Consider the following 72,089-nt stretch of genomic DNA (forward strand, 5'->3'; position numbering starts at 1 on the left):
CACGAAGACGGTCTTACGGCTTGCAGATCGATCTATCAAGCATTCTCGTGGGATCATTGAAGATGTCATCATTAAGGTGGACAAGTTCTACTTTCCAGTAGATTTCATAGTTCTTGATACCAAACCTGTCCCCAATTCCCATAAGCTCATTCCTATGATCCTCAAACACCCTTTTTTAGCTACGGCTAATGCATGCATAAATTGTAGAACCGGGGTGATGACCATATCTTTTGGGAACTTAAAGGCCAAATTGAACATCTTCAATGCCGCGCATCACTGCCGAATGAGAAGGAATGTTTCCTCCTAGACAACATTGACGACCTTGTAGAAGACCCACCTCCCATCCCCCTACCTAATGAGAGTTTTGAGGACCCCCTTAAAGGAGAGGAGTTGATCACTGACCCCTTTTGGGAGAGACACATAGAGAATCCTCATAGGGAACCCAAAAATCTGTAAGTGGAGAGAAGAAGTTTGGGGGTGATTAGTGGAGTCCTATTTCTTGAGAAGTGCCTTGTTGTGCTAAAGAGGAAGGGTTGGAAAGGACTAACTAGATTTCTGAAGGATCGAGGAAAGATCCTTCGGGATGCATATTTGGATTGATTAGGTCTATAGGATCGAGCGCAGGCCCTGTGCGCACGAGTCCTCCATCAGGCCAAGGTACATGATCTTCCTCGAGGTTTTATCTTCTCCATTGTTGTTCCATTTTTGTAGTTTGATTATATTTTGACAACAATGTGTGCATTTGACTGTTTTCTTGGTTGGAGTATTAGTTTCTTTTTCAGACGTGTTTTTTACAATCAAGTTTGGGGGTATGATATGCCCCACATTTTCTCATTCAGGTATTCCTATCCTCTTACTCTTATTTTTCAGTTTTATACACACATTGGGGACAATGTGTGATTCAAGTTTGGGGTTATGGAAGAACAAAACACTGTCTAATATCTTTGCATTGTTATTCTTAAGAATGTGGTTATTTAATTTTTATTCGAATTTCATTGGTGGGCTTAAAGTTATGAACACATAATCATTTGACTAGGAAATTCGAGTCTTGTTACTTTTGGCAACGTGGGATGCTTCTTGTTTCAATTTGATTTACCATTAGCACATTGGCACATGTTTGTGGGGCATGAAATTTGATACAAATCATGTTAGTTTTCAATATCTTGAATACAGTTGGGTGACTTATTGGATGAATAACTTTGGCACACACACACACACATATATATAAATTGATCAAGTTTGAGTTTTTCACTAAGTAACCGGACATCTTGCCTCATTAAGCAGTGAGTATTTGCACCAAAAAGTGAGAAGTTTGGTTTGATTGAAAACATGGCTAGCTAAGCTTTTGACTCCAATTAGTAAGTCCTTAGGGGTGTCTTTACACCTAATGCCCTATGTTAAGTGCTAAAATATTCATATTTTTAGCCCTTAACTTACATGTTTTAATCCTTTAGTTTGGTTAATTTATGCCATTTTACTTCATTTTTGTATTTTCTTTGTTTTATAGGTTTTTGGAAAAAAAGAAAGCGTTTCCGGAAAAGTTCCAAACTTAAAGGGAAAATTGGGAAGACCTAGAAGATATGGTTAAGCTTAGCCAATCATGGTTAAGTTTAATCAGATAAAGGAAATGAGTAAATTGGATTTTCTCAAATAATAATCAAAATCGGATTGGATTCAAAATTGGATTCTGCACATGTCTCAGTATTTTGACCATACCTTTCAGCTCAAATATTAGATTGAGGTGATTCAAGCAGAATTGGAAAGCTAAATCAAAATTATACAAATCATTATGAAATAGTATTTTCCTAATTCGGAGCGCCGCAATGCCAAAATCGCCCCGTAAGATGGGACCGCAATTTTGGGCGAATCCTATTCCGATTTGGACTTAGGTTTTTTTTATCCTAATTGGACTTGGACTTAAATCTCCAAAATTCCTAGGATTACTAGGGCTTCTAGGAATCTCCTAAGCCCTATAAATAGACTTTTAAGCCTCATAATTCAAAGGACAATTGGAAGGAGACAACTTTGGGAAGAGGAATTGGAGGCTACTTCTAGGAGCGGTTTTTAGTTCTTTCTTTCCCTTTTCTTTTTAGTTTTATTTTAATTATGTGTAACTAACTCTTAAGGAGGGTTAGATTGAAGCCCCAATTATGTTTATTTAATATTTCAATATTGGCGCCTTTGTGATAATCATATTGTGTTGCTTAACTTGATTAATTCCTGTTTTCTTGAATTCCTCATATGTATGTGACTGTCCCTTATATCCATGTGGTATGTATTAGTTAATTAAATCAATTTGGATGACTGAGTCCTGGGTTTAATAAGAGTAACAAAAGATATCCACACCGGATTCTTGGGTTAATCAACATGGGGAACCGGGAGTAGACACGCATGCCCTAGGCCTCATGTGTTTATCGATTTCCACAGATTTATGCTTTCTTAAAGAATAACTTAGTAGACACCCATGCTAAATCCTTTAAGAAAGAAAAGAATTAGAGTAGACACCAATGCCTAATTCGTTGCTTAGTGAAATCAATAGCTTAAGGAGTAGACACCCATGCCCTTAGGTTGACAAACATTAAGTATTCATAATATGATTGGATCATTGGCATATTGTTATATTATCTAAGTATGATTAGTTGTGGATATCAAAGCCCTACCTTTAGCTTTTCATTTATCTTTATTATCTTTTTATTTCTTTTTCACAATATCAATTCAGTGACAAGTTGATATTTTTAATTAATTCTAAACAAAATCACAATCTTCGTGGGTTCGACCTCGTAGTTGCCGCACTATACTATTGTTTGATCTCGTGCACTTGCGAGTTAAAATGTACTAAATATTATCTATTAATTTAGGTAGTATTTGGCACAACACCCTAAAACCATTTGGTTTGAGAGTCATTGGCTTAATACTCGATACATTGGTCAATTAGAAAGCTTAAGGAACCTAAGCATTGCACAGCCTGCAAAAAAAAAAAAAAATGTATGCCTTGGTTGTTTCATCTAATAGGAACTCCAATAATTTCTGATATGCTGATTCATTTATTGGAATTATTTTGAAACCTCATGATTATGTGTTATTTACTTTGCACTAGTTGGAACTTATTGTATTTCAAAATGCCGTTTGTAAGTAACTTGACTTGTGATTTTTTGAAATTTTGAGGATGGAGTTTATTTTTTTAAGCTTGCTAATGAATGAGAACCATTATTTTGTGATACTTCATTCTTGTGGATAACATAATGATGACAATGTTTGTGAGTATCATTCCTGTTAAACCCTTACGAACCTTCACTCGTCCTCTAGGGATGCCTACGGGTTTAAAAGACTTGTTGCATACGCTAAATGCAATCGTACATCTCACAAATGAAGGGGTTATCTTGTTGTTTTCCAGTTTATTTTATATTTTGTATTGCTAAGCGACTAGCAATATATAAGTTTGGGGGTGTGATAAGCGCCGAATGTTGCACATTCAAGCCCCTTAACTCACATATGTTAATTCCTTAGCATTGTTATCTGTATGATTTTGTGTTATTTTTATGTTTTCAGATGTTTAATAAAGATACAACAAATATCATTGATTTTGGGCTTAAAGCACACTTTGAGAAGATCTAGCACACGTCTCAATATTTTGACCATAACTTTCTACTTGACTATTGGATTGAGGTGAAACTAGTGGTAATCGAAAGCTAACTCAAAATAATACAATTTACTATGAAATACAAATTTCTTAATTCGGAAGTTTGTTATGCCAAAATTGTCCCGCAAGATAATAGCGCAAATTAGCTCACATGAGTAGTTGCGCTCGAGCGCACCACAAATGGGATTGAGCGCACCTCAACCCACGTGCATAGGTGGGCTTGAGTGCAGCATAAGGGGGCTTGAGCACATTGTTATTCACAATTATTTGCCTAAATTAATAGGCAAATAACTGGATGTTTTACCCGCAAGTGCCCGAGGTCAACATAGAAGTATAGTGTGCAAATACAGGGTCATTCTCACGAGGATTGCTAAATCTTGTCTAAAATCAATTCCCAAAGTAAAATAAAACAAGAGATTGGATTTAAATTGATAATGATAAAAAGGTAAGGCTTTGACATCCACCACTAATTATATTTAGCTAATATATCAGTATGCCAATGTTTTGATTATGTTATGAGTATCTAATGTTTGTCAACGTAAGGGCATTGGTGTCTACTCCTTAAGCTATTGATTTTCCTAAGCAACGAATTAGGCATGGGTGTCTGTTGTGCAAAAATCTACCTAAATTAATAGGTAAATAAATGTACGGTTTACCTGCAAGTGCACAAGGTCAACATGGTAGTATAGGGTGCAAGTACAGGATCATTCCCACGAGGATTGCTGAATTTATGTTTAAAAATAAATTCCTTAAGCAAAAGCAAAATAAAGATTGATTATTGATGTGATGATAACAAAGGGTAGGGCTTTGATATCCACCACTAATTATATTAAACTAGTATTTCAATATGCCAATGCTTTGATCAAGTTATGAATATTTAATGTTTGCCAACCTAAGGGTTAAACTCTAATTCCTTAAGCTATTGATTTCCCTAAGCAACGAGTTAGGCATGTGTACATACTCTAACTCTTTTCTTTCCTAAAGGATTTAGCATGGTATATACTAAGTTGTTCTTTAGAGAAGCATATGTTCTATGGAAATCGACAAACACACAAGGCCTAGGGCATGGGTGTATACTCCTAGTTTCCTATGTTGATTAACCCAAGAATCGCGGTGTGGATTCTTTTGTTACTTAAGTTAAACCTAGGACTCGGCCATCCAAATTGATCTAACTAACAAGTCCATACCACATGCACATGTTGATCAGGCATACACATATGAGGAATTCATGCAAGCAGGTATTAATCAAGTTAAATAGCACAACATGATCATCACAAGGCGCCAATATTGAAATATTAATTTAACATAACTAGGGCTTCAATCTAGCCCTACTAAGTAAATTAGCTACACATAGAGTTGATGTTAAACATCTTCATAAAATAAAATAAAATAAAAGAAAGAATAAACCCGAGACTTGAACTTGAGAGCTCCTATTCTTCTCCCTCTCCCAGCCTCCTCATTCTAAAGGCTTATGAGTCTATTTATAAGCTTTAGTAGTCCTTGGGATCCTTGGGAAAGTAGTAAACCCTAGGGTTTACTACTTTCCCAAGGACTACTAAAGCCTAGGGTTTTCGTAGGGTTTCAGTCCTATTACAATTTGGAGTTTGAAAAACCCTAATATGGAAATAGGGACATTATAGCCGCCACTTGGAATGCCTCCTGCGCACGGGTGCTCTCGATCGCAGCCCGTGTGCGCTCGATCGTAGGTCTGCGATCGATCCTTCCTTTGCCTACGCTCGATCGCTCCTGGCCTGACTCGTGCAGCATCTTCTCTGGTATTGTGCTTGATCACAGGTACCCTGCGATTGATCGCAGTACCAGGGAGCTCCAATTTTCCCATATTCTCTTTTTGAGCCTAAATCACCCAGTTTTACTTCACTTTCTTCCAAAAGCCTGTAAAAACATCAAAAACACAAAAAGGAATTAAAATGGTCTAATTAACTACAACCAAAGGATTAAAATATGTAAGATAAGGGCTGAAAATATGAATATTTTAGTGCTTATCAGTGTCTACTCTAATTCTTTTCTTTATTAAAGGATTTATCATGGGTGTCTACTAAGTTGTTCTTTAAGAAAGCATAAAACTGTGGAAATCGACAAACAAATGAGGCCTAGGGCATGGGTGTCTACTCCCAGTTCCCCATGTTGATTAACCCAAGAACCCAGTGTGGATTTCTTTTGTTACTAATGTTAAACCTAGGACTCGGTCATCCAAATTAATTTAACTAACTAATCCATACCACATGCACATGTTGATCAGGCATATGAGGAATTCATGAAACTAGGTATTAATCAAGTTAAACATCAAAACAAGATCATCACAAAGGCGGCAATATTGAATATTAACAAAACATAACTAGGGCTTTAATATAGCCCTACTAATTAAATTAGTTACACATAAATTTGATGTTAAACAATTTCATAAAATAAAAGAAAAGAAAGGAAAAGAATAAACCCGAAACTTGAACTTGAAGAGCTCCAATTCTTCTTCTTACAAAGCATACCTATTCTAGAGGCTTAAAGGTCTATTTATAGGCTTTAGAAGTCCTTGACAAACTAGTAAACCTTGGAATTTCGTAGGGTTTCAAAACCTATTACAATTGGGAGTTGGAAAACCCTAATATGGAAATATTAGCATTCTGGCCGCCACTTGATATGTCCTTTGCGCACGGGTGCGATCGATCGCAACCCGTGTGCGCTCGATCGCACATGGCTGCTTCACACTTTGTCTTCTCTAGTACTGCGCTCAATCGTAGGGGACCTGCGATCGATCGCAGTGTCAGGGGCTCCAACTTTTCCCATTTTCTCTCTTTGAGCCCAAATCTTCCAGTTTTACTTCAATTTCTTTCAAAAGCCTACAAAAGTATAGAAAACACAGAAATGAATTAAAATGGCCTAATTAAATAAAACCAAAGGATTAAATCATGTAAGCTAAGGGCTGAAAATATGAATATTTTAGTATTTAACACACACCCCCAAACTTACATATTGCTAGTTCCTTAGGAATAGACAACTAAAAACCAAAATTGAAAAACATAAAAGAGAATGATAAATCCATCTTTTGTGGGATGTACGATTGCATTTAGCATATGCAACGAGCTTTTTAAACCTCTAGGAATTCCCTAGAGGACGAGTGAAGTCTCGTGAGGGTTTTCCAGAAATGTTACCCACAAACATCATGCATAGTTCATGTTATCCTAAAAATTAAGTATCACTTCTAGATCATGATTATCATTCATTAGCAAGCTTAAAAAGATGAACTCCATCTTCACAATGAATTGGAATCTCAAAGTGAAATTACTTACAAAGGACATGCTAAAACATCACAAGTTTGAAAACAATGTAAAGTGAACTAGCACCAAATTATGAGGCTTCCAAATCTTTCCACTACGTAATGTCTCCATCTCTCAAAATTCATTCAAATTTTATTAGAATGAACAACCATGGCATATTTCTTTTTCCTTTTTTTTTTGGTCAGGTTGTGCAATGTTTGGTTCCCTTAAGCTTTCTAATTGACCCTTGTAGCGAGTGTGAAGTCAATGACTCCCAAACCAGATGATTTTAGGGCATTAGGTGTAGAAACACCCCTAACTAACTCGAGTCAAAAAGGCTACAAAATCAAACTAACCATGACATTAATCAAATAAAAAATTTTCACATTTTGACGTGAATACTCAATGCTTTGAAGCAGGAGGTCCAGTTGCTCAGTGAAAAGCCTATCAATAATCATTTATTTAATTAATTAATTTATTTATTTTTAACAATATATATGCCACAGTGTCATCTAATAAGTCATCCAATTTCATCCAAGATGCAGAAACACACATATCAGACCTCATGTCATACCTCATAGATTATGTGCTAATGTGCTTGTGTGACCAGATCAAACATGTAATTTTTCAACTGTCCTCAACGAGTAACCAAACTAATAGATTCACTCATTAGATCATGTGTTCAAAATTTTTAAGCTCACTGATGAATTCAGCCACAATTCTTTTAGATTAACTTAAAATTTTTCGGGTAAACATGAACATGCATAATTTTTTTTTTTTTTTTTTTTTCCAACTAAACAAACAAACACACAAACAAATAACTTGAAATTGGGACAAAGTGTTGTGCCCATACCCCCAAACTTAAATGACACATTGCCCCCAATATGTCTAAATAAAGGAAAGAGTGTACCCGGGAGATGGTCGACATCATCTTGGAAAGCATGGCTCATAGCACACCCCCAAACTTGAAGTGAAGCACACTTGTCCCTGCAAAATAAGAAAACATACAAACAAGTAAAAAGGAACAAAACTAAAGATAAATAAAAAGACTAACTTAAAACACACTTAAACAAACAAAATAAAAGGATAAACTATGGGGTGCCTCCCATGAGCGTTAAGTTTTACATCCTCAGCCAGACAGTGGTCCCATCTCAGTGCTGTCCAGAAGTAGATGCTCCAGATGGTGGTGGTAAACGGCTAAGCATGGACCTTGTCAAGTGCTAAAATATTCACATTTTCAACCCTTAACTTGCATGCTTTAATCCTTTGGTTTTAGTTAATTAGGTCATTTTAATTCCTTTTTGTGTTTTCCATACTTTTGAAGGCTTTTGGAAGAAAGAGAAGTAAATCTAGAAGATTTGGGCTCAAAGAGAGAAAATGGGAAAAATGGGAGCCCCTGACACTGCGATCGATCATAGGTTCCTTGCAATAGAGCGCAGTACCAGAAGACAAAGCATGAAGCAGGCCACAAGCGCTCGAGCGCACAATAGAAGATGCTCGATCGATCGCACCCTTGCATAGGAGACACATCAAAGCTGCATCCAAATTGTCATTCTTTCCATAATAGGGTTTTCCAACTCCCAATTGTAATAGGTTTTGAAACCCTACGAAATTCCTAGGTTTACTAGTTTGTCAAGGACTTCTAAAGCTTATAAATAGACCCTTAATTCTCTAGAGTAGGAGACTTTTAGAAGGAGAAGAATTGGAGCTCTTTTAGTTCAAGTTTTGGGTTTATTCTTTTCCTTTTTTTTTTTTTATTTGATGAAGATGTTTAACATCAACTTTATGTGTAGCTAATTTATTTAGTAGGGCTAGATTGAAGCCCTAGTTATGTTTAGTTAATATTTCAATATTGGTGTCTTTGTAATGATCTCGTTGTGCTATTTAACTTGATTAATACCTGCTTGCATGAATTCCTCATATGTGTGTGCCTGATCAACATATGCATGTGGTATGGACTAGTCAGTTAAATCAATTTGGATGGCCAAGTCCTGGGTTTAATAAAAGTAACTAAAGAATCCACACTGCGGTTCTTGGGTTAATCAACATGGGAAACCGGGAGTATACGCCCATGCCCTAGGCCTCATGTGTTTGTCGATTTCCATAGAGTATTATTTTTGGCACCGTTGCGGGGGATTGCAGCGAATTTTGTTCAGAATTATTTTCCTTTAGTTGTGTTATTTTAATTTAGTTATTTTCTGTTTTTCTTGTGGTGACTGTTCTGCCTCTAGAGGTGTGATCGATCACCCAACCATGGCGATCGAGCACACCAGTACGATCGAGCGCACCTCACAATGCGATCGATCGCACATCCAGAGAGAAGCACAGTTACTGCACTAATTATAGATCTAATTTTTTTTTTTTTTTGTGTGTTTCATGCAGGGTCATTCAAGTCTGCAAATTAGTAAGTTTTTATTTTTAATTCTGTTTTTATTTCCCTTTTAATTTTAACCCTTTTTGTTATTTTTGCTTTCACACATGTGGGGTGGCACTCCGACACCCCGTAGACCATGTTCATGTTGCCACGACCCTTATCACAGTGTTAGAGAATATCCTACATTGAGGCAAATTTCTAACCAATACATGAACGCAACATTCTCTAGACTGGGGAACAGCCGCTATTTTGATTCCTGTAACCCAACATGGAGCCAACAGTCCAATCTTTCATGGCAAGCTAAAGCTCCTAGAAATCATTCATATTCCTCTCAAGCGGATCCACCACTACAAGATCAGCTGGTTGCCATGCAAAAGACATTAAATATACTTGTAAAATCCATGGCTAGTCGAAACATCTCTCCTATTCAGCCAGAAAACACGGAAAGCGACCAAGAACGGCGCCCCCGGCACGTCTTCGTCTGATCCCCTCAATTGTGAGGCTTAGAGGTCTATTTATAGGGCTTAGGAGAGTCCTAGAAGCCCTAGTAATCCTAGGAATTTCGGAGATTTAAGTCTAAGCCCAATTAGGTTAAAGAAAACCTAAGCCCAAATCGGAATAGGATTCGCCCAGAATTGCGGTCCTATCTTGCGGCGTAATTTTGGCCTTGCGGCGCTCCGAATTGGGAAAGTTCTATTTCACAATGAATTGTATAAGTTTGAGTTATCTTTCCAATGCCACTTGAATCACCTCAATCGGATATCTGAACTAAAAGTTATGGCCAAAATACTGAGACGTATTCAGAATCCAATTTTGCATCCAATCCGATTTGACTTCCAATTGAGAAATTCCGAATTAATCCTTTCCTTTATTTGATTAAACTTTAACCATGATTGGTTAAGCTTAACCATATCTTCTAGATCTTCCCAATTTGCCCTTTAAGCTTGGAATTTTTCCAGAAACGCTTTATTTTCTTCCAAAAGCCTATAAAACAAAGAAAATACAAAAAGGAAGTAAAATGGCCTAATTAACCAAAACTAAAGGATTAAAACATGTAAGTTAAGGGCTGAAAATATGAATATTCTAGCACTTATCACTGCCCATCCCTGTGACTGCGATCGAGCGCAGATCATGTGCGATCGAGCGCAAGTACACACTCTAGCATGAATTCAGCAAGTTGCGCTCGAGCCCTCCACTCCTGCGCTTACACCCATCCGCGGCAGTATGCTCAAGTGCACTCTGCAGTGCAATTGAGCGCACCAGCAGCACTCTGCATCCAAACTCCAGCGCATATAGGGGTCATTTGTGAGCTTTAATTTTTTTTTGTCTTAGTTTGTCTTTATTTTTTTTTATTTTGTTTCTGTTTTTTTTTTTTTTTTTTTTTAGTTTATGTTAGGTCGCCGTTCTTTGTCTTTGCCATTAATTACTTGCGACCTCAACATTGAACACACTCTTAGACAACTTAGAGCTGAAAGGAATTCTAAATTGCTAAGAGCACACACCACTGAGACCATGGGTGACCATGTGGCTTTGAGAGATCACTATCTCCCTACCACTTACACTACCCCCACATGTCTCGGACTGCTGGAGATTACGGCAGTCCACTAGGAGATTAATCCTGGCACTATACAGAGTTTACCTTCTTTCCTAGGACTTAGCACTAAAAACCCTTATGACTTCCTCAGTGATTTCGAAGCAATCTATTCTACTATTAAAATGACAGTATTCACTGAGGACGCCCTAAGGATGCATCTTTTCCCTTTCTCCGTCAAGGAAAAAGCCAAACATTGGTTCTAGTCCTTAACACCTAACTCTATCACTTCTTGGGCTCAATTGCAACAAGAATTTCCTAAGAAGTATTTTTCCATAGGAATGACCAATGACACTCGGAGAGCTATCACTAGCTTCTCCCAATATGAAGGAGAACATTTCCATGAGACCTGGGACAGGCTGAAGGACTTGCTTAGATCATGCCTGCACCACACTGTCCCAAAATGGCAGCTAGTGCAAAGTTTCTATGATGGTTTGACCGAGTCTAGTAGAAATATGGTAGATGCATCTTGTGGGGGAACATTCATGTTGAAAAGTGAAGATGAAGCATGGTCTATGTTTGAAAATTTGAGTAATAATTCTCTTCAGTTTCCACCAGACGGAGGGCACTAGCATCTAAAGCACCAAAGACCGAGAGTCTTTTTGGAGCAGAACATTCCTCAAACATGGCCACCCAAGTAGTTGAGGCTATCACCAAGAAGCTAGATCAATGGATGACTGTTGGTTTTGCTCCTCATACTGCTCACATGCACACACTACCTAAACCATGCTCATTCTGTTCTAGTCCTATACATCAGGTAAATGACTGCTTTATTGCTGAAAATTATACTGATGTTTCTAATGAGTAGGTTAATGCAGCTTTCTCAAGACCGGGTAATGATCCGTATTCCAATACTTACAACCCGGGGTGGAGAAATCATCCCAACTTCTCATGGAAGACTCCAGCTTCGGGCAACTCAGCCCCAGGACTGCACAATCAAGCTCAATCCAATAGGCAGTCCTACCAACCTCCTTCCACATACCGGCCTCCACAGCAGCAATACCAGGCCGCACCATCTCCTCGATCGGATTCCAACTTCCAAGATCAAATGTTGAAAAGTCAAGATCACCTGTTGAAAAGTCATGATCATATGTTGAAAATTGTGAGTGAGATAAGTCAGACTGTGAAATCTCAACAGGAGACAGTGAACTCACACTCCTAATCCATTGCCAAGCTAGAAGCTCAAGTAGAACAATTTGCCAATGCCCTCAACAGAAGGGATGAAGGAAAGCTTCCAAGTCAGCCAGTGACCAACCCTAAGGGACTATACATGGTAGAAGGAAGCACGTCTCATCTGGAGCAAGTGCAAGCCGTCACCACATTGCGAAGCGGAAGATTGGTTGACAATCATGTGGAAGAAAAGAAGGATGAGCAAATTGAGGCCCCACAGAATCTGCATCAGGACAAGGGTAAACAAGTAAACAAGTAAACATCAAGGCATCTTCATCATCTGCCCCCACTCCTGAGGTACCATATGAGCCTAAGGTCCCATTCCTAGAGCGGCTTAAGGCACCCTCCCACTTCGAGAAACAAGGAGAGAAGATACAAGATATGATGGACACCTTCAAGCAGGTTCAAATCACCATCCCACTCCTTGATGCCATCCAGCAAATTCCAGCCTATGCAAAATTTCTCAAGGACTTGTGCACTCAAAAGAGGAAGAATCAGAAGCACATTCCCAAGAAGGTCATTCTCACCGAGCAAGTAGGCTCTCTGATTCAGAATAACACTCCTCCAAAGTTCAAAGACCCTGGAGCGCCTACAATTTCGTACGTCATCGGAAACACTAAGATTGAGAGAGCTCTCCTCGACTTAAGAACTGGTGTTAATTTGCTTCCATACTCAGTATATCAGAAACTGGGCTTAGGGGAATTGTATTGTCTTGCAATTGGCTGACCGCTCGATCAAGAAACCCCGTGGGATTGTGGAAGATGTCATTATCAAGGTAGACAAGTTCTACTATCCAGTTGACTTTATAGTTCTGGACACAAAATCGGTCTTAAATCCAGAGAAGTAGATTCCTATCATCCTTGGGCGTCCTTTCCTCGCAACAGCCATTGCATGCATCAATTGCTGGACCAGAGTAATGAAGATCTCTTTTGGGAATATGAAGATCAGATTGAACATCTTCAATGCCTTCCAGAATGCGCCTGATCAGAATGCATGTTTCTTCTTGGATGACATTGGAGAAACTATTGAAGACCCACCTCCTGATCCTCTATCTGAAGCCCCATCATGGGGTAACTCACCGGAGCCTATGCCTCTCACTTCAAGTACTCCACCACCTGATGACAACCCCATAGGGGGCATATTTCATTCAGAGGTTGCTAAAGTAGATTTCATTGGGGTGAAATTTTTTTTGGCAAATTCCCTAGCTACACCAGTTTTTGAGAACTCTTATAGAGACAAGAGGTTGATCATGAAACCAGTTCGGGACAAACACCCTGAACATCGTCATGGGGAGCATCAAGACCAATTAGCTAGGAGAAGCAGTTTCGGGATGTTAAGAGGAATCCTCTTCCTTGTGGAGTGCTACATGATCATAAAGAAGAAAGGATGGAAAAGCTTGCTTGGACTTCTGAAGGATCGAGGTAAGATCCTTCAGAACTTGTACTTCAATTGAGAAATACCTCATAGGATCAAGTGCAAGCCCTGTGCACTCGACTCTTCACTTCACCAAGGTACATGATCTCCATCCAGGTTTATTTTATCTATTGTTGCTTCATTATTTGATTATATTTTTACAACAATGTATGCACTTGATTGTATTTGGTTGGAGTTTCACATTTATTTTTAGGACATATGTTTTTGCATTCAAGTTTGGGGGTATGATATGCCCACATCTGCTCATTCAGGTATTCCTATACTCTTGATCTTATTCTTTAGTTCTATACATACATTGGGGACAATGTATGATTCAAGTTTGGGGGTATGGAAAAACAAAACACAGTCCATTTTTGTTGTTATGTCATTCTTAAGCATATGGTTGCGCTTTGATTTTCGTTTAAATTTCATTGATAGGCTTAAAGTTATGAACACATGATCATATGACTTAGGAATTTTGAGTCTTGTTACTTACTTTTGGCAATATGAGATGCTTTTTGTTTCAATTTAAATCTATCTTGAGCACACTAGCACATGTCTGGGAGGTATGAATTTTGAGACCAATTATGTTTGTTTTCAATGTCTTAAATTCTGTTGGGTGATATATTGGATGAATAAATTTGGCATGCTATATATGTATAAAAAATAAATAAATAAATAAAATAAAATAAAGTTTGAATTTTTTGCTGAGTAACCGGACTTCTTGCCTGATTAAGCAGTGAGTGTTCGCATCAAAAAGTAAAATTTTTGGGTTGATTAATAAAATGGGTAGCTTAGCTTCGTAGCCTTTTGACTCGAGTTAGTAACCTAATGCCCTAAAGCCGTTTGGTTTGGGATTCATTGGCCTAACACTCGATACATGGGTCAACTAAAAAGCTTAAGGAAGCTAAGCATTGCAAGGCCTACAAATTTTTTTTTTTTAAAAAAAAAAAAAAAAAAAAAAAGTGAAAAAAAATGTATGCCTTGGTTGTTTCATTTGATATGAAGTCCAATGAATTCTGAGATGTTGATTCATTCATATTGGAATTATTTTGAAGCCTCATGATTATGTGTTAGTTCACTTTGCACTAATTGAAATTTGTATATCTCAGTCTACCATTTGTAAGTGATTTGACCTGTAAATTCCTTGGAACTTTGAAGATTTGAAGTTTATAATTTTAAGCTTGCTAATGAATGAGAACTATTATTTTTGTGATACTTTATCCTTTTGAATGGCATAATAATGACAATGTTTATGGGTATCATTTATGAAAAACCCTCACGAGACTTCACTTGTTCTCTAGGGAATGCCTATGGGTTTAAAAGGCTTGTTGCATACGCTAAATGCAATCGTACATCCCACGAAAGATGGACTTATCTTTTTGTTTTTCAGTTTATTTTATGTTTTGTATTGCTAAGGGACTAGCAATATGTAAGTTTGGGGGTGTGATAAGTGCCGAATGTTGCACATTCAAACCCCTTAATTTGTATATGATAATTCATTAGTGTTGTTATTTGTTTGATTTTGTTTTGTTTTTGTGTTTTAAGGTGTTTAATAAAGATACAAGAAAATCGTTGATTTTGGGCTCAAAATGCATTTCAAGTACTCTAGCAAAAATACTGTAGCAAAGTTATTGTATCGGGTTACTGTAGCATGTTACTGTAGCTACAACGCTCGAGCGCACATGGGCGGTAGAGACAAAAAGGAGTTTGAAATTGATAAAGAAAGTTTTTCTAGGTTTCCCAATCCGACTGGGAGATTGAATTACGATTTTTCTAGGATTTTTAGAGCTTCTAGGGTTCTCATAATCCCTATAAATAGGCCTCTAAGCATTGAGAAAAATGACACACCGCTTCCTAGAGCTAAAAATCAGAAAATTGTCTTGGAAATTTAGAAGATCATGAGCGGCTAAACCCTTTCGTGGAGTGTTGATGTAACCCTATCCAAGCATGATGGTTTGATTGTGTTTAATTTCTAGATTTTCAATTTATGCATGTTGATTGTATAACTATGAGAATTGCTACATTTTGATTCTGTTCTTAATTGTTAAATGTAATTGTTCTTAAATTCCAAAATCAATATTTGTGAAATTCTTCTCTTGTCTTAGAAAGTATTTTACTTTTGTTGATCTCAAATCATTTTTGTTTTATGTGATTATGAGGATGATGGTTATACAATGGGTTTAATTGACATATGATCAATAGGATTTGATAGGCCATGCTTAAGGAAGACGGATTGTACTACACCCTAATTTAGTGTAATTTAGGTAGACAGTCCATGCCAACCGAATGTGGGTTACATTTATTCATTGATTATATGTATCCTGTTAAAAAATTTAATAATTTATACCTAGGGAAGATGGGTCGTACCGCATCTTAGTGGTTCGGTGGACGATTCATGCCAACCGAAGATAGATTATACTTATTATTTAATAAGGTAGTTTCTTATTTATTTATAACGTGCATAGAATGAATTTATGGGATTAATTATGATTAGCCATTATTGTGCGGATAGAGGTGAAGTCAATACCCTACACTCTCTTTCTTATTTTAAACCTATTTTATTTTCATACACTTTAGTTTTAAAGAAAATCAAATCAATTTTCTTTTTAATTAAGTTGATTTTGATATTTCGAATTTGATAACGAAACCCCTGCAGTCCTTGAGGTTCGACACCCTCTCTATAGCCGTATCCTACAAAGATTTGTCCTATTGTGAGTAGTTATTTTTATAATTGATATTTTTGGTCACAAAAGTCCCCTTCCCAACATTCGATGTACTATTACCCAACGATTCTAGGGTTACAAAGCGAACGTTTAGTGGTCCTCCCTGCAAACATTTGGTTAGAACTAGAAAGTCCAAAAATCTTAATTCTAATGAACCAAACTGAACCCTTAAACTAAGCTAAACACAGTCTAGTAATTATTCGGGGCACTACATGCTGAGATTAAGGACTGACTTATCAACCTATGTAATTGTGGATTCAATTGGAATAATCCACTATTAATTAGATTTTGGAGGAGAGGAGATAGATGCCGATGCATATGCTCGCCTAAGCATCTTCCGATGAGGCAATTTGGGATCTTTAAAATGAGGATATTTATATGAAAAATAATAGGTTTATAAACAAATTTTACAAAAAAAATTTTATAACATGATGTGGCACAATATAATTGAATTCGTAAAAAGTTGAATTTATCTTGAACCCAATCATGTTGTAAAAGCTTTTTTGTAAATTCTATTTATAATCTTAGCATTCCTTTATTTATATATGTCGCATGTGGCATATTGTTGTAACTTTGTTTAAGTTAGCAGGTTTAGAGTTTTGTATCGACTTTATTATTTGAGATAAAAGCTCTAGTATGTTTTATTAATGAAATATTGAAGTTTTTTAGAAGCAAAAATTTATTTAAGCTTTCCACTGCCTTGATTAAGGTATAATAATAGTAATGTCACATAGTAAATCGAAATATTTTCATTTACACTCTTATTATAAAGAGGAATTGTAAAAAAAATATGTAAAGGAGGCTTCCTGCCCTGAGCAAGGGGCCGTTCTGTCGCATGCTCCCTGCCCTGAGAAGAGAAAAGAGTCTAATTACTGGAAGTGATTTTCAACTACCAAAACAATTACAAATTTTGAGGCACTTCGGTAGGTGTCCTTTGTTTTTTTCTAGGCGGTAATTTGTGTTTTTTGTTTTTTTTTTTTTGTGTTGAAAAGTTAAAAAAAAAAAAAAAAATGGTCATGGAAGGGTAGGCGAGTAAAAGCCAGCAGAGTCCAAAGTCTGAACACTTGTGCTGCGGCTTCCGTCGGTCTGATAACGCTGGGAGACACCCGCAAAGGTCAAAGGCTGTTTGGTCATGTTGTGTTGTGTTATTGTGAACACTCGAGAAATATAAAATTGGGTATGGAATATAGAGCAGCACCGAAACAGAAATAAAATAAAACTCACGTAAAAAGAAACCCAAAAAACACAAATATTATATTGGTACTAGTAGCGCTTTATCTATGGTTCCTGAACTAAATTTAATGTGGCCTTGGAGTCCGGATGAGAGAGAGAGAGAGAGAGACAGACACAGAGACCGAAAACAGGTCTACTCTTAAGAAAAGGAGAGTTGGTGTTTACATTTATGACCTGACAATATTTTCTTCTTCTTGTGTTCTGATTGATCCCCTGCTATAAAATCAGAGAAGAAAAAGTTTTCTGTGATTTTGTTTCACATTTTTTTTTTTTCTTTTGGTGTCTTTGTGGAGATGCTTATGCTTTGAGTTTGAGGTACAGATCTCTGCCATTTCTGGCTCATCCACTTTCAAATCTTGACTGCTGTTTTACTTTCAAATCTTTCACTGCGTTTTCTCAAGAAAATGGCACAAAAAATCTTGGGTCTAGAGAAAAATTCTGGGTTTTTTTTTTTTTTTTTGGTTTTTTGTCTTTCTCTTTTATTTAAAATGTTGTTGTGCCTTGCAGATCTTTGGTGGCTTGTGATTGCTCTGGAGCTCTGCCTCGATCGGTCTTAGGATTCTGGTTGTCTATGATTCTTTGACTGGTTAGTTTTCTGAGTCTTCCTTTTTTTTTTTTTTTTTTTTCTTTTTTTTTTGGGATATGTAGATGCATAAGGCAAGTTTTTACTTGTAGGATTTACTGAAGTGAGCTTGTCGTACCTATTCTTGCCTTTTTGAATGGAATTTGTAACTTTATGTCCATAGTGCCTCAGGCTGTGTTAAATTAGGAAAAAAAATTGAAAAATTGTGCGGAGAAATAATTTAGGATAGATTTATACTATGATCAGCGGGTCTATATTTTGATTTTTGTTATATTGATCAACATGTTGTTATCTGTGGTTTTTCTTTCTGGGTGTGAGCTTGTGACATAATTAATTTAACAAAGTACAAGAAATATTTTTTGTTTCTTTTTCTAGATTTTGGTTTCTCGTGTTCTTATGGTGTCCAGTGAACGAGAGGGCTAGCTTTCTGCTTTGATTTCTTTTGCTTGAAAAGGATTCTACATATTTTTACAGAGTTTGTTTCACTGTAAATGGTACCCATTATCTTCAGAAAGCAAGTTTAGAGTTTGTGATGAGCTCTTAAGATAGGTGGTTATTTGGTTTAGTGAAGCTGAGTTAACTTCTTGATGAAGTTGAAGAACCTCAAAAGGTTTTTACCAAGTAAAGATTGGCAATTCGAAGACTTTTTAGTCCATGTGAAGCTGCGTTTTGCTGCTTTCCACTTTTCTTTTTCTTTTTTCTATTCTCTTTTGTTGTCTTTTCTATTTTCTTGCTATCTTTTTCTTTGTTGATAAGAATTGTGGCGGGAACTGACACACCTCCTGTTTAGGGCAGCTGTATGGACGTGATAAGAAGAATGTAATTTGTCAGAGAGTTTGATGAAAGATATTTGATTGTACTGGTAGTTTGATCCACCTGTAGAATGTCATTCCGTAGCATAGTTCGGGATGTGAGGGATGGTTTTGGGAGCTTATCTAGACGGGGTTTTGAAGTCAGGCTAACCGGACATAATAGAGGCAAATCTCATGGTTCATTACATGATTTGCATGACCAACCTATCGTAATTCAGAACAGTCGTTGGGCTAGTCTACCGCCAGAGCTACTATATGATGTGATTAGAAGGTTGGAAGAGAGTGAGAATACGTGGCCTGCTCGTAAGCATGTGGTTGCATGTGCTGCAGTTTGCCGTTCTTGGAGGACTATGTGCAAAGAAATTGTTAAGAGTCCTGAGTTGTGTGGGAAGCTTACCTTTCCTGTGTCCCTGAAGCAGGTTGGTTCTTTGTGTTATTAATTATTTTTCACACTATGACTTAATATAAAATGGTTTTCTTTTTTAACTCAAGTTTGTAATGGAATAATAGAGGTTGTGTAGATTTTAAGGTCTGCTGCATTTATGTGGGAAATGCGTATTTATTAAAGCAATTGGGACTGACTGATGCTTCCTTGTTTAACTTTTTAGCCGGGGCCGCGTGATGGAACTATTCAATGCTTCATAAAAAGAGATAAATCAAATTTAACATACCACCTTTATATGTGTCTTAGCCCTGGTAAGCATCCTTTCTAATTGTTAAGTTGCCTTCAATTTCACGTAGACTTTATTTGTTTGTAGATCTGTTTGATTCACTGATGACAAGTTGGATTAGGCATCTATCTAGCAAAAGAATGAATGTGTTTTAATGTCTTCCAATTAAAATTAATTGACATGGTAGCGTATTTCATGTTGAAATGCTTACTCATGAATCTAAATGGATTTATGCGAACTTGTTGCTTCCAAGAGTTGTAATTATTATTTTATTACAGAAGGAAAATTACAAATATGTTTTGTCAAGGGCCTGTCAGTGAGGATGAAGTAAATCAGTTAATCGATAAGAATAATTCTAAATACGCTAACTCTTGAGTGAGCTAATTAAGTGGCTTCTAACACTTAATAGTGGTGTTGTGGCCAGCAACGTTCACACACCATTCGTGAGAAGATTGAGATGGACTTTAAATTTTAAACTTCTATCCTGTTTCTTCTGTTGATCCATGGAACTAATGTCAAGATTTATTAGGTGTTTCATTAAAATTTTGTTCTATAGAATTTATGAAATCTATTTCATTTTGTTTATCTATTTATTTACTTGGTCCGATGAATTATTTTGCTTAAATGGATTGAACCAGCATCTATGTATTTTTCCTTGAATAAACTGGTACATTTATTTGTCACTCTGCTCTTGCAGCATTGCTGGTTGAAAATGGAAAGTTCCTGCTTTCAGCAAAGAGGACTCGAAGAACCACATGCACAGAATATGTTATCTCTATGGATGCTGATAACATTTCAAGATCAAGTAGCACATATATTGGCAAACTGAGGTAAGAGAAGATTCAAGACTCATATTTCTCTCTTCATAAAACCTACTCAAACGCACCTAAGGAAGAATAGACACAGTGAGATGTGCTAATAAGTAGAACTATTTTACCCTTTTTTTTTTTTTTTAAAAAAAAAAAAAAAAACTTATAATTATTAAATTAAATGCTACTGAGTAGTGTAACTCTTTATTAATGCTGCATGGCTCAGTAAATTTTAATTTGATTAGTATTTTGATAATGTCACCATTAGATTATGTGTTCTCTTCATGCTTAGCCTGCACGACAAATTCATGTCAATCGAATCCCATTTACTATCCAATCCATATGCTTATGACTTTTATATGTTTTTTTTTTTTTAAAAAAATATAAAATAAATTTAAAGTTGAATATTTTATAAATGAGATAGCTCTTCATTTTTATCAGTTTAATATTTTGTTAGTATGGAGGATGTGGGGAGACAATGGAATACAACAGTGGTGGGTTTGTCAATATATTCATTAAGTTGAAAGGTATTAAGAGGTGTAATGTTCACAAGAGTTGCACCAAGTGTAAACCTAACTCTTTTACAAGTTATTTTATTTAAAAAAAAAAAGAACAAATTGTGAAATATTGATATGTTGATGTTTCAATCATGCAAGTGTCTGTAATCTATACTTGGGTTAACCATGCATTAAATTCCTTTTTTCCTCATGTTTTCAATTACAATTCTATTCCTATTTTATACTTGAAAAGGGTTGTATCCTAAGCGGCTTTAATTCTTATTAAATGTTTCATAATCTAAGTTTTTGTTTCCATCATATTCTATATGGACACAGCTCCCTTCTAGAAGGGTCTGTGCTGGCTACATAACATATATGTTGCATGGTCACAAATGTCATTTTTTTCCCCATTAAGATGATCTTCCTTCTAGTGTAAACCTTCTTTTAATATGTCTGTTAAAGTGTTGATTAAATGATTAAATTTACCTCTTCCTATCAGCTTAAGTTTTTGGGATAACTGGTAATTTAACATTGGTATCAAAGCCAAAGGTTCTGTGATCAAAGCTCGACTCCGTCAATTCACTCCCATTTAAAATTAAATATTTCACATGTTGAGCCTCATTTATTAAAAGGGAGTGTGAGCCTTTATGTTATGAGGGGGCGTGTTAAATTGTTCATTAAATGGTTAAATTTTCCTTTTCGTATCAGCTTAAATTTTTTGGAATAATTGATAATTTAACAATGTCAAAAAGATTTTTTACTATGTTTGGAAGCATTTGATGTTCTTCCATTTAGAGAAATATTTTGATGTTCTTCCATTTAGAGAAATATTTTTGGCAAGTCATTAGTAAAATGCTAAATGCTTTTGGTAGGAAAAAAAAAAAGAAAAAAAAAGGCATCCAAATTGAAGCATAATCCAGCCTGTTTGGAGAAATGACTAATGTGTCATGCTTAAAGAGGCATCCAAATTGAACGTCTGTTATTCACTTTTCACAAATTGAAACATGGTTTACTCTAAAGAGCACTATGGAGTGGGTTTTATGTAGCTTGCTGGACATAGATCAGTTGAGCTTACAACCTCCATAAGTTTTGGCAATAAGCACATGGGATTAAAAACCGTACTTTAGGAATCCTCTTCATGTCTGTGGGGGATCCTTGGGTTATATCATCACACTGGTTCCCATTTTCTTTGTTATTATTCAATCTAGGAAAACAGGTTCTTTGCTTCCTGATGCACGTTTTTTCCCTTGTAAATTTTCTAGAGGCTTTGATTGGTTCTCCAGTTTTTCCTTTTTCTTTTCAATTATATATATGATACAAATTTAGAGTATTCAAATTTTCTTCTTGTTGCAGATCAAATTTTCTTGGCACAAAATTCATAATATATGATACACAGCCTCCATGTACTTCAACCCACATTCCCCCTCCAGGGCGAACAAGCCGAAGATTTTATTCCAAAAAAGTGTCTCCAAAGGTTCCAACAGGAAGCTACAACATAGCCCAGTTAGCTTACGAACTAAATGTGTTAGGCACGCGAGGGCCACGAAGGATGCATTGCGTAATGCATTCAATCCCGGCGTCAGCACTTGATGCAGGTGGCACTGTCCCTGGCCAACCAGAGCTTCTTCCCCGCTCTCTGGAGGACTCATTCCGGAGCATCTCCTTCTCAAAGTCTCTTGATCACTCTGTTGATTTCAGCAGTGCACGATTTTCTGAAATTGGTGGGCCCCAAGATGATGATGAGGATCGCAAACTAAGACCCTTGATTCTGAAAAACAAGCCCCCTAGATGGCATGAACAGTTACAGTGCTGGTGCTTGAACTTTCGTGGGCGGGTAACTGTTGCATCTGTTAAGAACTTTCAGTTGATTGCTGCTACACAGCCTGCTGCTGGTGCACCAACACCATCTCAGCCAGCCCCACCAGAGCATGATAAGATAATTCTGCAGTTTGGTAAAGTTGGTAAAGATATGTTCACCATGGATTATCGTTATCCTCTATCAGCATTTCAGGCTTTTGCAATTTGCTTGAGCAGCTTTGACACCAAATTGGCTTGTGAATAGAAAAAGCATAAAATGAAGGGTGGTAAAAAAAAGCAGGACAGTGTAATGACAATCTTTTTCTCTTTTGCATTTTCTTGCCTTCTTCTCTTGTTCTTTTATCTTTTCCTTTTGGTGTCATTAGGATAGGAAATTGTTGTTAATGTTATTCTGTTGTAAAACTCATTTGTAATTGTGGTGCTGTCCTGATAACTGGGCTTACAGCATTGTGAACAAAACATGTCAGTACCTTCCTTTTTCATCTTACAGTCAAAAGCATGAATATCAACAGCCATTTATGTTGGTAATTCATCTGAATACTTTTGGTGCATGCTTCTCAAGGAATGATAGGACAGTACTAGTATCTAGGTGTCTACCTAGTACTATTAATGGAACTACCTAATTGTTAAGAGCATTCACAGCAGCTTCCTTGTCATTTTTTCTAAGTTTAGAGAACTAAATTACTTTTGGCCTCTCTATTCAAATACACTATATAATAGCTTTTTTTTATAATTTCCTATAACATTAAAATATTATTTGTTTTACTTTTGTTTTGTTTTTATATTTATTTATTTTGCATAGAAAGTGAGAGGAAAGAGAATGTTATTTTATGATTATAATAATTTATATGGATTGCTACAGTTGAATCCAATAAAGCTACCATAAAGCTGCTTCCCTTCCTTATACATAGAGAAAATCTCAAAAAAATCACAAAATTTCACTTACAGCGGCCATTTTATATCTTCTCTATACATTAGGATTGCTACAGTTGAATTCAACATTGGGTTCAACTGTAGCAATCCTATACATTGGGTTTAACTGTAGTAATCCTAATGTATAGGGAAAAGATATAGGGAAGTATTAGGTTCAACTATAGCAATCCTAATGTATAGGGAAGATATAGGGAAGCCACTGTAGGTGATTTTTTGAGATTTTCCCTATGTATAGAGAAAAAAAGCAGCTTTAGAGTAGTTGCTAGGAATGCTCTTAGAGTCTTGCTATTTAGTATATTCTCGTACTTCCCTTGTGCTTTGTTTTTTTTTTTTTCAAAAAATAAAATAAAAATCAGTCATTGGATTTGTAAGATCTACATGGATGAAGGTGTAAACCCTACCGATCTAATGGCTGATTTTCAAAATAGGAGGATGGGAAAAAGACACAACACAAACTGGCATTTCTCTTATGTTCTGATGGTACATTAAAATTAGTTGTGGTTGATGATAGGACATACCTAGTTAGATTCGTGGACCATCTTCTACTGTATTGTGAAGTTGGTGTCTTATGAGATGTTTTTTTAGTCATTTTAGACATTTGGGTTAAGCTTAGACGAGTAATCGACTTATATATGTGTTGGTAGATTGCTAATGACGCTCAGACCGATGTTGTGTGGAAGATGGGGGCGTTCATACCTTTTGTGATACCTATTTAAGGGAAAGAATAAGTTTTGTGGATCGTGAGAGAACTTTGTAGGAAATTAAGTCTATTTTATTTTATTTTAATTTTATACTTTGCTTTGAACAATTGTTTCTGTGTTATCTTTTCGACGCAACAGATAATAATCATGAATAAATTTCTTTTATTTCTTTTGATACCACAAACTCATATCAAATTAAATTTACTAGGCCTAAATAAACCTAACATATTAATAATATCTACATTGTTTTATCTCTAAGAGATAGGTCAATCGGCTGGGACCACGTCTAATGAAGCAGATTCACTAGTTCGAATTCCTCTTCCCCCTCTTGTGTGGACAATTTCACTTTACCTCTCAAAGTTGGCATTTTTAATCTTTTTCAATTAAGTCATTCCATCGGTTAAAGCCGTTTTGATTGATAGAATAGCACGTGATCACTTAGAGCATTCCCAGCAGACTCCCTATAAGGGGGTCTGTTCCCTATGTTTAAGGAATATGTCCAAAAAATCACAAAAAACGTCCTACAGCAGATTCCCTATATGGTTCCTTAAACCATCAGCTGCTACAGTTGAACCCAATGTTTTGGGTTCAACTGTAGCAATCCATATGATTATTATATTGATAAAACTGATGCTCTCTCTCTCCTCTCTCCTCTTTTCGTCTTCCCCTTCTTTCCCCAGCATTTTCTTTTCTTCTTTTCCGTTCAAGCAAACGCAGAAGGTTCAAGCAAAACGCAGAAGGAGAAGAGAGGCCTTCCCTAACCCACTTTGCAAGCTTAATCTCAAAAGACCTCTGATTTTGTCAAATCATTTCCAATGGCCAGCAACAACATCAAAGAAGGTGGAGGATTTCTTGAGGTTTCAGAGGAGAAGAGAAGGAATGAACATGGTGAATCAGTGGAGAAATTGCAAATCGCAAATCAGAGACTGAAACCATCAAATTTTACTGCTTCAATTTCGGTCTGAGAGACGATCTGAACCCCATCCTTGTTCACGATAAGATTTCCATCCATAAACGTACCGCTCCGAGTCCTCAAACTTGATGCAAATCGGAGAAGAAATCGCAGATCGGAGAAGAATTCGGAGAAGAAATCGTAGACGCAAATCGAAGAAGAAATAGAAGCCACAACTTGAACCATTTGTGAAGAAAAGGGCAAAATCACAGAGAAGAAGAAATGGGTACTGTCGGAAGAAAGAAGAAGAAAATATGAGGGAGAGAGAGAAAGTATAAATTATAGGAATAAAATATAAAAAAAGTAAAATAAAAAAATAATATTTTAATGGTATAGGGAAGCATTTAAGGAAGCTATTGGGGTGTAAATTGACATAGGGAAGCAAAAAGTAGTTTGGATCCTTAAATTTAGGGAATATGACCGGGTAGCTGCTGGGAATGCTCTTATGCATTTTTCTTCTCCAAATTGCCCATAAAATTATCCCAACAAGAGATGACGCGTCACCTCCAATCCATCGACAAAGACCTTGGCTGAGGCGATGGTGTCGTTTCCGTTCTTGGACCTCTCGGAGGTGACGGTAATGCAACGGCTTGGGCTCAAGGTCTCGATCTTCGAGCCGAAAGGGAGTTTCCGGAGATAGTTGATGGTGAAAGCGCCGGAGATAGTTCTGGACCATCCGCCCTCACCCGTATGTCTCTCTCTCTCTCTCTGTGTAGCTCTCTCTCTCTCTGATTCTTTGTCTCTATCTTTGTCTAGCTTTGTATTTTGCTTTGATTTGAGCTGCTTCCGTAAAGCAGAAGAGTCAGAGGTGGTAATGGTTGCAAGGTTGGAGACGACAACGACAGCTTGTAACTAACAAACAAAGTAGAAGTCTCAAACACTCTCTTCTTATTTTCTGAACTTTGCTCAGTAGCGAGGCAGAGCATTTCTTGTGAAAAACAAATTGAAATCGGAGATGGTTTTTTTTTTTTTTGATTGATAATTGAGGATGGGTAGGTGTTTTTGTTGTTGTTGTGGTAAACCATTTAGGATGAAATTGAATTTGTTGAAGGCTTGAAGCTTTGCTCAAGTCCTTCAATGATGATCGCGCTGGAGAAGCAGGGTGATGCAAAGAACGAGAAATCAAAAACATTGAGAGATTTTAGGGGCATTTTGGGGAAGAAAGATTGAAACTTTGGGAGGGTAGATTACAAAAATTGAAACTTTGGATATCGAATTGAAAAACGCTACCAACTTTGGGGTCGGTAAAATCTAATTTTCCCATAAAAACAATCCGACAAAAGTGTCACACGTGACACACCAAAATATAATAAACTAATTAATATAAGTGAGCCTTCCAAAATATTGACGATTCAACTGAGTCTCAAGCACCAAACCCCAACATGCATATGGATCCACATCTTCATCTTCTCCGGCAAAATCTATAAAGTTACCATAATTTTATAATGGATGTGTGAGTTCACGGCTCAATTTAAGCATACTTACCATTTTATAATGTGAGCTCTCTTTTGAAAATACCCACATTTTAGTGTTTATAATTACATCTATTAATGCAAAGCTTTTAAAACAAAGTTTGCCACCAAATGTTATAGTTCTTAGAATAACCACTCACTCACATGAAAAAGTTTGTACATATTTATATAGTCTCATATTTTGAGTCTAAAATCAGTTTAAAGATGTATATATATGAATACATCATATTGATTGCATTAGTGTGAGAGAGATGTGTTAGAATATATTCAAAATATATTTTGAATATATTTTGATATTCACCATAATTGCTGATTTGATCTCTTTTTCCTGTATATATATATTGATATTATTCTGCAATATTGTACATTAATTCCGTGATTGTATTTCCTATTTTATCTAGCCTTATTCAACTATAAATAGGCCCCCTTTGTATACAGTTTAATACACACAGAAATATAGTATTCAGTTCATCCCTATATTCTCTAGCTAGTTATTTTAACATCTGAAAATATAGAAGAAAGGAATTTGTACAAAAAAAAAAAAAAAATTTATGTTGGGTGGTCTTGAGTCTCTCTCAACCTCCAAAGCTAACTCAAGAGGCAAGACTTTTCCTCACACTTATAAAAACTGACCACCAGCCCATTCCACAACCGATGTGGGATAACCCCAACAATCTCCCCCTCACACATCGGGCCAAGGTCAGAGCAGCAACAACTCGTTTCTCCGGTGGACTGTTGGGCCTAAACTTGTTGGTAAACCTGGGCTCTGATACCAGTGTTAGGTGGTCTTTGGGCCTTTCTCAACCCCAAATGATAGCTTAAAAGGTAAGGCTTTCCCTAACACTTATAAACTGACCACCAGCCCCTTTCACAACCGATGTGGGATAACCCCAACAATCTGAGTCGAGACTTGTTGGTAAACTTGGGCTTTGATACCATGTTTAAATAACTAGAGAATATAGGGATGACCTGAATACTATATTTCTGTGTGTATTAAACTGTATACAAAGGGAGCCTATTTATAGTTGAATAAGGCCAGATAAAATAGGAAATACAATCAAGGAATTAATATACAATATTGCAGAATAATATTAATATAGCCCCTATGACTCTGCTCTTTTTATCCGACGATCTGATGCTGGTCTCATTCTACTCTTACTATATGTTGATGATATGACCATTACTGGAGATGATACTGTCGGTATTTGTAACCTTCAACAGTTTTTGAGTCAACAATTTGAGATGAATGATTTGGGTTTTCTCAGCTACTTTCTTGGATTAGAAGTGTCTTTTGATCCAAATGGTTACTATCTCTCTCAAGCCAAATATGCTTCAGATCTCCTCTCGTGAGCTGGCCTTATCGATTGCAAAATTGTTGATAGCTCTCTAGAGACAAATGTCAAACTCCGTGCCACTGATGGTGAGTTACTTTATGATGCCACTCTCTATCAACAGTTAGTTGGAAGTCTCATCTATCTTACTGTGACACAACCGGATCTTGCCTATGCAGTTCATCTTGTTAGTCAGTTTATGACCGCACTACGTTCAGTTCATTATGCGGCTGTTCTTCGCATCCTTCGCTACGTGAAGGGCCCTTTGTTTTATGTTTGCATTTCTTTTCTCACTCATCATTAGACTTACATGTATATTCAGATGTTGATTAGGCAGGTGATCCCACTGATATTCGTTCCAACACGAGTTATTATTTCTTACTTGGTGATTCTCTCATCTCTTGGCATAGCAAGAAACAATCTGTTGTTGCCCGCTCTAGCATTGAAGCTTAGTATTGTGCTCTTGCTGACACTACCTCTGAGCTCCTTTAGCTCTGTTGGCTCCTACATGACATGATTGTTTCTTAGACCTCCAGTTCTCATATTTTTTGTGACAATCGAAGTGCGATTCAGATTGCGCATAATGATGTATTTCATGAGCGTACTAAACACATTGAGATCGACTGTCATTTTGTACGTCATCATCTTTTGCAGGGAACTCTCCGTCTCGGTCCTATTGCTTCTACTGATCAGTTGGCGATGTGTTTACCAAAGCACATCCACCTGGACGGTTTCGTGATCTTGTTTCCAAACTCAAGTTGGCATCTACATTACCACATTGAGTTTGAGGGTGATCCCACTGATCGTCGTTCCACCACGAGTTATTATTTCTCACTTGGTGATTCTCTCATCTCTTGGCGTAGCAAAAAACAATCTGTTGTTGCCCGCTCTAGCATTGAAGCTAAGTATTGTGCTCTTGTTGACACTACGTCTGAGCTCCTTTAGCTCCGTTGGCTCCTACATGACATGAGTGTTTCTTAGACCTCCAGTTCTCTTATTTTTTGTGACAATTGAAGTGCGATTCAGATTGCGGATAATGATATATTTCATGAGCGTACTAAACATATTGAGATCGACTGTCATTTTGTGCCACATCATCTTTTGCAGGAAACTCTTCGTCTCTGTCCTATTGCTTCTGCTGATCAGTTGGCGGATATGTTTACCGAAGCACATCCACCTGGACGGTTTTGTGATCTTGTTTCCAAACTCAAGTTGGCATCTACATTACCACCTTGAGTTTGAGGGGGGATGTTAGAATATATTCATAATATATTCTGAATATATTTTGATATTCACCATAATTGCTGATTTGATCTCTTTTCCCTATATATATATATAACCTGAGTTTGGAGTTGCTCAATAATATTGAACTCAGGTAGCCAATCTATTGCTATCATCTATCATACGGTAGATGATAGCAATAGATTGGCTACCTTCTTCCATATTATAACCTGATGTGAGTATATTCAGCGTTAGAGCCTTCAGAATATGAACATCAGTTAAAGAAAGAGACATATTTGGAAAAACATCAAAGTGGACAGGACCACCAAACAATGATGACTGAATCATGCCAATAATGCTGGTTTTAAAATCAAGAAAACGAGCATCACGCAAACAAAGCAAAACAGAAGCATTAATACCGAGTCGAGTCAATGGCTTGACTGCAACTTGGACAGAACCAATATGCAAAAATCTGTATTTTTTTGCAAGAGCATCATTAACAAATCTCTTGTTGAACAAGGTAATAGTCTGATTATTACCCGAAACCGGAAAGGTTTGTTCAACAGTTTTGACAGAATATTGAATTTTAAAAGAAGACTGAAACCAAGTAGTATTGTAGACATTCCTAGCGTCCAGCTTGGGAATGTTCCACTTACTGAAATCATTATCACCATCAACCAAAATATTTTCATAGTTAACCACGTCCGGTGGCAAATTGGAATTAGAGCTAACAGAAGAATTAGATCTCCACATTTTTGACACACAAACTAAAGGATCACGTTCGTCAATCAAACTCCAAACTAAAGGTGACGGGGTTTATATATATATATATATATATATATATATATATATATATATATAAACCTTGGCAGAAGCAAGGTTTATATTATATGTGGATCCTGAGTTCAATATAAACCTGAGAAGCAAGGACGGCTGCATATATTGAGCAACTCCAAACTCAGGTTTATAAACCTTGCTCAATAATATTGAGTTCAATATAAACCTGATATATATTATATCATCTACCGTTTGGAGTTTATATAAACCTGAGTTTGGAATTGTATCACGATATAAACTAAAGGTGACGGATGACGAACGTGGATCTCTCTCTCCTTCTGTTTCTGATTTTATTGCTCCTAATTTTCCTCATCAGTGTAATGTTATCACTGCTCATATCAGAGATTTCTTCTCTGTCATTGATTGGTCTGCTTTAAACAAAGATTTTTCTTCAAAAGAAAATCGTGATTTACGGCATGCTTACCGTGCCAAATATTCTTAAAAGGAACGAGATCGTATCAAGGTCAAATGGACCGAGACTATGATCGAATCCCAAACTCACATTTTGTTTTTTGATTTTCTCCAAAAACATTTTCCTGACGATAATGTTTTGAACGTTGTCAAAAAGAAGTTTGTCAAAGAGGATAAGTCCGTCATCAGGGCTTCCCATCCTCCTGTTGAAAACACTCTTCCTGATGTCAACAATATGGTTGTTAAGTGTTCGCCTTTCAAAACTCATGACAAGGACCCTATCACTAACGATAGGAGAATCATCGAGCAATTTGAAAACTCTCTAATTTCTCTCCCAGATTTGTCAAAACTTTCTTACCAAAAGACTTCTCAAGAAAACCTTGAGAAAATTGACAAATTCCTTTCTGAGTTTTCTAGAGATAGTGCTAGTTCTTCTGAACAAGACATTAGCACCAAAAACCAATCTCTTCCCGATTCTGAAAATTCCTCTCAAGAATCCACTGATACTAACATCAGAATTCTTAAACAAAACTTTGGTAAGATTGAAATGGAACCTAACTTCCAAAGGACCTTTAACGGATCCTTCAACCCTACGAAAGAATTTAAGTCTGCTTTTCTTGATGAAGTTAACCATAACTGTATTAGTACTTGTTCTGTTCTAACCAAGCCAAAAGAACAAAGCAATGCTAAAACATCTCCTGAAAACACTTTGGAAAATTTTTCAAAACCTAAATTTTCAAAACAAAAATCCAAAGAAGTTACAGTCTCAGATTTAAAATACGAGATTCGTAATATCAGGAAAGAAATGGTTGATTTAAAAAAGAATAAGCAACTCCCCATCTCTGTTTCTGAAAAACCCCATTTTGTCAATTTAATCAACAAAGTTGTTCCTCCCAAATGGCATTCTAACGTGCATATCATTGTTTCTCCTGATTTTACCCTTGATGTTATTGCTTTGATTGATTCCGGTGCTGATTTGAATTGTATCCAAGAAGGATTAATTCCCAGCAAATATTTTGAAAAATCCGCAGAACGGCTGCATTCAGCCAGTGGAGAAAAATTGAACATCAAATATGAATTGAATAATGTTCATGTTTGTCAAAACAATGTCTGTTTCCATATTCCTGCTGTTTTGGTCAAGAACATGACTGATAAAGTCATTCTTGGTCTGCCTTTTATTGCCATGCTTTACCCTATAACAATTGACGACACTGGTGTCTCAACTGTTAAGATGGGATTTGAAGTAAAATTCCCTTTTGCTACTGAGTCTGAAATTGATAACGGTTGTTTAAATTTAGTTTCTGCTAAGCATAAACAACTCAATTTCCTTAAACAAGAATTAAAGTATAAACAGATTGCTGAACAACTCTCTAACGAGCTTTTGCAATCAAAGATTTCTGCTTTCAATACATTGATTATTGATTCTGTTTGTTCTGAACTTCCTAATGCTTTTTGGCATAGGAAAAATCATATTGTTTCTTTGCCTTATGTTAAAGATTTTTCTAAAAACAAAATTCCAACTAAAGCTAGGCCTATTTAGATGAATGCCGAAACTTTAGAATTTTGCCAAAAAGAAATTGCTGATTTGCTTGCTAAGGGTATTATTTGTAAGAGTAAGTCCCCTTGGTCCTATGCTGCTTTCTATGTCATGAAAAATGCTGAGTTAGAACGAGGTGCCCCAAGGTTAGTCATTAACTATAAGCCCCTCAATGATGTTTTAGAGTGGATTAGGTATCCTATCCCCAATAGGAAGGATCTGGTCAGTCGTCTAAACGACGCTGTTGTCTTCTCTAAGTTTGATTTAAAGTCAGGTTTTTGGCAAGTCCAAATTAAGGATAGTGATAGGTACAAGACGGCCTTTACTACTCCTTTTGGTCATTATGAATGGAATGTCATGCCTTTTGGTTTGAAAAATGCCCCAAGTGAGTTCCAGAATATCATGAACGATATCTTCAACCCATTCAGCCATTTCACTATTGTTTACATTGATGATGTTCTTGTCTTCTCAAAGTCCATCGATGAACACTGGAAACATTTGAAATCGTTTCTAGAAACTATTCGTTATAACGGGCTTGTTGTTTCTGCCAAAAAGATCAAACTCTTCCAAGATAAAATCAGATTTCTTGGATTTGATATTTCTAAAGGCCAGATTCGTCCTATTGACAGGGCAATTCAATTTGCTGATAAATTCCCTGATGTCATTACTGAGAAATCACAACTTCAAAGATTTCTTGGTTCTTTGAACTACATTGCTGATTTCTACAAGGATTTGCGAAAACATTGTAAACCTTTATTTGAAAGGTTGCAAGGCAATCCTCCCCCTTGGTCTAATGTCCATACTTCTCTTATCAAAGAGATCAAACTCCATGTCAAGACTTTCCCTTGTCTAGGCATCCCTTCGGATAATTCTTTCCAAATTGTCGATACTGACGCCTCTGATATTGGCTTTGGAGGTATCCTGAAACAGGTTGTTTCATCAGAATTTAACCCAGAATCTTCTGAACAAATTGTTCGATTTCATTCTGGATCTTGGAATTCTGCGTAGATTAATTATAGTACTATTAAGAAAGAAATACTTTCTGTTGTTTTATGCATTACTTTCAGTAAGTGGAACATTCCCAAGCTGGACGCTAGGGATGTCTACAATACTACTTGGTTTCAGTCTTCTTTTAAAATTCAATATTCTGTCAAAACTGTTGAACAAACCTTTCCGGTTTCGGGTAATAATCAGACTATTACCTTGTTCAACAAGAGATTTGTTAATGATGCTCTTGCAAAAAAATACAGATTTTTGCATATTGGTTCTGTCCAAGTTGCAGTCAAGCCATTGACTCGACTCGGTATTAATGCTTCTGTTTTGCTTTGTTTGCGTGATGCTCGTTTTCTTGATTTTAAAACCAGCATTATTGGCATGATTCAGTCATCATTGTTTGGTGGTCCTGTCCACTTTGATGTTTTTCCAAATATGTCTCTTTCTTTAACTGATGTTCATATTCTGAAGGCTCTAACGCTGAATATACTCACATCAGGTTATAATATGGAAGAAGGTAGCCAATCTATTGCTATCATCTACCGTATTTATTATAAATTGATGAAAACAAATCTTGATCCAAGAGCTGTGATTAAGAATACAGGCGAATCGACTCTGTTGATTCAAAGTTCTACTCAGAATGCTCATATTAAAACTCCAAAAATGATTCGATGGGCTGAGATTGAATTACCCAACGAATGGCTTTTGGAAGGTGTTGCAAAACCTTCTCGAGTAGTTAACGATGCCTCTAATCTTGATTACATCCAACAGTATATGGATGGATCTGTTAAAATCAATTTTGCTGATTTGGGATATTCAAACAGAATTGAACCTCCCCTGTTGATTAACGAACGAAGGAATTCTTTTGCGGGTTCAACAACCTCAGAAGGACTCCGACGTAGAGATAAAGATGTCAACGAATCCCTTAACGATTCTCCTCATCTTCATCCCTCAGTTAATCCTGGTTTGAAACTCAAAACAATTTCTACCGATTCCCAAGTTTCGTCTGCTTTTTATTCCACTAAAAATCATCCCCTAACGGATGACGAACGTGGACCGCATGAATGCGGTCCACGATTTCAGTACCTTTAGTTTGTGTGTATCGTTAGGGATGTCTACCTTCTTCCATATTATAACCTGATGTGAGTATATTCAGCGTTAGAGCCTTCAGAATATGAACATCAGTTAAAGAAAGAGACATATTTGGAAAAACATCAAAGTGGACAGGACCACCAAACAATGATGACTGAATCATGCCAATAATACTGGTTTTAAAATCAAGAAAACGAGCATCACGTAAACAAAGCAAAACAGAAGCATTAATACCGAGTCGAGTCAATGGCTTGACTGCAACTTGGACAGAACCAATATGCAAAAATCTGTATTTTTTTGCAAGAGCATCATTAACAAATCTCTTGTTGAACAAGGTAAACTATTCGATATAACAGGCTTGTTGTTTCTGCCAAAAAGATCAAACTCTTCCAAGATAAAATCAGATTTCTTGGATTTGATATTTCTAAAGGCCAGATTCGTCCTATTGACAGGGCAATTCAATTTGCTGATAAATTCCCTGATGTCATTACTGAGAAATCACAACTTCAAAGATTTCTTGGTTCTTTGAACTACATTGCTGATTTCTACAAGGATTTGCGAAAACATTGTAAACCTTTATTTGAAAGGTTGCAAGGCAATCCTCCCCCTTGGTCTAATGTCCATACTTCTCTTATCAAAGAGATCAAACTCCATGTCAAGACTCTCCCTTGTCTAGGCATCCCTTCGGATAATTCTTTCAAAATTGTCGATACTGACGCCTCTGATATTGGCTTTGGAGGTATTCTGAAACAGGTTGTTTCATCAGAATTTAACCCAGAATCTTCTGAACAAATAGTTCGATTTCATTCTGGATCTTGGAATTCTGCGCAGATTAATTATAGTACTATTAAGAAAGAAATACTTTCTGTTGTTTTATGCATTACTAAGTTTCAGTCTGATTTACTCAATCAAAAATTTCTTTTACGAATTGATTGCAAATCTGCCAAGTATATTTTGAAAAAGGATGTTGAAAACATTGCATCAAAACAGATTTTTGCCAGGTGGCAAGCTATTTTGAGTGTTTTTGATTTTGATATTGAATACATCAAAGGCTCAAACAATTCAATACCTGATTTTCTTACCCGTGAATTCTTGCAGTGCCACAATGGCCAGCAACAAGGGAAAGGAAAAGGTTAATCCTGTTTTGAAGACTTGTCCCTCCACTCCCCTTGACATGATTCCCCTTGATTTCTTTGGTGAAGCTGTGACCCATACTTCATGTGTTTTTGGAAAATCCCCACTTATTGTCCAGTCAGATTCTTCTGCCTTTCATGGTTATATTCCTCCTGCTTCGGATTCCCAAACGGAACCCAGTTCCCACTCTGGTTCTCAAACGGAACCAAGTTCTAATCCTATTGTTTTATCTTTCCCGTGGATTACTTTTCCATTTTCTCAATATTTGTTTTCTTCTCAAGATCTCTCCAGAACTCCTGGACAGTTAGCCTTTAACTATTTCCCTGCTCATTTTCATTGGATTCCTGAGCATCCTCTGAAAGATTTGTCATTTTTCACTGATATTCTGATCAAAACCAAGTCTATCAAATTGTTGTTTATGCTTAGCAGAAACTAAATTTAAATAACCGTTATCAATTTCAGACTCAGTAGCAAAAGGGAATTTTACTTCAAATCCCATCTTAACAGTTGAGACACCAGTGTCGTCAATTGTTATAGGGTAAAGCATGGCAATAAAAGGCAGACCAAGAATGACTTTATCAGTCATGTTCTTGACCAAAACAGCAGGAATATGGAAACAGACATTGTTTTGACAAACATGAACATTATTCAATTCATATTTGATGTTCAATTTTTCTCCACTGGCTGAATGCAGCCGTTCTGTGGATTTTTCAAAATATTTGCTGGGAATTAAACCTGAGCATCAAGTCCTTGCAGGTTATAATATATATATATATATATATATATATATATATATATATATATTATTCTGCAATATTGTACATTAATTCCGTGATTGTATTTTCTATTTTATCTGATCTTATTCAACTATAAATAGGCCATATTTGTATATAGTTTAATACACACAAAAATATAGTATTCAGTTCATCTCTATATTCTCTAGTTATTTTAACAAGATGGATGATTTATGTGTTAGTGAACACTTTTAGCATATTTTAGCAAGCCCTTGAGACGAGTCCATTCAAACTTTAGATAGATCGGCTCAATCTACTTAAAAAGACATATCCAATGTTTCCAAGGGGTAGCTCAATCGGCTGTGGACCACGCCTAATGAAGCGGAGGTCACTAGTTCGTATCCCCCCTCCTCCTTCCCTTGTGTGGACTTGTCAAAAAAAAAAAAAGACATGTCCAACAATTACAAGTTTGGGACGAGTAGAGATACTCGACAGACCTAGGTCGCCTTAGGGTCTGCCCAATCTGACGTGGCCTTGTGCCACGTTTGACTTAAAAAAAAAAAATATTCAAAACCAAGTGTCAAAACCCAATCCCGCCATACCCATTTTCTTCCCAAACCCATTTTCTCCATCCCACCGTCACATGGATTGTCCCCCACCGGCACCGGCTTGACTCCTCTTCTTTTTCTCTTTAGTGTGTAATGAAATGGAGGGCCAAGAAGACCCAGATCTGACGAACCCAAGCGCCAAAGACCCACCATTGTGCGAGGAGTGCAAAGGGATGGGGAGAGAGGGTGGAGTGGCGGTTTTGGATGCCGGCGACAGCACCGCAACCCCTTTCCGCCACCGCTGGGTTCGCGCTCGTCAGGTCTCCGCTACCGTTCTCGGCCTCTGCCGTTGAGCTCCTCCCCTCCATGAGTTCCATTATTTTGTCCCATGTTCAACATTCTAATTAGTTAGAATGGAGTTTTGATGTGTTGATATTGGGTTTTGATTTTTCTAGAGACCAGAAATGGAGAAAAAAATTTGTTGGCTGTTGTTTGGATGAATGGCCGAAGACGGAAGAATATTTTGTGGGTATGTTGTTGCTGGGTTGTGATTTGGGTTGAGAAAAAAAAAAACAGATTTGTTTTATCCGCGCTCTCTTTTCAGATTCCTTTTTTCCTCAGAATCAGATTACTTCTCTAGCTCTTTTTCCAGAATTAGATTTTGAGGAAAGACGGAAAAGCATGATAAGGTTCTTGTAGTTTTGGGATAGACATTGATGCATTTGAAGTGGGTTTGGTGTATTGCGGAGGAAAATCTTGAAATGTAACTATATTATTTGATAGGATTGAACTGGAACTAAAAGATGGGAATTCTATTACAAACAGTAGGTTTGTTTTATGGTATGTAACTGTAAGATATAGGTTAGCTTGAATGAAACCTGAACTGTAAGCTAAGTAACATTTGCAGATTGAAATTTGATTATCAACATAAACACTATTTGGAAACTCCTTTGAGCAACTATGGAGACTCCTATAGAATCGTTTCAGAAATGGTGTCGAAGCTTCTTTATATAATGTTATCATTGCACTGAAGGGAAGAAGTCAAAGAATAATGCACCTTTTTTATCCTCTCTCTCTCTGAATATTTAGTTGTAGATGATATTATATAAAGATTGTGTGATGGATGGGGTCTACTAGGTACCTCCCAAATCTCTATATCTAGTTGATTAGTAGTTGGATGTTTTCGTTATTTACACATATTTCCATTTGATTAGGAATTGAATAGATGTTACTTGGTTTTATTTTTTGCTAGGATTGTGGTTTCAATCGTGTGCATCATAAAATGAGGCAGTTGCTTTGCCTGTTGGGCACCGCCTTCCAGGATATATGGAGTATTAAGGAATGGGCATGAGATCACAATTCATCCTCGTGAAATAATGGCAGAAGTCCTTAAAGCTCTGCAAGAACTGAATTTATGCTGGAAGAAGATTGGGCATTACAACTTGAAGTTCATGTGGACACCCATCATTCCTAATCGTCATGAAGGCATGATGAACAATCCTGTACACAATAATCAGAAAGGAAGAGCAAGACACCCATGAGAAATTGAATAAAGAGGAACCTCCGAGACATTTCTCGTCAAAGAAAATTGCTGCAGAAGCACATGAAGTAGCCTATTGTTCAAATCTTGACTATAGAAGCCAACGTAATATTTGAGTCAGAAGAAACCTGTAACTTGCAATGAATATATATACTAAAATGTAGCAAATTGCTTTGCTGGATATGGATTTGGTTTTCTTTCACAATTGGATTATGAAATTTAATTTATATGATGTCAAGAGCTGTTTGATATTTTGAATTGAGTGATATATTTTGGTATGCTTCATATAAATGACCTCCTTTACAGTTGTGTTACCTCCAACACGTGTTCTTATAGTACTTTTTTATTACTGTTCTTGATTCTTCAGCTTGGTGCCTGAATTATGATGCTTGATGTTTTGGCGGAAGTTTCAAGCTGATGGTACTACCTCGATATGTTAATTTTCGTTTCAACATGCCAAAGTATCCAATATTTTCCCAATGATGTATCAAGCACTTTACCATAGCTGAATCTTGCTATTTGGCCCTTTCCTCCTGCCAAGTTTTAATGCAATATATTTATCACATAATTATCAAAGTCAACTACAAACTGAGGTCATTCACTTGTTCCAACCCCTCAATGAAGGTTCCCTCTTGAGTCCATCCATTATACACAACTTATAGTGGTTAAAAAGATTCCCTTATATATTAAAGTTATATTGCATACGATAAAAAAGAATGAAAAAGGAAACGTGACCTCAAGAATGAAATACTTTGAGATTGAATGAACTCTATTATTGTTGACAATGTACTTATACACGTACAAAGAAGATGTAATCAAAGTTTGAATTACAGATAAATATATATCTATCTACCTGCACATTTGAAATACAAAAGAAACGTAAGTGAACTACCAGCTAAGGCTATCTATAGTTTGAGTACACAATACAATTGTCTATCATGTGAGCTTCAAGGGTCAGAAGTGGATGAGGACTGTTACTGCAGAGTTGTAGTTGCTGTAGAATTGCAGCTTATCGCCTTGGTGGAGATATCGTTAACAAAGAATACACAAGAAAATTATTGTTTCATTTGGTCACCTCATCTCAGAAGTCTTTTGCGATCCTCATTGTGTTGCTTTGTCACCTGCAAAAGTAAGGAGTGCTATAAGAATTATCGGTTACAAAAGATGCATAAATAAAATAAATCAACTTTTTCAACTTCATCTATGAGCTTCAACACGGACTTGCAATTGCCCGCATTATCTTACGACACTAAGTCATCTACAATTTCATTTCCAGCAATATCAAAACAAATAAAACTAATAATAACATTCACTAAGATATGCTATAAGAATTAAATGAAGATTAAAAGGCCCAACGTACCATTTTGGGGGTCCATTTCAAGGGGCATAACATCATAAATTATAATCATCTTCGAATTGTGAAATCAAGTCCGATTGTGATAAGTCCATCTAATTGTTCCACAAAAAAAAAAAAATAATAATAATAATAATAATAAAAAAAAAAAATTCTCATAAGCGGATAAGAATTATGGTTAAATTAACCATTTAATTAAGGGGTAATTGTTGTAAAATCAAAGGAAATAATAAGACAAAATAAAGAGATTGCAATATGTGAAACTAGTTCTTCAAGAACTATGTATAATTCTTCTATATTATTGTGTGATTTACATACAACTCAATACTCCCTTTTATAGGCATGGAATCATAATGAGAAGTTAAGGAATATGAAAGGGGAATATGAAACAAAAGGGTTAATCAATTTATTACATGGATGTTATAGGAATTCTAAAAGATGACATGAATGTGTAGAATTCCAAGAGATGAAACTAAATGGTCATCCACTAAATGCATGAATGCATTCATAACACTCCCCCTTGGATGAACATACACTAAGAATATGCCTCATTAAAACCTTGCCAAGGAAAACACAGTGGGAAAAAACCTGTGGCGAAAGAAAAAGAGTACAATATTCTTGTGTGCCTTCGTATGCTTTAGGATTGCCTCATTAAAACCTTGTAAAGGAAAACCCAGTGGGAAAAACCTTAGCGAAGGAAAAAGAGTACAATCAGCATAATCATTTTACTCCCCCTCATTAGCATGAAGAGCTTCAATTGTTTATGATGAAAGATCCTTCAGTCGGCGCATTCCAATGTTATTCACCAACTTCTTAAATGTTGCAGTTGGTAATGCTTTGGTAAATAAATCTGCCAAATTGTCACTTGATCGTATCTGTTTAACATCAATATCATCACTCTTCTGGAGCTCATGTGTATAAAAGAACTTTGGTGAAATGTGTTTGGTTCTATCACCCTTAATATATCCTCCTCTGATCTGTGTGATACAAGCAGCATTATCTTCATATAATATTGTCGGGCTATCTTTGATTGTGGATAAACCGCACTTTTCTCGAATGTGTTGAATTACTGATCTTAGCCATATGCATTCCCGACTTGCTTCATGAATTGCAATAATCTCTGAGTGATTTGAAGAAGTAGCAACAAGTGTTTGCTTGACAGATTTCCATGAAATAGCAGTACTTCCACAAGTAAATAGATATCCTGTTTGAGATCTACCTTTATGCGGATCAGAAAGAAAACCTGCATCTGCATATCCAACTAATTGTGAATTTGAACTTCTTGAATAAAATAATCCCATGTCAGTTGTTCCACGAAGATAACGTAGAACATGTTTGACCCCATTCCAATGCCTTCGAGTTGGTACAGAGCTGTATCTTGCTAGTAAATTAACTGAAAATGCTATATCAGGTCGTGTGCAATTTGCAAGATACATCAGCGCACCAATTGCACTAAGATATGGTACTTCAGGACCAAGAATTTCTTCGTCATCTTCTCGAGGGCGAAAAAGGTCTTTTTTCACATCAAGTGATTGAACAACCATTGGAGTGCTCAAAGGATGAGCTTTCTCCATGTAAAAGTGCTCCAGGACTTTTTCTGTATATGTTGACTGATGAACAAGAATTCCATTTGGAAAATGTTCAATTTGTAAGCCAAGACAAAATTTTGTCTTTCCAAGATCTTTCATCTCAAACTCATTTTTTAAGTAAGTGGCAGTTTTTATGAGCTCTTTTGGAGTCCCAACAAGATTTAAATCATCTACATAAACTGCAATAATGGCAAATCCAGATTTTGATTTCTTAATGAAAACACATGGACAAATTTGATTATGCTCAAATCCTTCTTTCAATAGATATTCACTAAGACGATTGTACCACATGCGTCCGGATTGCTTTAACCTGTATAAAGATCTTTGTAGCTTGATAGAATAAATACTTCGGGATTTCGAATTATATGCTTCAGGCATTTTGTATCCTTCAAGGATTTTCATGTGTATATCATTATCAAGTGATCCATATAAATATGCTGTAACCACATCCATTAGACGCATATCCATACTTTCTATAACTACCAAGCTAATCAAAAATCTAAATGTAATTGCATCCATTACAGGGAAATACGTTTCTTCATAATCAATACCAGGTTTCTGCAGGAAACCTTGTGCAACAAGTCTTGCTTTATATCTCACAATTTCATTTTTCTCATTTCGTTTTCGTACAAATACCCACTTGTATCCAACAGGCAATACACCTTCAGGTGTTTGGACTACAGGTCCAAATACTTCACGTTTTGCTAGTGAGTTCAATTCTGCCTGAATTGCTTCCTTCTACATTGGCCAATCATTTCTACGTCGACATTCTTCGACGGTTTGTGGTTCAATATCATCATTACTTCTGGTAATGTCAAATGCAATTTTAAATGAAAATATGTTGTCGACAACAATTTTGTTTCTATCCAATATTTCTCAGATCTCATTATTTTCAGGTACCTGTTCCTCTTCAGGGGGTAACACTTTAGGAGATTCCTCTTTGGGGGATTCCTTTCCAGGAGAATTTTGTACAGAAAGTTTGGATGGATCAATTTTCGTTGCCTGTTTTGTGGGTAAGGCCTCTTCAGGAGCTCCAATTTCATTTCCTTGTGCTTTTCTCTTCCGGGGAATCTTATCCTTTGCACCAATAGGTCTTCCACGCTTCAGGCATGCCTTAGACTCATGTGCTGTTGTATTAATTAATTGTCCGACAGGGACTTCTATCTTCGCTGGAGTATTAGCAGCTGGAATGTGAGACTTAATTATTTTCTTGTTGTCAATAAATGCATCCGACAATTGATTTGCAATACTCTGCAAATGAATGATCTTCTGAACTTCTAGTTCACATTGATTTGTACGAGGATCAAAATGAGATAATGTCGAATTATTCCAAGTGATTTCTTTTCGTGCTTCTGGCAACGACTTTTCTCTCCCTAGTGATGGGAATATGTTTTCATCAAAATGACAATCTTCAAAGCATGCTTTAAAAGCATCACCAGTTAAAGGCTCAAGATATCTAATGATAGAAGGAGAATCAAAACCAACATAAATTCCAAGTCTACGTTGAGGTCCCATCTTAGTGCGTTGAGGTGGCGCAATTGGAACATATACAGCACAACCAAAAATACGAAAATGAAAAATATTTGGTGGTTGACCAAATGCAAGTTGCAAAGGGGAATATTTTTGGTAAGCTGTTGGTCTGATCCGAACTAATGATGCAGCGTGTAATATTGCATGTCCCTAAGCAGAAACAGGTAATTTTGTTTTCATAAGCAAATGTCGAGCAATTAACTGAAGTCGTTTAATAAACGATTCAGCTAAACCATTTTGAGTATGAGTATGTGCAACAGGATGTTCAACATTAATTCCAATTGACATGCAATAATCATAAAATGCTTGAGATGTAAATTCACCCGCATTATCCATCCGAATAGATTGAATTGTATAATCAGGAAATTGTGCTCGTAATCTAATTATTTGAGAAATAAGTCTAGCAAATGCAACATTACGAGTAGAAAGCAAGCAAACATGTGACCACCTAGATGATGCATCTATTAAAACCATAAAATATCTAAGTGGCCCACATGGAGGGTGAATCAGCCCACATATATCCCCTTGAATCCTTTGTAAAAATGATGGAGATTCAACAATTACCTTAGAAGGGGATGGTTTGATAACAAGTTTACCTTGAGAACATACAGCACAAGGATAATCACTTGGTAAAAGAATCTTCTGGTTCTTTAAGGGATTCCCATGAGAGTTCTCAATTATTCGACGCATCATAATTGTTCCCGGATGTCCAAGACGATCATGCCAAAGCATAAACATCTTTGGATTACAGCACTTCTGGTGCATCACAACATGTGATTCAATTGTTCTTATTGTTGTATAATACAACCCGGAAGAGAAAGCAGGCAGTTTTTCCAATATGAGCTTCTGGCCCGAAATTGTTGAAGTAATATAAAGATATTCATCACTACCTTCATTAGTGGTTTGAACATGATAACCATTTAGACGAATATCCTTAAAACTGATTAAATTTCTTCTAGATTTAGAAGAATACAAAGCATCATCAATACAAAATTTTGTTCCTTTTGGCAATATGATATTCGCTCTTCCAGAGCCTTCGATTAGGTTTGATGAACCTGATATTGTATTGACACTAGCTTTGTTTAATATCAAGTATTGAAAATATTTCTTATCTTCAAGAATTGTGTGCATTGTACAACTGTCTGCTAGACACAAATCTTCACCAATCATCTTGGAATTAATCATTCCATCAATATGACCCATACCTCTATATATAAACAAAATATATATTAAAATTTCATTAATAAAAAAGAAAATAACAAAATACAATTAAATTTGACAATGTAAACATACTGTAATTAAGACATAAAGAAAACATATTAATTGTTGTAGACATATTCATCACCAATCAGAAGATCAGTATTTGTGTTAGAGTCTACAAAGAAATCAGAAACATCAAGATGAGTGCTACCTCTCCATTTAGAGTATCAAGAAAAACTGGAGAATCTTCAGGATTACTGTGATTAGCAAAACTCATTTCAATCCACTTTTCTTTTATGGAGGCTTGATATAGGTCTACCAGATGTTTAGGCGTACGACAGGTACGCGACCAATGTCATTTCATACCAAACCTGTAACATTTATCTTCATAGTTCTTTGTAGGTTTTTTCTGTAAACCTTTGTTTTCATTTTGTTTCACCTCAGTGTGGCTCCACTTCTGGTGGTATGGGGTATTTCTTTTGTAAGAATTATGAGTAAGTTCCCCTTGACCTCTATAATTTTTTCTACCACGTCCACGTCTACGACCACAGTTTCATTTATTACCATGAAATGAGGTTCCATTTGCTTCAAGAAATGGTGTAGAACCCATTAGACGAGATTGATGATTTTTCATTAATAGTTCATTGTTTTCCTCAGCCACTAGAAGACAAGATATCAGTTCAAAATATCTTGTGAAATTACGCTCTCGATATTGCTGCTGCAGGAGCACATTCGAGGCATGAAATGTGGTATATGTTTTTTCTAACATATCCACATCAGTGACTTTTTCTCCACACAATTTTAATTGTGAGTTGATTTTAAAGAGTGCATAGTTATAGTCACTGACACTCTTAAAATCTTGCAACCTCAGGTGCATCCAATCATAACGAGCTTTTGGGAGGATAACTGTCTTCTAGTGCTCGTATCTCTCCCTTAAATTATTCCACAAGGTCAATGGATCCTTTACCGTAAGGTACTCAATTTTTAATTCTTCATGCAGATGATGGCGAAGAAAAATCATTGCTTTAGCGCGATCTTGCTGGGATGCTTGATTATCTTCCTTAATAGTATTTCCAAGATTCATAGCTTCAAGATGGATGTCAGCATCAAGGATCCAAGATAAGTAATTTTTGCCAGAAACGTCAAGAGCGACAAACTCAAGTTTTGTAAGATTTGACATTATCTATACAAAAATATATCAAGAATTAAATAAATAAACATTATTTAAAATTAAGTGATATTATACGCAAACCAAAATTTTTCAAATATAAACTATAAGACATTATATTCATGCATTAGTATGATAAAATTCTAGTTCATATAAATCACACATGGATATGCAAATGTTAGAATGTTAATTAAAATAGATAATAAGATTACTAAACGTTGAGAATAGCTCACGGATAGCTTTTGATATTGAAGATCAAAAGAACACAATAATTAGCTAGAGATTCGTGCTGATAACGTGTTGTAAAATCAAAGGAAATAATAAGACAAAATAAAGAGATTGCAATATGTGAAACTAGTTCTTCAAGAACTATGTATAATTCTTCTATATTATTGTGTGATTTACATACAACTCAATACTCCCTTTTATAGGCATGGAATCATAATGGGAGGTTAAGGAATATGAAACAAAAGGGTTAATCAATTTATTACATGGATGTTGTAGGAATTCTAAAAGATGACATAAATGTGTAGAATTCCAAGAGATGGAACTAAATGGTCATCCACCAAACGCATGAATGCATTCATAACAATAATTACTTTTTCCCCCATCAACTACATCGTATTGTCACTTTGCCTCTATGATCTGACAACCCTACTGCTCGACCCCATCAAACTATCATATTATGCCCAAAGCCCCCCTTCCGTCAGTCAAAGGCTTTAATTTAGACGGTCAACCCGTCACTTTACCCCCATGAACTACAACACATTGTCATTTTGCCTCCTTAAACTACAATGCATTGTTACTTTGACTGTTTGAGTTAACGCCTTTGACTAATAGAAGGGGGGTTTTGGGCACAAAATGGTAGTTTGATGGAGTTGGGCAGTAGGGTTGTCAGTTCATGGGGGCAAAGTGACAATGCGTTGTAGTTGATGGGGGGAAACGGTAATTACTCCTTTAATTAATGTTTTAACACTACTCTTTATACTAATAAGATGGATCATGAGAAACACATATTTAACACTACTCTTTTATGCAGATATGCTAATTAAACCCCTCAAAATAAGGTCACTAAAATACCAAACTCTAGAACCCATAACAATGTTCATTGTTCCCCATACAAACAAATTTCTATGTAAAAACGATTCTGGCATACCCATATGAGGATCAGAAATCCTGATATCGTTTACAGCTAAACAGCATCAAATCTTACCATAATTATAGCATGATAAAATCTTGGGCTTCCCCACGAAACAAAACACCAAAACCCTAACAAGGTCCAACAAATGAATTAGATCCAAGATCCCAAAGGCCAATTCTTTATACTCAAATAATAAATTTCAGCCAAAAATTAATCGATTAACAACTATAAATATTAAGAAAGAAAATTGTATAGCTGAAACCCTAGCAAGAACACGCAAAGCCCAAGATCACAGCAAGGCCAAAGATCTTAAAACATCCAACAAGAATAAGAAATCCCTAAAAACCATACAACCAGACGAAAAAAAGAAGAAGAAAGACAGGCGAACCTTTTTCCACGTCAACGGAGAGGCGAGAAAGTATTCGTAGCGTAGAAAAAGAAATCTTCCACTTTCTACCACAAATACAGTGGCTCGTGTGGTTGGCTCATGGTCACTGGCTATAGGCGGTGGGCAGCTGTTAGTGGGAGAGAGGGAAAATGGATTTTGACACTGGGTTGGGGATTCTGAAATTTGGGAATTTTGACTGTTGTAGCACCTAGTCGGAGATGTGGGTGGCTCGCCGTAAGCGGTGCTCGGCATTAGCGGTCTCCGTCGCTGGCAGTCGGTGAGAGGAGAGGGGAGAGAGATGAAATGGGGAAGAGAGAGAAAGGGAAAAAGATCCTCTCAATTTCAAACGAAATGGAAAGGGGTCCAATTAGTGCATTGAGGGGGTGATATTGTCCAAAACGTTTGTCTCAAAAATATTTGGACAATTTTGTCCTCTTAAAATGCACTAATTGGACCTCTCCATTTCATTTGAAATGGAAAGGATCCATTTCCGCTTAGGACTATGCATGCGTGAGTTTTCTAACCTAAATTTTTATTTTTTATTTTTTTAAGTTAGACGTGGCACAAGGTCACGTCAGATTGGGCAGACGTTGGGACGACCCAGGTCTGCCACATAGCAGGACTCCTTTGGGACACTTATATGTAGGGGTGGGCAAATACCTGCCCAACCCACCCTGACCCACCCATTTCCTCTAATAAAAACGTGGGTCCGGGTTGTGTTTTAGGTTACCTGAGCGGGGCGGGTAAGCTTATAGGTTATAGTTTTTTAAACCCCCGGGTACTCGACCCACCCCACCCATATAACCTAACCCTAAAAGCCCAAATTTCTTCCACCCACAACCTCTTTTCTCTCATTTCACGTAGGGCCATCGAGCTGTTGCCAAACTTGATCGAGTTCGAGCACTACTACGCGAACCTTCTCTTAGAGGTGGTGAGCGACGGAAAGGATTACGAGGAGGTGGTGCATGAGTGCTAGCGTGCGCTAGCGATTGAGAGCCCGCGTGGATATCGACGCCGGAGAGCTCGCAAGAGGAGAGCCAACAGAGGACATCAACGTCGGAGGTGAGAATCGGGCATGTGCAGAACGAGCTAAGGCAGCTGATTCAAAAATTGAATCTCTCATCATTGTCGACTTGGATGAAGAACGTTGGGGGTAATGGGGAGGAGAAGTTCCATTTGATTCCGATTCGGAGAGTCACGGAGAGGAGGAAGGAGAGGACTGAGGAGGTAAGACACAAACTCACATGAGGAAAACCCTACCCGACCCGGTCCGACCCGCCCTACCCGAAACCCGGTGGATTCGGTGGCTTGAACCCAAGTAGTGGGTAGGGTTTTCCAAACCCATTGGGCTCGGGTGGGGTGGCCGAAAAGGCCAAAACCCGCCCCAAACCGACCCGTGCCCAGCCCTACTTATTTGGATTAAAATTGATTATTATTTTGAAATTCTACATCTTTTTTATTTTTATCTGTCATAAGAATCATTTGAGCTCTAAACGCCATCATTAAAAGTTAAGAGTCTTGTATACTGTAAAAAGATTATGATTAGCTTGCATAGTGGCTCCGTTTGGCAAGAGCTGTTTACTATTCATTAAAAAATTTAGGGTAAATATATTATAAATCCCTGAGTCAATGGGCCAAAACTGAAAAATTCCTCCTTTTTTTTCTTCAAATTTTTACTCCTTTGGTTAATCGAAAATGCAACAAAATCCCTACCGTTACATTTTTTCCAAAGGTTTAACAGGCGTCATTCCCATGAAATGCACCGTTTCATCACACGCTCCTACGTTTTTAATTTTTGATCATACGTGTACAACTTATTCAAATTCTAATACATTGTATGATACAGACTGTGTTGAATAGATTGTTCATCATTTTATGCCTTTAGAATCAAGGATAACATCATTTTCTCCAGCATCATTCGACCTACAGGAAATATCACCATTGGTGAGACAAAATATTTTTCGTAGCCCAGGTAAGAAGCCCACTACGGATAGAAGGCCCACAACTCACTAAGCTGCTAAATTGATGCAGGGTAGGATCGTGATGAACAAGAATTAACAGCAAGTAGAAGGGATAAATACTCCTATGATCGTGAGACAATCAACGAATCAAAGAAATCTTCTTAAAACAATAGATGCTATCTAGGGTTTAAGGAAAAAACACAAAAGAAACTCAACTCTCACTATTCTTATTGAAGAAAACCACATAATAATCAAAAGCTATGTTCTTAGGGTTATAAGGATGTGTTTATAGCACTAAGAGTCCTAAACCTAGAAAAAAAGAAAATTAAAGTCAGTTTAAGCTATAGCTATGCTGGCCGACTGGATGGAACATATGGCCGTCCGGACGAGCAGAGGATAAAAATAGAAAATTGCAAAAAATAACATAGGTGTCCAAACATATGGCAGACGAACCCCAGACGAGGACTCCCTGGTTGAACCCCATCCGAACGAGGTTGCAGACCAGCTCCAGACGAAGACTCTTGGGCTGAACCTCATTCGGACTTGCGATAGATAAGCTTCAGACGAAGCTCTCTGGATCACAGGCATTTGGATAGATACTCCCTCTGTCCGGGTGGGAATCAGCTTCCTTGCGCGTTTGTTATCTAGTCTTGATTCTTTGAGGTGCCTCCACACTCACATCTGCTCGAGTCTTCTTCAAGTAATCCTAAGAACTCCTATATACATCATCGTCCCCGAGTTGGAGAGAATTCGCCCTCGAATTTGCATCCTCATCCGAGGAATCTCCCGTGAACAGCACAAGGTGTTTGATATTGAAGACCTCGGATGTCTTAATGTGGATAGGTAACTTCAACCGGTAGGCATTCGAGTTGATCTTCTCAATAATCTGGACCGGACCAATCTGGCGTGCAGCCAACTTATTGTATTCCCCAACAGGAAACCTATCTTTTGTCAAGACTGCCTACACGAACTCCCCTTCTTCAAACTCTAAAGCACGGCGCTTTTTGTCTACATCCCCCTTATACTTCGCCGTCGACTCATTTAGGTTCTTGATGGTTAGCTTGTGGCCCTCTTGGATCTGGGCAATATGATCTTCAGTTGTCGCATGTGTTCGTATCATATCGGAATAGGAAACAAGTCCAACGGGGCACGAGGGTTGCACCCATAAATGATGGTGAACGAACTGAAGCTGGTGCTTCGGTTGGTTGAGCGGTTGAAGGCGAACTCGGCTTGAAAAAATTTATGGTCCCATGACTTGATGTTCTCCTCCACTAAGCTTCAAAGTAAAGCCCCCAAAGATCTGTTAACGACCTCCATTTGCCTGTCCGTCTGTGGATGGTAGGCATTGTTGAAATCGAGCTTTGTGCACGACAACTGCCACAAGCATCGCCAAAAGTGGCTAAGGAACCTTGTGTCGCGGTTTGAAACCATGGACAATGGTAATCCATAGAGATGGTAAACCTCTTGAAAATACAACTGCACCACATTCACCGCATCGGCGGTCTTCTTGCAAGCAATGGAATGCACCATCTTAGAGACTCTAGCAATAACCACAAAGAGGGAGTCATTACCTTTTTGGGTCCTCGATAAGCCCAACACGAAGTCAATCCTCACATTGGCCCATGGCCCCTCTGGGATAGGAAGGGGCATATACAACCTGGCATTAGTAGCCAATCGCTTGGACACGTGACAAAGTCTGTAGCTCTTCACAAGTCTGTCCACTTCTTTTCGCATGCTCGGGCAATAGATTTGCTCCGCTAGTTGTAGTGTTTTATCTCGCCCCATGTGACCTTCACTATGTCGTTCTTAGAGAATCTTCAATTTCAAACTGCCCTCGGGAATGCATAGTTGAGAACCTTTGAATAGGAACCCATTATACAGCCCGAAGTCGCCCCGCACTCTAGATGATACCTCCTTTACAATAAGACCAAAAAAGGGATCAATAGATAAAGAATCTTTTAAAAATTCAAAACCAATTACCTTCGAATTCATGGTGGTCAATAATGTGGTTTTCCGGCTGAGGGGATCGGCCACTTTGTTCAATACTCTCGATTTGTGCTTGATTGTAAAGGAGAATTGTTGTATGAAGGCGGCCCATTTAGCATGCTGAGAGGACAACTTATCTTGAATATTAAGGTGCTTCAATGCTTTGTGGTCCGAGTACAAGATAAAGTCTTTGGAGGCGAGGTATGAGCTCCAATGTTTCAGCGATTGCATCAATGCATAGAACTCAATATCATAGGTGCTGTAATTAAGTTGTGCACCCTTCAATTTCACACTAAAATAAGCGACTGGCTTACCCCCTTGGCTGAGAACGCTCTAATGCCTATCTTTGATGCATCACAATGCAACTCGAAAGGTAGGTCAAAATCTTGGAAGACTAGTAGTAGAGCTATGGACAATTTGAGCTTGATCAACTCGAAGGCGGTGGTGGCCGCATCACTCCATGAGAATTTTCCCGCCTTCATACACTCCGTAATTGGTGCCAAGATGTTGCTAAAATTAGGGATAAAGCACCGATAAGAAGAGACCAACCCATGGAAACTAAGTACCTCAAGGAGCGTAGTAGGAAGAGGCCAATCTCGGACCGCTGCTATTGTGAGCTTTAAATGATACTTGCAAGTGCTCGAGTCGTTTGCAATATACCTTCCGCAAGAGCGAGGTCGAATCCATAGGGAATTGTGTTTTTGCAAGCTAAATATGTCTAAATTAATTTAATTCAAACCTAGTTCCAAAAGATTTTTGATTTTGAATAAAAAGAAAACATAGACGAGAAAAAAATAAACAAATAATCAACTAAGAATGTACTAAGGTTGTGGAATCCACACTCACCAAATCAGAACAACACATTCTCGAAAAAAAAAAAAGAAAAAAAGAAAAAACACATTCTATGTTCATCAATATTGTCTGAAGTTCTCACAAATGAAATCTTATGCATGTCTTACTATGCTTCACAAATTAATTAAATCATCTAATGTATCCATCCATTACACAAATCACAAAAGATATCCGGATTAAACCAAATCATCAATTGTATCCGTAAGACAAATCACAAAAGATATCCAATTTTATTTTGATAAATAAAGATCCAAGCAAAACAATTAAATGAAACTCCAGAGAGACTCAGGCTAGTCCTCTTCCCTTTCTCCTTGAAAGATAATGCTAAACTGTGGTACAATTCCTTGCCTGCAGATTCTATCCATACTTGGGAAGAATTAACCACCACGTTTCTGAAGAGGTTTTTCCCAGCCCAGAAGACAAAACAACTTAAAAGGGAACTTCAAATGTTCCAACAACGAGATGGAGATTTGTTCTTTGAGGCCTGAGATCACTTCAATTCCTTTCTTCTAAAGTACCCACATCACAACATCTCTCAAGATGATCATGTAGAAATTTTTTATGAAGGTTTAGATGATACTAACAAAGGGATGGTTGATTTAGCTTGTGGAGGAACACTTATGGAGAAGAGTAGTGAGGAAGTTGTGGAACTTTTTGAAACATTAAGTGAGCATTCACAGCAATTCTGTTCAAGAGGAAGGATAGGAATCAAAAGTAAGGGCATGTATAAAGTAAACCTTAGTGGGGGATCAACCAATCAATTGGCTGCTGTAGAAAAGAAGTTGGACATGATTGTCAACGCCATGACTGCTCATAAAATCTCACCTCTGCAACAGGACACACCAATCCAGGTATGTGCTATTTGTTCCCATTTAGATCACACCACTGAGACGTGTCCTTTATCTCCATTTGCAAAGCAAGAAGAGGTGAATTTTGTAGGACAAAACAATTACCCCCACAAGAACAATCCATACTCCAATACTTACAATCTAGGATGGCGCAACCATCCAAATTTCTCTTGGAGTAATAATCAAGGACACCAGAAAGGGCCCCAACATGTAAGCCAACCAACTCAAGAGTCAAAGATGAACCAACTGGAGAGTATGATACACAACCTGGTAACTTCACAATAGCAATTCACGGCTGATCAAAAACAATTCAATACAAAGATTGATCAAGCCATTCAAAGATTGGAAGTGCAAATGGGCCAGATGGTGAAGGAGCTGAGTGAGAGGAATCAAGGAGAATTTCCAGCTCAAACAATACCTAACCCAGGGAGTCACTAGCAGCTGAAAGCAGCCACAGTTCCAAGAGGTCCTGTTCCTGCATCATCAAGGGCACTTGAGCCAAATTCTGAAGAGCTCAAGTGCAGCTCTTCACACTAGAAGACATGACAGTCACAAGTAGAAGTGTTTGAGCAAATCCAGGAGCTCAAACGCATCTATTCAAAACAAGTGGTACTGAGGCCACTGAAGGCGGTACTATTTTTTCTTCTCTTGTCTTTCATCATATCAACTTCTTTACTTTACATGTGTCTCAATTATCCCTTGTGTTTTGTTTTTATTAGTGACCATTATTTTATTTTTCTTTTGTTTTTTGTTTTTTTTTTTAAAAAAAAGAAAAAAGAAAAATATATTTTTTGACATTCTGTTACTACGATCGATCGCAACAAGTATGCGATCGAGCGCAGTAACCGAAGGTTGGCTCTACACTTTCTGTGAGCGTGATCGAACGCACCCTGGGTGCGATCGAACGCATCTTACGCACACACGCACACCCTTTCCTGCCTGCGATCGAGCGCACCAAGTGTGCGATCGAGCGCACTCGGACAGCAGGGCACTGACCTATTTTAGGTCGCTTTTCCCCTTGCCCCACATATTTTTCTCCCAGCGCCGTACAAGCTCTCCCCACACCCACCTCAGGCACACTCTTACTCCTCACATTTTTCTACTATTTTTCACGATTCTACCACACAACCACCACATGGTTCACATCTCCGGCCACTATACCACCAATTTTTCCAACATATTCCCACACAACCCCTTCACCATTCCCCAAACCTCATCTCCAATCACTCCCCAAACCTCCAATTTTTCTCATTCTTTTTGCAATTGTGGGTGTTCATCCACCCACATTTCCTCTATGTTGGGACTTTCTTTTCTTTGCAGGGGTTTTTGGGCATTTGTTGCTGTATTTTGCTACCGTGGTCATTAGAAGTGCACACCAACTGTTCGATAAAAGTCCCCAATCAAGCTCAATATGCCAAGAACCCGTGCTTCATCTTCCCGGTGGTCCGAGGCCCAAGCTACTTCTCTGCCACCCACTTTCGAAGAGCGGGAGCTACTGTTTGAGACCACCTTTGCCATAAGAGAGGACTTTCAAAACCTTGAAGCAACCCAATGGGTAGTCGCCGAGTTCAAGCGTCGGGGGCTCAAAAAGCTTTTCAAACCGGTCACCCCCACGGCCTACCGAAAGCTGGTGATCGAATTTTATGCCAAACTCTCCCATGAATGCAACAATTTGACTGCTCTCTCTTCAAAGGTGCAAGGCCAAACTATTGATGTGACCAGGGCCGACATTGCAGTAGCACTTCAATGCAATGATGAGCACCCTCCAGAAGCCGCACATCTTGCCGAGCAACCGCCCGGATACTATGTGGCGAAAGTCATTGAGGATATGTGCCAAGGGCACTATGCTGATGCCCACCATAATGCTGGCAGCCGATCGAAGCTACCTTAAAGGCTTTGGTTTGTGGACTCAATACTACACCGCAATGCCTTCCCCTTGGGACACAAAACTCAAAGGCGTGATCAATTTCTCCAAACTCTCTATGCCTTCCACAAGGATGCTTGGTACTCCATTCCCGACATCATTTGGAACCAAATCCATAAATTTTGGAATGGAGTGCATATTGGAAGAGCAGAGTCCACTCACTCATGGGGGTTGCCTTTCCCATACCTCATTACGTACATTCTTCAAAAAAAGGGCATTAAGGGCACTGCAGCTGATGAGCCGGTCACTGCTACTCCCATATTTGGCATTCGCCAATGGAAGAAGAGCTGTGCCCATATGCGTCGGGTACTCCTAGCACCAGCAGCTGACGAAGAAGTGGATGAGGTTGAGCCAAAGGCTGAAGATGCACCTGCAGCTGGGACAAAATCAGCAATAGAGGGGGCTCTGATCAATTTTCATGCAGCCCAAAACCGATCACTCAGTGAAGCAATAGAGGGCCTTCGGAGCGAGCTAGCTGATCAAAGGAAGGAGGCTCAGTAGAATAAAAAATTGATGGACAAACGCCTTGGAGCCATAGAAGAATTGATGCAATCCATTCTCAACCGACTACCACCACCTTCTGGAGCATCTACTTCTGGACAACACTGAAAGGGGACCATCTCATGGGAGGCACATCATAATTTATCCTTCTTTTTTTTTTTTCGGTTTAGTGTGTTTTCAGTTCATTTTTATTTTGTTTTAGTCTTGTTCCTTTTTACTTGTTTGTGTGTTTTCTTATTTTGTAGAGACAAGTGTGCTTCACTTCAAGTTTGGGGGTGTGCTATGAGCCATGCTTTCCAAGATCATATCGACCATCTCCCGGGTACACTCTTTCCTTGTTTTAGACACATTGGGGACAATGTGTCATTTAAGTTTGGGGGTATGGGCACAAATGTTGTTTACACACACTTTGTCCAAATTTCATGTTGTTTGTTTATATATATATATATATATAAATAAAATAAAATAAACAAATTTATGCATGATCATGTTTATCTTAAAAGTTTGGTTAATCTGAAAGAATTGTGGCTTGAATTCATCTGTGAGCTTAAAATTTTGAACACATGATCTGATGAGTGAACCTGTTAGTTTGATTACTTGTTTAGGACAGTTGAAAAATCACATGTTTGATCTGATCACACAAGCACATTAGCACATAATCTGTGAGGTATGACATGAGGTCTGATATGTGTGTTTCTGCGTCTTGGATGAAATTGGATGACTTGTTAGATGGACACTTTGGCATATTTGAAAAAAAAAAAAATGAAATAAATGATCATTGATGGCTTTTCACTAAGTAACTGGACCTCTTGCCTCAAAGCATTGGGTGTTCACGTCAAAAGGTGAAAAATGTTGATTTGATCAATGTCATGGTTAGTTGGTTTTGTAGCCTTTTTGACTCGAGTTAGTAGGTCCTTAGGGTGTCTCTACACCTAATGCCCTGAAACCACCTGGTTTGGGAGTCATTGACTTAACACTCGCTACAAGGGTCAATTAGAAAGCTTAAGGGAACCAACATTGCACAACCTAACCAAAGAAAAAAAATGAAGAGAGAAAAAGAAATATGCCAATGTGTCATTCTAATAGGGATTTTAGTGAATTTTGAGATATGGAGACATTACATATTGGAAAGATTTGGAAGTCTCATAATTTTGTGCTAATTCACTTTACACTGTTTTCAAACTTGTGATGTTTTAGCATGTCCTTTGTGAGTAATTGCACTTTGAGATTCCAATTCATTGTGAAGATGGAGTTGATCTTTTTAAACTTACTAATGAATGAAAATCATGATCTTGAAGTGATACTTTAATTTTTGGGATAACATGAACTGTGCATGATGTTTGTGGGTAACATTTCTGGAAAACCCTCACGAGACTTCACTCGTCCTCTAGGGAATTCCTAGAGGTTTAAAAGGCTTATTGCATATGCTAAATGCAATCATACATCCCATGAAAGATGGATTTATCTTTTTGTTTTCTGTTTTTCTATTTTTGTATTTAGTTTTGTATTGCTAAGGGACTAGCAATATGTAAGTTTGAGGGTGTGTTGAGTGCTAAAATATTCATATTTTCATCCCTTAACTTGCATGTTTTAATCCATTGGTTTTAATTAATTAGGTCATTTTAATTCCTTTTTGTGTTTTTCATACTTTTGTAGGCATTTGGAAGAAAATGAAGTAAATCTGGAAGATTTGGGCTCAAAGAGAGAAGAAGGGAAACTTGGGAGCCCCCTGACACTGCGATCGATCACAGGGTACCTGCGATCGAGCGCAGTACCTGTGAAGACGAAGCACAATTCAGGCCATAAGCGATTGAGCGCGTGACAGAAGAGGATCAATCGCAGACCTGCGATCGAGCGCACACGGGCTGCGATCGATGGCACCTGTGTGCAGGAGACACATCAAGTGGAAGCCAGAATGTCTTTCTTTCCATATTAGTGTTTTCCAACTCCCAATTGTAATAGGTTTTGAAACCCTACGAAATCCCTAGGTTTACTACTTTGACAAGGACTTCTGAAGCCTATAAATAGACCCTTAATCCTCTAGAATAAAGGGGAGCTTGGAAAGGAGAAGAATAGGAGCTCTTCAAGTTCAAGTCTCGGGTTTATTCTTTTCTTTTCTTTTCTTTTCTTTTCTTTATGAAGATGTTTAACATCAATTTTATGTGTAGCTAATTTAATTAGTAGGGCTTGATTGAAGCCTTAGTGATGTTTAGTTAATATTTCAATATTGGCACCCTTGTAATGATCTTGTTGTGCAATTTAACTTGATTAACACCTACTTGCATGAATTCCTCACATGTGTGTGCCTGATCAACATATGCATGTGGTATGAACTAGTTAGTTAAATCAATTTGGATGGCCGAGTCCTGGGTTTAATAGAAGTAACAAAAGAATCCACACCGCGATTCTTGGGTTAATCAACATGGGGAACCGGGAGTATATGCCATGCCCTAGGCCTCATGTGTTTGTCGATTTCCATAGAATATATGTTTTCCTAAGGAACAACTTAGTATACATCATGCTAAATCCCTTAGAAAAGAAAAGAGTTAGAGTATACGCCATGCCTAACTCGTTGCTTAGGGAAATCTATAGCCTAAGGAGTGTACGCCATGCCCTTAGGTTAACAAACATTAGATATGCATAACATGATCAAAGCATTGGCATATTGTTATATTGCCATGCCCTACCTTTTATTATCATCACTTAGATAATCAATCTTTGTTTTACTTAAGGGATTTATTTTTAAACAAAAATTCAGCAATCCTCGTGGGAATGATCCTGTACTTGCACCATATACTACTATGTTGACCTTGTGCACTTGCAGGAAAACGTACAATTATTTACCTATTAATTTAGGTAGATATTTGTACAACACCAATGGGCAGGTCGAAGCAACTAACAAAATGATCTTCAGGATGATAAAAAGAAGGTTGGACAAAGCCAAGGGTTTTTGGGCAGAAGAATTACCGGAGGTACTGTGGGCATATCGAACAACCACAAGAATGGCCGCCGGAGATACTCCGTTTGCCCTAACATTTGGAAGTGAAGCAATGATCCCCGTTGAAATAGGCATGCCAAGTCACAGGCAGCCCAGCTTCAACGAGGAAGACAACAGCGCTGCTTTACAAGAAAATCTAGATTTACTAGATGAAAGAAGAACTCAGGCCACCATTGCAAGGTACTATAATTAGAAGGTAAGGCACCGTAGTTTCTGCAACGGAGATGCTGTTTTGTAAAAAATGATGCCTCAAATGAAAGACCCAACAGATGGTAAGTTGGGTCCATCTTGGGAAGGCCCCTACAAGGTGAAGGATAACCGACGATCTGGAACATATCACCTAGAAAAACTGGAAGGAAAACCATTAGTCCATCCTTGAAACACGAAACATCTCCACTACTACTATCAGTAAACCCAACAAAGGAGGGCACAGGCCGAGACCACTCAGGTATGAATTACACAGTTTGATTGCCTATATCCTCTTTTAGTTAACATGAACAAGCAAAAGGAGTGAAAGAAATCAATCTAGGAGCATCAAAGGCGGGAAACAAAGGTGATTAGCTCCAAATTATCTCATTATTTATTTTCCCATTATAAATTCCATACACCAACACTGAGTTAAGTATCGGAGAGTCCCCGGTAACCCAGGGATGTTGTCCCAAGAATAACTCCAGGTGGACCACTCAACGGTCCCACAGTCGTTCTCTCCATCTTTAGAAGAAAGAAGGCACATCTATGTACCAAAGGTAACTCCATATACGTGAAACCACGCAATGGTGATGAGCCAATATCCCGCCCGGGTTGGTAAGGGTATACGATGTGCTTACAAAATGGCGCCGGGTAGCTTGCCAACAATGGATGCTTCAGTTCAAACAATGGAAAAGTTAAAAGGTTAACATCCCACCCGGGTTGATAGGAGTATGTACTATTTGTTATAAAAGATACTCTCCTAGGCAACTAGCTAAAATAGTGTGCGGCTAGCCTACATATCGAATTTCCATTCATGACAGTTTCACAATGTTCAAACTCTCATATTAAATTGAGAAGCCCTTTCTCGCACACATAAAGAAAGAAGCACTAACTTTCAAATTCAAAGGAGTAGATACAAAGATTTACAAGAAAAGAAATAAGTGCTAATAACTTGATGATTCACACAATGATTCAAAAAGTGCAGATTCAGAAACTTGTAGGGAAGCAAAGGAGACGGCCTCCAAATGGGCTCCCAAAAGAAAAATATAACGAAAGAGGCATCAAACGTCCTCATCACTATCAAGATCCACAAAGTCTTGATCCTCATCAACCGGAGGAACTTCACCGCCTTCAGAAATAGGACGAGGAAGAAAGGCGGAGGGACAGGCAATCCTAAACGTGCGATCTCTAGCCACTGTCAGACGTCGCTGAATTGGTATAGGGCAATCCAGCCAAGTCAGCAATTGAGGATCCGCTGGCTCAAACTCTCTGTGCCAGAAGTGCTGGCATATCTTAAACCCATTCTTGAACCATGCCTCCAATTTCTGCTACTAGTAGCAGGGACCCGCCATAATTCCTCTTTGAGAGATAACATCTCGCCATGCATAAAGTGCATGCGGGAAAAAAATCCATCTCTCTCCTCCTCTGCATCCTCATGCACCCACCGGAGCTCGATACTCTTCTGCCTGCAATGGCTAGCTTCCCCATAGGCTTTAACCTCTGCTTGTCTTCGGGCCACACGAGATGGTTGAACCTCAGCTTCTGCTTTTCATTAGGCTACGTTAGTAGCATAGCTGGTAGACTGAGCTTGTTGAGATGATTCCTCTACAATCTGAACCCTATCACGAAAGAAAGTTGCAGAATTCTCGCCTGCAATCATCTGTTCATAATTGGCCACTGACCTCACATCTGCTTCATCACAAGCAGCCCTACAACGGCTTCAGAAATCTAGCAGATAGCCAACTTCTCGACTACACGAGCATTCTCAGTCTAAAGACGGACACACTTTGTACAGTCAACTTCCCATGATTGGATCTTCTCAAGCTCTAAGGATAGTTGGCTATTTTGCTCACGAAGCACGGCATTTTCCTTTAAAGCAGCCCCCAACCGAACCTCCAGTTCTGACATAACGAGCTGCTGAGAAGTATTGGGAACATTGGACACTCTAGGACCAGAAGCTATCCCGTAACAAAGAGCAATGGCTTCCAACGCAGCTTGTGCAAAGGACGAACAAAGTTGACGTGCAATAGGATCCGTCGCAACTAGGTTTGAGGTTGGCCGTAGCAAACGAGCTAGAGCTCCCATAGGACCCTCCACATCAGAGCCTTCCCCTAAATTAGGTAAATCCTTGAACACTTGGCAGCAGCTTCTGGTACAATAAGACATTCACCTTTGGGAGAAGGCTCGGTTGGAAAAGTGAGATCCCTGCACATAGAAATCTCTTGAGCCATCACTAGAGAAACCTCCTCCAAATCATAAGGAGTGGGTTGCAATGTGATGACAACAGAATCTTCAATAGAGCTCACCAACACTTCAGTATGAACAGACTTGGTGGGGCTTCCCATGTTCTCCAATCTCCTAGTTGCAAAAGAAGCCACCAATGTTCATTGAGAATTACCCTTAGAAACCTCTGGAGAAGGTATACTCTCTACTTCCACAATATGATCCAAGGGGCTTCATACAAAGCCAGTAGGGGCTGCACCTCTCCATGGGTGACCTCAATAAATCTAGCAAATAGGGATAGCCTCCCCAGAATTGCCACAATCCAGAGACTGAGCTTCTTCTCCAAATGATGAAGAAATGGAAATGTAATCGGGGGTACAAACACCTTCATCCTCACCCGGTGAACCATCACTGTCGGCTGCAGAAGAGCTCAAAACTCCTTCCTCCCCACCCGGCGGACCATCACTATAAGCTCCAGAAGACTAGCTCAAAGAAGAAATCAGAAGTATCTCTAGGTCCGCCGGGATGCTGCAAACTCGAGCATGATCCAAGCCTTCTTGGCACTATCTGGAGGTGAAGGAGGACGGTATGATGGAGTAGGTAGACCTTTCGGCACGCCAACAGGAGCATTGGCAGAACTATCAGCAAGGGCACTACTGCCTACAGCACTTCGCGAACCTTAACAAGTCGTACCCAAAGGACACCAGGAACCCTTTTGTAGAAGCCTCCATTTTCGAGGCCTTCGTGTCTAACACTCCCTGGGAGATACGAAACTTGCAGCACCGCCTGATTGAACTTGGAAGTTCCTGGCTTGATCCTCTCTAGCCCCACCAAAATAATTGGGCCTTGCAGATCCAATAGAGGTCAAACTGCTAGACGACTCAGCTCTTGCCTCTTCCCTAGCCACAAGGTTAGCTTCCTCTTCAACAGGTTGAACCACGAGGTTTGCCTCCTCTTCGCTAGGGCTAATAGGGACAGCTTCCTCTACAATGGGCAACCACGATTCTCATTCATTAGCAAGCTTAAAAGGATAAACTCCATCTTCACAATGAATTGGTATTTTAAAGTCTAATTAATTACAAAAGACAAGCTAAGGCATCACAAGTTCAACATAGTGTAAAGTGAACTAGCACATAAATATGAAGCTTTCAATTAATTCCAATGTGCAAAGTCTCAATATCTAAAAATTCATTGAAATCTCCATAAGAATGACTATCTATGGCATAACTTTTCTTTTTCTCTCTTTTTTTTTTTTTTTTTTTTTTTTTTTTTTCTTTTTTGGTTAGGCTGTGCAATGTTTGGTTCCCTTAAGCTTTTGAATTGACCCATGTAGCAAATGTTAAGTCAATGACTCCCAAACCAGATGGTTTTACGGTATTAAGTGTAAAACACTTCTAAGGACTTACTAACTCGAGTCAAAAAGGCTACAGAACCAAACTATCCATGACATTAATCAAATAGAAAATTTTCACCTTTTGATGTGAACACTCAATGCTTAATGAGGCAAGAGGTCCAGTTACTTAGTGAAAAGCTTATCAATGATCATTTTTTTTTTCTGTTTTTTTTTTTTATCTCTCACACACACACACACACACACACACAGATATCTATATATATATATATATATATATATATATATATATATATATATATATATATATATATATATATATATGCCAAAGTATCCATTTAATAAATCATCCAGTTTCACTCAAGACATAGAAACTCACACATCAGACTTTCATGTCATACCTCACAAATTATGTGCTAATGTGCTTGTGTAAGATCAGATCTAACATGTGAATTCTCAACTGCCTAGAGCAAGTAACCAAACAGAAAAATTCTATCATTAGATCATGTGTTCAAAATTTTAAGACAAACATGATCATGCATATATATATATATATATATATATATATATATTCAAATCACAAGATAAAATTGGAACAAAGTATGTGTAAAGTGCCTCCCATACCCCCAAACTTAAATTTCACATTGTCTCCAATGTGTCTATAACGTGAAAGGAATTTACCTAGGATATGGACGAAACTGTCTGGAATAGCATGGGTCATAGCATACCCCCAAACTTGAATTGAAGCACACTTGTCCCTGCAAAATAAAACACTAAAACAAATAAGAAGGAAACAAAAACAAAACTAAAGATAAACATAAAACTAAATTCAAAAACAAATAGAAAAATAACAGGATAAACTATAGGGTGCCTCCCATTAGCGCTAAGTTTAACGTCTTCAGCCAAACTGTTGTTCTCCTCTCATTGCTGTCCCGAAGAAGGTGCTCCTGGATTGGGTATTGTTTAGGATGGAAATTCACCCTGCTTTCCTTTACTCAGCTCCTTAGCCATTTGCCCCATTTGTACTTCCAGTCTTTGAATAGCTTGCTCGGTTCTTTGAATCGCTTAATCGGTCCTTGCGTTCACTTGTTTTTGATCAGTCATGAATTCCTGTTGCGTAGTCGCCAAGGTGCATACCATAATCTGCAGGTCATTCTTCTTTGACTCTTGAACTGGTTGGACTGCTTGTTGGGAGTTCCTCTGGAGCCCTTGAGGGTTCAGAGCATTCTGATTGTTACTCCATGAGAAATTGGGGTGGTTTTGCCACTCTGGATTGTAGGTGTTGGAGCAGGGATTGTTCTTGGAGAGATAATTGTTTTGTCCCACATAGTTTGCTTGCTCCTGATCTACAGATGAATACAAGTGGCAAGTCTCAATAGTGTGATCAAAATGAGAACATATGGCACATACCTAGAGTTGTTGTTGTTCCACAATTACCTGCCTAAATTAATAGACAAATAACTAGATGTTTTACCCGCAAGTGCACGAGGTCAACATAGTAGTATAGTGTGCAAATACGGGGTCATTCCCATGAGGATTGCTGAATCTTGTCTAAAATTAATTCCCAAAGTGAAATAAAACAAAAGATTGGATTTAAATTGATAATGATAAAAAGGTAGGGCTTTGATATCCACCACTAATTTTATTTAGCTAATATATCAATATGCCAATGTTTTGATCATGTTATGAATATCTAATGTTTGTCAACCTAAGGGCATTGGTATCTACTCCTTAAGCTATTGATTTCCCTAAGCAACGAATTAGGCATGAGTGTCTACTCCAATTCTTTTCTTTCTTAAAGGATTTAGCATGGGTGTCTACTAAGTTATTCTTTAAGAAAGCATAAAACTGTGGAAATCGACAAACACATGAGTTCTAGGGCATGGGTGTCTACTCCCGGTTCCCCATGTTGATTAACCCAAGAATTCGGTGTGGATAACTTTTGTTACTTATGTTAAACCCAGGACTCGGTCATCCAAATGGATTTAACTAACTAGTCCATACTACATGCACATGTTGATTAGGTACACACATATGAGGAATTCATGAAACTAGGTATTAATCAAGTTAGACATCATAACAAGATCATCACAAAGGCGCCAATATTGAATATTAACAAAACATAACTAGAGCTTCAATCTAGCCCTACTAAATATATTAGCTACACATAGAGTTGATGTTAAACATCTTCATAAAATAAAATAAAAGAAAGGAAAAGAATAAACCCGAGACTTGAACTTGAAAAGCTCCAAGTCTTCTCCTACAAAGCATACCTATTCTAGAGGCTTAAGGGTCTATTTATAGGCTTTAGAAGTCCTTGACAAACTAGTAAACCTAGAAATTTCGTAGGGTTTCAAAACCTATTACAATTGGGAGTTGGAAAACCCTAATATGGAATGAATGACAATCTGGCCGCCACTTGATATGTCTCCTGCGCACGGGTGTGTGATCGATCGCAACCCATGTGCGCTCGATCGCAAGTCTGCAATCGAGCATCTTCTGTTCTGCGCTCGAACGCTGATTGCCTGCTTCGTGCTATGTCTTCTCTGGTACTGTGTTCGATCGCAGGTAACATGTGATCGATCGTAGTGTCAGGGGCTCCCATTGTTCCCATCTTCTCTCTTTGAGCCCAAATCTTTCAAATTTACTTCATTTTCTTCCAAAAGCCTACAAAAGTTTGGAAAACACAAAAAGGAATTAAAATGACCTAATTAATTAAAACCAAAGGATTAAAACATGCAAGTTAAGGGCTGAAAATATGAATATTTTAGCACTTAACACACCCTCAAACTTACATATTGCTAGTCCTTTAGCAATACAAAACTAAAAACAAAATGGAAAGACAGAAAACAAAATGATAAATCCATCTTTCGTGGGATGTACAATTGCATTTGGCATATGCAACAAGCCTTTTAAACCTCTAGGAGTTCCCAAGAGGACGAGTGAAGTCTCGTGAGGGTTTTCCAGAATTGTTACCCACAAACATCATGCATAGTTCATGTTATCCCAAAAATTAAAGTATCACTTCAAGATCATGATTTTCATACATTAGCAGGCTTAAAAAGATGAACTCCATCTTCACAATGAATTGGAATCTCAAAGTTCAATTACTTACACAGGACATGCTAAATCATCACAAGTTTGAAAACAGTGTAAAGTGAACTAGCACAAAATTATCAGGCTTCCAATTCTTTCCAATGTGTAATGTCTCTATATCTCAAAATTCATTGAAATCCCTAATAGAACGAACAATAATGGCATATTTCTTTTTATTTTTATTTTTTATTTTGGTCAGGTTGTGCAATGTTTGGTTCCCTTAAGCTTTCTAATTGACCCTTGTAGCGAGTGTTAATTCAATGACTCCCAAACCAAATGGTTTTAGGGCATTAGGTGTAGAGACACCCCTAAGGACCTACTAACTCGAGTCAAAAAGGCTACGAAACCAAACTAACCATGACATTGATCAAATCAACATTTTTCACCTTTTGACGTGAACACTCAATGCTTTGAGGCAAGAGGTCTAGTTACTCAGTGAAAAGCCATCAATGATCATTTATTTCACTTTTTATTTTTATTTTTTAACATCACTATATATGCCGTAGTGTCATCTAATAAGTCATCCAATTTCATCCAAGATGTAGAAACACACATATCAGACCTCATCTCATACCTCATAGATTATGTGCTAATGTGCTTGTGTGATCAGATCAAGCATGTGATTTTTTCAACTGTCCTCAACAAGTAACCAAACTAACAAATTCACTCATCAGATCATGTGTTCAAAATTTTAAGCTCACTGATGAATTCAAGACACAATTCTTTTAGATTAACTAAAATTTTTAGGGTAAACATGAACATGCAAATTTTTTTATTTTTTATTTTTCAAACAAACACACAAAACAAACAAATAACATAAAATTGGGGCAAAGTGTGTGTAAACAACACGTGTGCCCATACCCCCAAACTTAAAAGACACATTGTCCCCAATGTGTCTAAGTAAAGGAAAGAGTGTACCCGGGAGATGGTCGACATCGTCTTGGAAAGCATGGCTCATATCACACCCCCAAACTTGAAGTGCAGCACACTTGTCCCTGTAAAATAAGAAAACACACAAACAAGTAAAAAGAAAGAAAACGAAAAAATACATAAATAAAAATTGAACTTAAAACACACTAAACAAAATAAAAGGATAAACTATGGGGTGCCTCCCATGAGCGCTAAGTTTTATGTCTTCAGCCAGACGGTGGTCCCTGCTCAATGCTGTCCAGAAGTAGATGGTGGTGGTAACCGGCTAAGTATGGTCCGCTCAAGTCTTCCAAGGTAGCTAGTCGTTGATCCATCAATGCTTTATCTTCCCGAGCTTCTCGTCTTTGATCAGCCAATTCTCTACGAAGGCTTGGCATCTCTTCACTAAGGGAGTGGTACTGTGTGGCTTGAAAAATGATTGAGGCCTCCTCCTCCTCTACTGCTGCTGCTTTAGCTGCGCGTTGATCTTTGGTCATTGGCTCGGCCTCACTCTCTTCTTCACCAACTGTTGGTGCTGGGAGTACCCGGGGCATATGGGAGCAGCTCTTATTCCATTGGCGAATGCCAAATATAGGAGTAGTAGTAACTGGCTCGGCTGCTGCGGTGCCCTTGATGCCTTTTTTTCGAAGAATATACGTGATGAGGTATGGGAAAGGCAACCACCATGAGTGAGTGGACTCTGCTCCCCTAATGTGCACTCCATTCCAAACTTTATGTATTTGGTTCCAAATAATGTCGGGAATGGAGTACCAGGCATCCTTTTGGAAGGCGTAGAGGGTCTATAGAAATTGATCATGCCTTTGAGTTTTGTTTCCCAAGGGGAAGGCATTATGGTGGGCGTTTGCATATTGCCCTTGGCACATGTCTTTAATGATTTTCGCCACATAGAATCGGGGCGGTTGCTCGGCAAGATGTGCGGCTTCTGGAGATTGCTCATCATTACATTGAAGGGCTGCTGCAATGTTGGCCCTTGTCAAGTCAATGGCTTGGCCGTGCACCTTGGAAGAGAGAGCGGCCAAATTGTTGCAGTCATGGGAAAGGTTGGCATAGAATTCAACTACCAACCTCCGGTAGGCGGTGGAGGTGACCGGTTTGAATAGCTTCTCGAGTCCCCTTCGCTTGAACTCGGCGACCGCCCATTGTGTCGCCGCAAGATTTTGGAACTCTTCGCGAATGGTGAAGGTGGTCTCAAACAGTAGCTCCCGGTCTTCAAAAGTGGGTGGGGGAGAAATAGCTTGGCTCACGGACCCTCGGGAGGATGAAGCACGGGTTCTAGGCATGTTGAGCTTGATTGGGGACTTTTATCGAACAGGTGGTGTGCACTGGAGATGGTCAACTTCGCAACACAAGGAAAACACCGCTCAAAACCCCCTGTAAAACACCAAAATCCCAACACAGAGCAACAATGTGGGTGGATAAGCACCCACACTGTGCTAAAAATTAAAAAGAAAAGTGAAGGTGGGAGGGTCGGAGTTGAGGAGGTGGATGGGGAACGAGATATGTGATGAAGGTGTTGGCCGTAGGGTAGAATGAGGTCGTACAAGTGTAGATGTGGTGTGGTGCTGGTGGTTCAAGGTCGGTGGAGGTGAGGGAAAGTGGTTGTGATTCGGTGACGTTGAAGTGCAGGTGATGGGGACTTGTATGGCGTAGGGGAGTGTGAGGGAGAATAGGGGGAAAGTGACCTAAAAATAGGTCACGTGCCCTGCTATCCGAGTGCACTCGATCGCACACATGGTGCGCTTGATCGCATTCAGCCAGGGTTGTGCGTGTGTGGCTGAGGTGCGCTCGAGCGCATGCAAGGTGCATTCAATCGCACTAACAGAATGTTTAAGGCCATCATTCGGTTACTGCGCTCGATCGTACACTTGTTGCGATCGATCATAGTAACAGAATGTTAATTTTTTATTTATTTATTTTTTTGAATACATAATGTTCAATAATGAAAAAGAAACACAAAGGATAAATGAGACATATGTAAAGTAAAGAAATTGATATGATGAAAAATAAGAGAAAAAAAAGTACCGCCTTCAGCGGCCTCAGTACCACTGTTTTAAGTAGATGCACTTGAGCTCCTGGATTGCTCAAACGCTTCTACTTGTGACTGTAATGTCTCTAGTGTGAAGAGCTGCACTTGAGCTCTACAGACTGTAGCTCAAGTGCCCTTGGTGGTGCAGGAACAGGACCTCTGAGAACTGTGGCTGCTTTCAGCTGCTGATGACTCCATAGGTTAGGTATTGTTTGAGCTGGAAATTCTCCCTGCTTTCTCTCACTCAGCTCCTTTGCCATCTGCCCCATTTGCACTTCCCGTCTTTGTATGGCTTGATCAATCTTTATGTTGAACTGTTTTTGATCAGCCGTGAATTGCTGTTGTGAGGTCACCAGGTTGTGTATCATACTCTCCAGTTGGTTCAAGTTTGACTCTTGAGTTGGTTGGCTTCCTTGTTGGGGCCCCTTCTGCTGTCCTTGATTATTACTCCAAGAGAAATTTGGATGGCGCATGGTTGCGCCATCCTGGATTGTAAGTGTTGGAGCGTGGATTGTTCTTGTGGGGGTAATTATTTTGTCCCACATAATTCACCTCTTCTTGCTTTGCAAATGAAGATAAGGGACACGTCTCAGTAGTGTGATCTAGATGGGAACAAATAGCACATACCTGGATTGGTGTGTCCTATTGCAGAGGTGAGATTTTCTGAGCAGTCATCGCCTTGACAATCATGTCCAACTTCTTTTCCACAGCGGCCATCTAATTGGGAGATCCCCCATTGAGGTTTACTTCATACATGCCCTCGCTTTTGACTCCTCTCCTTCCTCTAGACTAGAATTGCTGGGAATTCTCACTTAATCTTCCAAACAGCTCCATTGCTTCCTCATTACTTTTCTACATAAGTGCTCCACCAAAAGCTGAATCAACCATCCCTTTGTTAGTATCATCTAAACCTTCATAGAAAATTTGTACCTGATCATCTTGAGGGATGTTGTGATATGGACACTTTAGAAGCAATAAATTGAAGTGATCCCATGCCTCGAAGAACAGACCTCCATTTCGTTGTTGGAACATTTGAAGTTCCCTTTTAAGTTGTCTTGTCTTCAGAGTTAAGAAAAACTTCTTCAGAAACTTGGTGGCTACTTCTTCCCAAGTATGGATAGAATCTGATAAGTGCTAAAATATTCATATTTTCAACCCTTAACTTGCATGTGTTTAATCCTTTGGTTTTGGTTAATTAGGTCATTTTAATTTCTTTTTGTTTTTTTCATACCTTTGTAGGCTTTTGGAAGAAAATGAAGTAAATCTAGATGATTTGGGCTCAAAGAGAGAAGATGGGAAAAATGGGAGCTCCCTGACACTACGATAGATCACAGGGTACCTGCGATCGAGTGCAGTACCCGAGAAGATCAAGCACAAATCAGGCCAGGAGCGATCGAGGGCATGACAGAAGAAGGATCGATCGCAGACCTGCGATTGAGCGCACACGGGTTGCGATCGATCGCACCTGTGCGCAGGAGACACATCAAGTGGCGGCCAGAATGTCTTTCTTTCCATATTAGGATTTTCCAACTCCCAATTGTAATAGGTGTTGAAACTCTATGAAATCCCTAGGTTTACTACTTTGACAAGGACTTCTAAAGCCTATAAATAGACCCTTAAGGCTCTAGAATAAGGGGGCTTGGAAAGGAGAAGAATAGGAGCTCTTCAAGTTCAAGTTTCGGGTTTATTCTTTTCTTTTCTTTTCTTTTCTTTTATTTATGAAGATGTTTAACATCAATTTTATGTGTAGCTAATTTAATTAGTAGGGCTTGATTGAAGCTCGAGTTATGTTTAGTTAATATTTTAATATTAGCGCCCTTGTAATGATCTTGTTGTGCTATTTAACTTGATTAACACCTACTTGCATGAATTCCTCATATGTGTGTGCCTGATCAACATATGCATGTGGTATGGACTAGTTAGTTAAATCAATTTGGATGGCCGAGTCCTGGGTTTAATAGAAGTAACAAAAGAATCCACACCGCAATTCTTGGGTTATTCAACATGGGGAACCAGGAGTATGTGCCATGCCCTAGGCCTCATGTGTTTGTCGATTTCTATAGAATATATGCTTTCCTAAGGAACAACTTAGTATACATCATGCTAAATCCCTTAGAAAAGAAAAGAGTTAGAGTATACGCCATGCCTAACTTGTTGTTTAAGGAAATCTATAGCCTAAGGAGTATACGCCATGCCCTTGGGTTGACAAACATTAGATATGCATAACATGATCAAAGCATTGGCATATTGTTATATTAGCTAAATATAAGTAGTGGTGGATATCAAAGCCCTACCTTTTATTATCATCACTTAGACAATCAATCTTCGTTTTACTTAAGGAATTTATTTTTAAACAAAAATTCAGCAATCCTCGTGGGAATGATCCTGTACTTGCACCATATACTACTATGTTGACCTTGTGCACTTGTAGGTAAAACGTACAATTATTTACCTATTAATTTAGGTAGATATTTGCACAACAAGTTTTTGGCGCCGTTGCGGGGGATTGCGGCGAATTTTGTTTAGAATTATTTTCCTTTAGTTGTGTTATTTTAATTTTCAATTTTCAATTTCGTTTCTGTCAAAAATATTTTCTTTTGATTCCTAAATATTTCTGTTTTTTTTGTTTAAGGTGGCGGATTAGCATTCTGTGATTGTGATCAATCGTCAGCCAAGTGCGATCGAGCGCATTGCGATCGAACACACCAACCTGTGATCGAGTGCAGTTCCAGGGAGAACCCGGACCAGCAGCACTGAAGCTACTCGACTGAAGAAGTAATTCAGTTGATGCAAGGTCATCGATCCGAAGCCTCAACCGTTATTCCACTCAATCCTGAAATTGAGCAGACAATTCGACAACGACCTCGAAACAAAGAAGAAGAGGAAGAAATTGATATGGAAGATTTGCAAGAGAATCCAATTGGACCAAGACCATTAGAGGCAAATCCACCACGGGTGAGGAGACCAATGAAGTAGGCATACGTTCAAGCAAACCTCCATCAACCCTCATGCATAGCAATCAACCAGAGGTGGATGGCATCTATTATATCTCTCCTCAAATCCTTAATGCATTGACTCACTTCAGAGGCACAGCTACTGAGGATCCCAACTTACATCTTAAAGAATTCTTTGATTTATGCAAGTTGCAGCATGTCCAAGGCCTAACTCCAGAGAGACTCAGGTTAGTCCTCTTCCCTTTCTCCTTGAAAGATAATGCTAAACTGTAGTACAATTCCTTGCCTGCAGATTCTATCCATACTTGGGAAGAATTAACCACCAAGTTTTTGTAGAGGTTTTTCCCAGCCCAGAAGACAAAACAGCTTAAAAGGGAACTTCAAATGTTCCAACAACGAGATGGAGATTTGTTCTTTGAGGCCTGGGATAACTTCAATTCCTTGCTTCTAAAGTGCCAACATCACAACATCCCTCAAGATGATCAGGTACAAATTTTTTATTAAGGTTTAGATGATACTAACAAAGGGATGGTTGATTCAGCTTGTGGAGGAACACTTATCGAGAAGAGTAGTCAGGAAGCTGTGGAACTTTTTGAAACATTAAGTGAGCATTCACAACAATTTTGTTCAAAAGGAAGGAGAGGAATCAAAAGCAAGGGCATGTATGAAGTAAACCTCAGTGGGGGATCACCCAATCAATTGGCTGCTGTAGAAAAGAAGTTGGACATGATTGTTAAGGCCATGACTGCTCAGAAAATCTCACCTCTGCAACAGGACACACCAATCCAGGTATGTGCTATTTGTTCCCATTTAGATCACACCACTGAGACGTGTCCTTTATCTCCATTTGCAATGCAAGAAGAGGTGAATTTTGTGAGACAAAACAATTACCCCCACAAGAACAATCCATACTCCAATACTTACAATCTAGGATGGCGCAACCATCCAAATTTCTCTTGGAGTAATAATCAAGGACAGCAGAAAGGGCCCAACAAGCAAGCCAACCAACTCAAGAGTCAAAGATGAACCAACTGGAGAGTATGATACACAACCTGGTAACTTCACAATAGCAATTAACGGCTAATCAAAAACAATTCAATACAAAGACTGATCAAGCCATTCAAAGATTGGAAGTGCAAATGGGCCAGATGGCGAAAGAGCTGAGTGAGAGGAAGCAGGGAGAATTTCCAGCTCAAACAATACCTAACTCAGGGAGTCACTAGCAGCTGAAAGCAGCCACAGTCCTCAGAGGTCCTGTTCCTACATTATCAAGGGCACTTGAGCCAAATTCTGGAGAGCTCAAGTGATGCTCTTCACACTAGAAGACATTATAGTCACAAGTAGAAGTCTTTGAGCAAATCCAGGAGCTCAAACGCATCTATTCAAAACAAGTGGTACTCAGGCCACTAAAGGCTGTAAAAATTTTTCTTCTCTTGTTATTCATCATATCAACTTCTTTACTTTACATGTGTCTCAATTATCCCTTGTGTTTTGTTTTCATTATTGACCATTATTTTATTTTTCTTTTGTTTTGTTTTTTTTTTTTTAAAAAAAAAGGTTTTGACATTCTGTTACTACGATCGATCGCAACAAGTATGTGATCGAGTGCAGTGACCGAATGATGGCCTTAAACATTCTGTTAGTGCGATCGAACGCACCCTGGATGCGATCGAGCGCACCGCACCAGCACACACACAAACTCGCCCGAATGCGATCAAACGCACCTTGGGTGCGATCGAGCACACTCGGATAGCAGGGCACATGACCTATTTTTGGTCATTTTCCCCTAATCTCCCTCACAATTTCCCAGCCCCGTACAAGCTTTTCACACACCC

General features: G+C 38.2%; 1 protein-coding gene across 2 annotated transcripts; it reads left to right on the plus strand.

Moving 5' to 3' along the window:
• Window positions 1-17,485: 17,485 nt before the first annotated feature.
• Window positions 17,486-23,142, plus strand: LOC132181352 (tubby-like F-box protein 8). Of its 2 annotated transcripts, none has more exons than XM_059594547.2 (6): window positions 17,486-17,734; window positions 17,927-18,005; window positions 18,793-19,233; window positions 19,423-19,510; window positions 20,183-20,315; window positions 22,145-23,142. In XM_059594547.2, exons 3-6 carry the CDS (start codon window positions 18,886-18,888, stop codon window positions 22,851-22,853), a joined length of 1,278 nt encoding a protein of 425 aa, XP_059450530.1. In that variant the 5' UTR covers window positions 17,486-17,734; window positions 17,927-18,005; window positions 18,793-18,885; the 3' UTR covers window positions 22,854-23,142. The 2 variants fall into 2 exon arrangements, with proteins under 2 accessions (XP_059450530.1, XP_059450521.1); XM_059594538.2 differs by having other exon boundaries at window positions 18,798-19,233.
• The last annotated feature ends 48,947 nt before the right edge of the window (window positions 23,143-72,089 follow it).

This window comes from Corylus avellana, chromosome 2, assembly GCF_965113065.1.
Source record: "Corylus avellana chromosome 2, dhCorAvel1.hap1.2, whole genome shotgun sequence".
Taxonomy (NCBI): domain Eukaryota; kingdom Viridiplantae; phylum Streptophyta; class Magnoliopsida; order Fagales; family Betulaceae; genus Corylus; species Corylus avellana.

Bases quoted from the DNA above. Each gene is read 5' to 3' on its own strand.
- LOC132181352 (XM_059594547.2), top strand. From the start codon at position 18,886: ATGTCATTCCGTAGCATAGTTCGGGATGTGAGGGATGGTTTTGGGAGC. The intron at 19,234-19,422 runs GTTGGTTCTTTG...TTAACTTTTTAG, and splicing joins TTCCTGTGTCCCTGAAGCAG to CCGGGGCCGCGTGATGGAAC. The intron at 20,316-22,144 runs GTAAGAGAAGAT...TTCTTGTTGCAG, and splicing joins ACATATATTGGCAAACTGAG to ATCAAATTTTCTTGGCACAA.